Source organism: Nelumbo nucifera, chromosome 7 (assembly GCF_055504915.1).
Source record: "Nelumbo nucifera cultivar China Antique chromosome 7, China Antique-T2T, whole genome shotgun sequence".
In the NCBI taxonomy this organism is placed as follows: Eukaryota; Viridiplantae; Streptophyta; class Magnoliopsida; order Proteales; family Nelumbonaceae; genus Nelumbo; species Nelumbo nucifera.
The window spans coordinates 12,273,429-12,345,517 of record NC_142655.1 but is presented as its reverse complement, the minus strand read 5'-3'; the positions used below and the strand labels follow the sequence as shown (position 1 = coordinate 12,345,517).

At 35.7% G+C, this 72,089-nt stretch overlaps 3 protein-coding genes, 1 long non-coding RNA gene and 1 pseudogene across 12 annotated transcripts in view; 2 read left to right on the top strand and 3 right to left on the bottom strand.

The window, feature by feature from the left end:
- Positions 1-9,103, top strand: part of LOC104608815 (protein FAR1-RELATED SEQUENCE 5-like) — a 10,196-nt gene extending 1,093 nt beyond the window's left edge. The window contains exons 2-3 of one of the 4 annotated variants that reach the window (XM_010274895.3): positions 1-354; positions 8,611-9,103. The exon at positions 1-354 is cut by the window's left edge and continues 173 nt beyond it. In XM_010274895.3, the coding sequence (XP_010273197.1) occupies positions 1-354; positions 8,611-8,805 (549 nt within the window). In that variant the 3' untranslated portion in view covers positions 8,806-9,103. The other 3 variants (XM_088891510.1, XM_088891508.1, XM_088891511.1) reach the window with 3 other exon arrangements.
- A 2,179-nt stretch (positions 9,104-11,282) lies between these two features.
- On the bottom strand, positions 11,283-22,433 carry LOC104608816 (protein PATRONUS 2). Of its 4 annotated transcripts, none has more exons than XM_010274900.3 (6): positions 22,191-22,395; positions 21,248-21,278; positions 12,809-12,912; positions 12,457-12,717; positions 11,968-12,011; positions 11,283-11,853 (listed from the first exon to the last, which is right to left on the bottom strand). In XM_010274900.3, exons 3-6 carry the CDS (start codon positions 12,900-12,902, stop codon positions 11,674-11,676), a joined length of 579 nt encoding a protein of 192 aa, XP_010273202.1. In that variant the 5' UTR covers positions 12,903-12,912; positions 21,248-21,278; positions 22,191-22,395; the 3' UTR covers positions 11,283-11,673. The 4 variants fall into 4 exon arrangements, with proteins under 4 accessions (XP_010273202.1, XP_010273199.1, XP_010273198.1 ...); XM_010274897.3 differs by lacking the exon at positions 21,248-21,278 and adding an exon at positions 18,845-19,014 and having other exon boundaries at positions 22,191-22,394; XM_010274896.3 differs by lacking the exon at positions 21,248-21,278 and having other exon boundaries at positions 22,191-22,433.
- A 14,046-nt stretch (positions 22,434-36,479) lies between these two features.
- Positions 36,480-40,218, top strand: LOC148790174 (disease resistance protein RGA2-like; annotated as a pseudogene).
- Positions 40,219-48,683: 8,465 nt separating this feature from the next.
- LOC148790173 (uncharacterized) lies at positions 48,684-58,605 on the bottom strand. 2 transcript variants are annotated; one of them, XR_016078606.1, is made up of 5 exons: positions 57,879-58,605; positions 50,156-50,257; positions 49,854-50,064; positions 49,340-49,386; positions 48,684-49,222 (listed from the first exon to the last, which is right to left on the bottom strand). It is a non-coding gene; the product is annotated as an uncharacterized LOC148790173 (long non-coding RNA). The 2 variants fall into 2 exon arrangements; XR_016078605.1 differs by having other exon boundaries at positions 49,875-50,064; positions 57,879-58,577.
- Positions 58,606-62,110: 3,505 nt separating this feature from the next.
- On the bottom strand, positions 62,111-70,900 carry LOC104608817 (uncharacterized protein At2g24330-like). Of its 2 annotated transcripts, none has more exons than XM_088892207.1 (6): positions 70,700-70,900; positions 69,647-69,922; positions 64,508-64,652; positions 63,473-63,582; positions 62,899-63,319; positions 62,111-62,628 (listed from the first exon to the last, which is right to left on the bottom strand). In XM_088892207.1, the coding sequence occupies exons 2-6, from the start codon at positions 69,917-69,919 to the stop codon at positions 62,363-62,365; spliced, it is 1,215 nt and encodes a 404-aa protein (XP_088748333.1). In that variant the 5' UTR covers positions 69,920-69,922; positions 70,700-70,900; the 3' UTR covers positions 62,111-62,362. The 2 variants fall into 2 exon arrangements, with proteins under 2 accessions (XP_088748333.1, XP_019055239.1); XM_019199694.2 differs by lacking the exon at positions 70,700-70,900 and adding an exon at positions 70,316-70,561.
- Between the last annotated feature and the right edge of the window lie 1,189 nt (positions 70,901-72,089).

Sequence of the window (72,089 nt, the reverse complement as noted above, 5' to 3'; positions counted from 1 at the left end):
GATGAAAATCTGGAACCTTATGAGGGTATGGCATTTGAGTCAGAAGAGACTGCCAAGGCATTCTATGAGGCCTATGCCAGGCGTGTTGGATTTGTCACTCGAGTAAGCACATACTGTCGTTCAAAGATTGATGGGGCTGTTATTTCACGGAGACTTGTATGTAATAAAGAAGGTTTTAAGAAAGGGAAAATTAAGAGGCCACTTGCAGTGACGAGGGAAGGCTGCAAGGCAATGGTCAACCTAAAACGAGAAAAGCCTGGGAAATGGATTATCTCAAAATTTGAGAAGGACCATAATCATCCACTACTAATTTCTTCAAAGGTTCGTCGTGGTTCTCTTCAGAATCGATCTGCGGTGAGTTCTTTTATCTTTGTGTTTTTATTATAGTACTTAATGTAGAAATATGACTTTAGTAAACTCTCTTTTAATCTGTAAAGGCAACCTAGTATTGACACAGAAATAATGGATTCTACTCCAATGCTATATGTACCGAACAAGCTGAAGCTATGAATTTAATGTTTTCTTACCTCAAAGAGAAATTTCAAATTCAGTGGCTGTATTTTTCATTTTTGAAAAGGTAAGGTGTGGTTTGTATTTATATTGCAAAGTGCCTTAAATGTATAAATTCATCAGTGGAGATGGACCATCCCCAGGCCCATGGATTGCTTGCAGTCATCAATTCTAGTCCACTTCCAATGCTGATTCCATTAGACTACACTGGGGGCATGTTGTAACCATGGTTTGCAATTCTGATATTGATGGACATTTCACCATGTAGAGATGGAGAGATCAGGGATATTTCACTAATTTCTCTAAGATATTTGAGAAAATCTAAAAAAGTCAAAAAAAGTTTTCTAGAAACATGGAATTAGTTAATAAACCTTCAAGGAATCATTAGAAGTATAATTGCACATTTAAGACCTAAAAAACCACGACAAAAGACCATATAAATCAAATAGGGGAAAATAAGAGATTTTAATAGGTATATTTCTCAGTCTCCCTTTTCATTTTTTAGCCATATTTTCTCCATTAATTATGTCACTTCCTTTCCATTTTGACTTTTCTCTTTTTTGTTACAACATGTTTTGATTAGATTGAGAATACTCTTTTATAGATATATGCATTTTTCTTTTCTTTTGAATCATAATGACTTAGTAATGATTTGTATCAAAAATAGTAATCCAACTATTCAATCACCAATTCCCTATTTGTTATTTTAAGAAAGACATTTAAAAAAAATATGATGATTTTAATGAAATATACAAAAATTTTCAATGATATTCTGAAATTTTGAACCTTAAAAATATAGTCTATTAATGAAATCTATCGCCAACATATCGGCAAAATATTGGAAAATATTTGAAAAAAAATAAGTTTCCTGAAAATTTTGTATTACCACCTAGCAAAATGGGGATATTTCGGGGAAATTTTGCCAAATATCACCAATATTACAAACCATGGCTGTAACTACTCTGATTGCCCTAGATTCATTCCTTTCATCGACCAATGCTGCAAAATTCATCTTTATACCTTGCAATCTGAAGTTTTCATGAGGAAAACATTGTAGAGCCATTGAATCTGGGCATCTTCTTTTTTTTCTCTATCATGTAAGCAGGTGATGCCTTATCACTAACAATTCATGTTCTTTTATTTTAATGAATTTTTATTTTACTTATCAAAAAATAATCTACTAAAGAAAATTTCTTGGACTTATGACCAAGAAAAAATTAAGAGAAATAAGACCTGGACATGCAATCAGTCCAGGAAGAAGATCTAATTATAATCTTTCCAAAAAATAAAACAATAAAGAAGAAGAATAGAAGAATGAGGAGGAGGAATCTGATATATGACAGATAACATGGTTGGGTGTGAAGAGTAGAAGGTAAAGAAAGAAGAAAGATAGCTGATTAGAAGAGAGAAAGAACCAGCTGATTATGGTGGCACCTCACTCTACTGCCCCTATGTCCAATAAATAGAGAATTACAACTGATTCAAGCAACTTGAACAACTTGAACAGTAAAGTGCTCATAGATGTTAAAAATATAGTTCCATTTGGGTTGTTCATTAAGAAGTTCGTAATGGACCTTCTACATCCACTAGTTCATCCGTCCACTGTAACTGTGCATCTGACCTTCCTCCACTACTTACACCTTTAAATCATTTTATAACAATATTCAGCTCCTTCTTAAGAAGAGTACTTCTTATTTCATGATGACCTGATAGTTTAAGTTCCAGCCCAAATGGACTAATGTTGGCCATTTGAACAGAAAAAAGGACTTTTCACAAGATCAAATGATAATACATTTGTATAGAAAACTACATGATACATTGGCAAACTTTTTCTCTATCTCCTTTCTTCCACACTTTCAAGATTTATTGCTGATGACCTTTTTGCCCTTCGGCACATAGGCATCTATTTTTTATGTGCCCTTTAGCACATAAACATCAGCAGTGTCTAAAGCCTTATGCTTTCTTATAAGATCTTCCAATTTTCATTCATCTTTAAAATTAAAATCCCTTGTATTTGCACTAGCATTAGATTCATACTTCTCTTTTTGTTTCTTCATTCCTTATTTTCTAGCCTTACCTTGAATTTTTCATATACTTAATCTGGATTCTTTTTTGCATGCTTGATTTTTTTTTTTGTGTATATTGGTGGTGTTTCTTCCTAAAATTACCTCACCAAAATTCGCTATTACAGTACTTGCACCTTACATGCAAGTTATTATTTTCATTAACCTTGACACATTATTCCCACATAACATCTCAGGCCTTAGTCATATTTCCTACTAAAAAGTATAATAAGTTGATAGGTTTAAGAGCAAAGTATATTTCTTCTTCAACTGTTCTTCTTCATCCACTGCTGAGAGCGTCCTTCACCGCTGAGAGCACCCACCGCCTTGGCAATGTCTAATAGCTGGCTTTCCAGGGCTCTGTCCTTCACCCAAGGAGGTGGAGAACTGGGCCTCTTGGTTGTGGGGGATACCGGGAAAGATGCACGCAAGACAGTTGGAAGGAAATAAAGCGCTCCTAATATTTCCTACAGAGTTGGAAGTGATCGGAGCTTTGCACTCTGGTAAGTCCTGGTTCAACGGCTCTCACATGGCTCTGTCCAAATGGAGTTCATTTGGTTGCAGTGAAAGGCAAGCTGTTGGTTATGGGCGCTGGTGGGTTAGAGTTTTTGCGGCACCTCTCCATGTATGTTGCCCCTCAGTGTTTAAAGAGATGGGCAATGCTTGCGGCGGTTTTATCGAAGCAGATTCAAACAACCTAAACTGGAGCAAGATCAACTCTCTGCGGATAATGATTTGGAGCAGATCGGTTCAAGACATCCCAAAATTTTTTGTTTTAGACGCCTTGAACAGCAGTTACTTGTTTCATTTAGTGGTGGAAGATTGTGTTTTTGAAGCAGGGGAGTGGTGCTCTGTTTTACCTTGTTTGAACCATAGTGAGTTAAATAGGGGAGCCACTGTCACCCAAGAACAAGCATACCAGGATGCAGGCACAGGTGAAGGCCGGGTTCCTCAACAAGTGACGACGGTGAGTTCTGCCATGTATAAAGAAACCCCCGCTTCTATAGACACCATCGGCTCCAAACGACGATGCAGAAAACGTCATGTGGCGTCACGGTCAAGTATCGCCACGGACTACCTCCAATGGTGGTGCAGGGGCTGTTCCTTCTCCCGCCGGGCGTTCAAACTCTCTACCAGTGGCGAATCTTCAGATCGTTCCACTGTCAATAGCTCCTCCTTCGGCAGCTGCGTTTTTGGCAGGATTTTTAAATTCGAACATGAGCGGCTGTGTTTTGGGAAGAAGACTCTTGTGAATCTGGAAGGTGGGCCTTTGTGTGTGGTCTCGAGCCCACCCAGGGATTCAGGGTCAATTGGCCTACTGTTTTGGAGCTCTTCATGGTATTATGTGGGGGCCCATTCTCTGGGTGCTGGCCCACTCTCACCAACACTACTGGACCCCCCTTGTGTGGAGTCACAAGCTTTGATTCCATTGGGAACCATTTGGCATAGGCTGAAGCCCATTCTAGGGCCAGCTACCAATACGTTCTCTCCTGACTTTCCCTCAAATCAATCTAGCTTGGGGGATGCATCAAGTGTACTCTCTCTCAGTCCGCTCCCAGTGCCTAGTTCAGTTAGTGATGGCGCATGCACGAGGTTAGACCCGACAGTTGAGTAATCGATCCTTAAAGGAGTTGATAACCGTGTTGAGGATACAATGAGCTTTGGGAAGTTGCTGGGGGTGTCTTTTGCCATGGGTCAAGAAGAGCAGGTTCGGGAGTGAATTAAGGCAAGAGAACTCGTTTTGGTCCAGAATTAAAAGTGTGCCAAAACCAAAATGAGTTCTCTTGCCTTAATCCACTCCTGAGCCTGCTCTTCTAATTAATGAAATCTTTTCAGAGTTATTGATAATAAAGAGAACTCGGTTTGGTCCCTACAATCCCTTCAGATGTGGACTGTAGTTCGGTCTCCGAAGACGAGCCTAAATCTGAGAGCTGTGGATCAGAATGGTCTTCTGGCAGCTTGGATTACCTTCCAGGCTGTAGGAAGTTGAAACTTCTCGAGCATTTTTATGACATAAAGGTAGTAAAGCATTCCAGTACGGCAGTATCAGAATTAGGGCTGGAAAGGAGCGTAGCATTAAGGGTAGAGGAAGATCTGTAGCCTTGATGTAATTTTCTTGGGCCTTCCGTCTTCCCCTTGTCGGTGGCTTCACTGTTTTGTCTTCACAGAACTAGTTGAACGGGTTTCTCGGGTCGCCTTACCTATTCATGGGCATTGGCTAGGCTTTATTTGGTTTTAAATGTAGTGTTTGGTCTTGGTGTTATAGGTGTTTTATGCTTGTTGGGTTTGGTTGTTTTGTTCATGGTTTGTTTTGGTTGAGAGAGCTCCCTTGTCTTGAGTGTAGGGGCCCCTCCATATACATCTTGTATACTTTTCTCTTTTTCCTTTTTAATAAAATTACCTTTATCCTCTTCAAAAAAAAGTTGCAATGCTGAAAACTTCTTTTTAAGGATAAAAAAGAAATTTCATCAAAACTGAAAAAAAAGCAGTACATCTCAGGAAGATGGTTGTCTAATTGACAAACCAACTACTAATCAGAAATTACACTGTAAAAGACTCAAAATTACAAGGTTTCAACTCCAGAGTGCTCCAGAAATTCTCTAGCAGATCAGACTTATTTACTTGGTCGAACTTTGGAAGACTAATAGCCCAAGCTGCAATCGAGTTGCTCACTCCTGCTAACAAATATTCAACATTCTTTGCCTTGTCCTCAAAGACCCTTCTTTTTATCTCTTTCCAGATGGACCAGCATACTGCGAATGGAATACAGCTCCACAGGATTTTGGCCTTCTTGCTTCCTCTGATTTTTGGCCACTCGGAGAATGACACTTCTGGGACCAAAGGATGAAAGACATTCTCCCCAAACAGGAAGGAGAAACACTTATACATGAAGTTTGCCACACTACAAGAGAAGAATAAATAGATGGCTATTTCTTCCTCCTGGTTACACATATAGCAATAGTTTGCTAGCTGCAAGCCTCTGGATTTCAAGTGATCATAGGTTAAAATACTGTGCTGCGCCACCAGCCAAGCAAAAGTTTCTACCCTTGTGGGTGCTGGGTTACCCCACACTCCTTTTACCTGGTCTGAACTCTGAATCCCTACCATCTCTCAGTAAAGCCTTGTAGAGGGATTTAACTGAGAATCTTCCTTCTCTGCATTCTTTCCACCATAATCCATCTGCTGTAGCTCTAGAAATGTTTGTCTCTTTTAACTTTTCCAATAACAGAATACACTCTTCCACTTCTTGGTCCAAATTCCTTAATCGAATCTGCTACAATTCCTACTGGTGGAGGAATAAGAGAATTTTGGGAGGACGTGTGGGTGGTTGATAGACACTTGAAAGACCAATCCCAACCCTCCATTCTTTATCATCTTATAAATCCAAACCTGTGGGAGATTTGATCTTTTTCCTGGGAGGGATGGCTTTGTTTCCCTCCCTGCTTTATGTTATATTGTTTCTAAATAAAATTACCTTACCTTTTTTCAAAAAATAAAAAAAATCCAAACCTGTCACTCAACTTCTAAATATGCTACTCAGGGGATCAATTGTGACTTTGTGTCTTTATTGTGTCTAAACTGGATTGTAGGATTTGGAAAACCAGTTCCTTGGGGCTGTACCCATATGCATCTTTTTTTTTTTTTCAGTCCTTTCTTATTCTACTCCTGTTTTTTTTTTTCTCCTGTTCCTCAACGTTTTTTGGTGAAAGAAATTTGGAGTATACTGGTGCCTCCTAAGATAAGAGCTTTCTGTTGGAAGGTGTTTCATGAGAAAACCAACACTTTTGATGTGCTAAAGAAGATTAAACCGGTGCATATCTCCACACTGTTGGAAGGTGTTTTCTTTGTAATGTAAGTGATTAACTATTATTCTACTTACTAATCTCGTACTTGTTTGTTTCTAGTTTTTGGAGATGGTTTCTTTTTCTTTTTGGTTGTAGGTGGGATCTTCCAATGGATGTTATTATCTTGTTTAACCTGACATCTTGGTGCCTCGATGAAGGGGGAAATCTTGTGGAGGTGTGCAATAATGGCAGTGCTTTGGGCCTTGTGGCAAGGAGAAGATGCATTATAAAGTAAGATATTATTGAAAGTATCACAGTCAAAGTGTATGTTGGGCAAGGGCATTGGACATTTTTGCACCATTTTCTATGGATGAACTCTTCAGAGGGTGGTATTCCTCTGACTTCAAGGGTTGTGATTCAGACACAATGGGAACCACCTAGCAATAACTACATAAAACTGAACTTAGATGGCTGCATTGGACCTGGGACTGTCAGGTATTGGTGGAGTGTTTAGGGGGACCAAAATGGTACTATAGTAGCACTATATTTGGGTCTGGTTGGTCAAGGAAACTCTTCAAAAGCAGAACTTTTAGCATTATTATAAGGGTTAAGAATTGGCAAGTTGTTAAATCTAAGAAATATTATGGTTGAATGTGATGCTGTGGTGGTGGTGAGCTGGCTATCTTGGGTTTTCCTGCTTGCACATAGTCCATTCTTTCAATTTTAAGCTAGTAAAGGTTGATGTTAACTGGAAAAATATTGAGGATATGAGGGACATACAAGGTGCTGATCTTGTTTCTCTGATGGATGATGTTTTTAAGGTAAAAACCAAGGATTTGAAATTTGAATAGGGTGGTTGATAATGAAGTACAGGTTGGCAAGAGTCTGTATCTGTTTCATTCTGGGTGGAAAGAAATTTGCCATGAAAATCTTTATGAAACTGAAAAAAGGAAGCACTTTAAAAATTCTAGTAAGACTTTTGTGGATTCCAGTTTTCATTGTGGAAATAATTTTATTGATGATTTGGCTGAGTTAAGAGTCCAGGGCTCCAGGCAATGGTTTTCTTTGGAAATTTTGGGTTATTTTTGAAAGGTAGTCTAGGGAATTGGAGTGTAAAAGAGTTTTGATTAGTTAGATAATGGGTTTGGGGTGTTAGTGTTAAGATTGAACTTTTTGGGCTGATCGTATATTTCTTCTATCCACATTTTGGAAGACGGCATATTTTCAGTGGCTGCCAATTCAGGTTTTCAGAGTAATGATGTTTTGGGGTATGTAGTCCGGTTGACAAAGCCAGTAGACTTCTTGTATACTTTTTCTCCTTTATTATTTTAATAAAAAGATTTCTTGCTCACAAAAAATAATCTTCCTACCACCTGATTCGTGTTATCTTTGAGATGAAAACAGATTCAACAAGTTATGCATGGGCTTTTGGACCACAATGTTCACTTGGACCTATTAAGACTTGAGTCTTCGTTTATCTTCCTCACTCTTCTTTAGCATTTGAGCAAAGCCACAATAGCCTTAAAGCATCATATCGTATTGCTTGGAAGATTTGGTCCATTGAATCTGCAGCTTATCTTTTGATGTATGAAAGTTGTATGTCATTGTGTCATGATAGATCATAGGAGATGCATTTATTTCTTCCCAGAAGTTACTACATGATTGGAAGTTGGTCTTTACATCTTGCAATTTAATCATTAGAGTTCCACAAAAAGGAAAAAGAAAAGGAAGAATTAATTGAAGAAAATAGTGTCATGACTAACTTATTGACCCATTATTAATTTATACATCAAATCTGGTCATAATGACCAAATATGCTGCAACACAACAAAGACATGTCCTCGTCAAACAATTATGGTTGGAAAATGGGAATTAGCCATTATTCACATTTTGGCACATAATACATTATGTGGAAGGTTTATCTGATTGGTTTTATGAATAAAAGAAGGTTTATCTGATTGATCTCTCTAGTAACGCCAGGACTATCAGCAACTCTTGATTGTTCCTATCTCTTTTTTGAAACTTTTAACAAATATCCACTCTTTTATGCTGGTGTTTGGATCGCCAGTGGATATATTGCAGATATGGAATCACCTCTGCTCCCTACAACTGAACTCTTTAGGCTGGTTTTGGATTGAGCTATCCTTTCTTCTTCCCCTTCTTGAGACCTGACATGCTCCAGTTAATGAATCATATGACCAGTCATTCTCATCATGTAGACTAACTCTTATTGTATCTCTCTTGTTATATAGGAGGATGCAAAGAAAATCCGTGAACTATCATACCAGCTTCATCGGGCAAACAAAAAGTGCACAGTATATCGGGAACATCTGGACATGGTTTTGAAAGATATTGAAGAACACACTCACCACTTATCTGAAAAAGTTAAGGACATAGTTCACAGTATACAGAAATTTGAGTCCCAGGAACAACAGCATTTAATTTAGATGATCTTAATGTTACAGATTCAAGTAGCATTTAGTTGAGTGTATTGGCTGTACTATTTACTCAACTCATCAGAGTCGGTAGTTTTTTTTGGATGGGATCAATTTTTTACAGTCTAGGGAAAAATTGCCCTGTTTCCTACATTTCATTTCAAAGTACCTCATATCAGGGGTAGCACGGTAGACAATTCTCAGCAGTTCAATGCTGAGCCCTTTTCCTATGTTGAGGGATACTAAAAATGACGTTGACATTTGGAAGGCATATGCTATATGGTTGTCGTTGGCAAAGTGACATAAAACATGATTTATGACTTGAGATACAAAATATGCATGGTAGGGGAATGTGGTCTTGCTAAATATGGTTTACAGGAACAGGACTCAGATTGGTTTGAGATCCCACAACTTGCCCATTCTCATGTCTAAAGAACTTGGACCACCTTTCGTCATCATAATCCAAGCCTTATCCCAGGCACATGAATTCCGTTTTGGTATTCCATTTTGTTTAATTCCATATTCATTGTTAAATTATGAGTGCTTAAATTATTTATTAATACTTTGATCCATGTCTATTGAACCATTTTAAAAATATTAAAGTAGGGTGGGGGGCTTAAAAAAGCTTTCATACAAAGCAACATTTACTATGGATGTAAATCCCCTTACTTGTGCCACCATGTCCTAGGTCCATAGAAGATCAAGGAGAAAAAGAGAAGTCAATATGAGCTCCCTTTTAAAAAGCCTGTGCCTGTGTATATCTGTGCAGGTCATATGGCCACATCAACTCCATCATAACTTTTCTCAGTTGGTCTTGAGATTCATAGCGGGATTCTACACCCATGTTCTTATGTGGATTATAATCCTAATTAATCAACTGATGAAGGCGTCTTTGGCATCATTTACACGAATTGAATCCATTAACTCTGAATTTATGCGATGAAGTTGAAAGGTGAGGATACCAATACCTCCGAAGGTGTTCAAAATTGGTCTCTGCATCAGAGCTGCCCATGCTGCAAAGCATAGGAGCACCACCGAGTCACCGACGATGATGGAGGCTGGTCATGGAGCCTGTAGAAGAGTGATGCTTTCGCTTGTCTTGTTCCGAAGCAAACACTCTAATCCACTGTTTTCAAAACCGGATCAGACCGGAAAAACCGAGAACCGGTCACCCATTTTCCTCCAAAATAGTTTTTTCTCCCAAAACTGTTGATTTTGGTCAGTAAACCGTTGAACCGGTTGATTAACCGTTCAAACCGTTGAACCGTTCGAACGGTTTTGACCATTTTCTAATTTTTAATTTTTTTTTATTTTTTTGTCAATGGACTGGCCATTCAAGTCGAACGGTCGGATCGTTTGAACCGGTAACCAGACCCTGACCGGTTTGGTCACTGGTTCGTTTTTAAAAACCATGCTCTAATCAGATGGGTGTCTTCCCTAGATAAGTTTAATTATCTGGAAACTCTTGCTTCCACTGAACACCCGTGAACTCACGCTTTATCATATAAAATGTAATCGTTTCTTGTTGTTCACTAATTAAGTTGAAATTCATTTTCTTTCTTGGACATGTAGAACCAACCCCAATCCGCTCCCTTACTATTTACTAATAATCAACTTGTATTCTAGTATGTGAAGAAAAACAGAAATGGGATTTTCTAATATTGGACGTGTTTGGGTCTTCTTCACTCTAAAGGATGGGACGAAAAAGGATGATGAGAAATGAAAATTTATTTTCACAATTTTGCATCCTGCATTTGATTGCTGAGACCAAATGTGTGAGTTCATTTTCTAGTGTTTAGTTGCTAGGAAATTCGAACAAGATACATTTGATTAGTAAATGGATCATAATTCATAAGTAACATCAATCTTGAAAGCAATATTCGAAGTATCGACACGTATCGGCCCGTATTGGCCGATACATATCGTTCTGGAACCCCACCGATACTCAGGAGATGGAAGAGACCTAAACCGGCTCCCCTGAACCGGTTTCAGAAAAAAAAACTAAAAAAAATAATATCGATTCACCCGGTACACCCATACCGGTGTATCGGGCGTATCAATATTTTGAACCTTACTTGAAAGTACTTTGGAAAAGGCTTGGTTTTTAAAAGAATTAAATAACTAAATTCAAGTGATTCAATTAATGAGAAAAGGCTTGGTTTTTACAAGTCCGGTGGAAAACTCCACGTCTCCCCGAAAATGGAGAATTTCAAACTCAAAGACAAACTCACCCCCCACGTTTATGGCTCCGTCACTCTCAAGCATGTATTGTTCTCAATATACAACCTTCCATCTTAGTTCCACTCTTCCAGTTTTGTTATTCCATTCTATTCTGTTTAATTCCATATCCAATGTTAATTTATGAGTGCTAAATTATTTATTAATACATTGATCCACGTCCATTGAGCCATTTTAAAAATATTAAAACGGCAACAAAAGGAACTGCTGTCTATTAGCTTAGACTCATTGCTGTAGAGAAAGAAAAAGTGGGGTGCTCAAAAAAGCCTTCATACAAAGCAACATCTGCATTATGTCCCATCTAGGTATGAAATACAAAAGGTCTCTTTGTATAATTTCCAGGAAATCACAAATAAGAAAAATTGACCGACGACATTTTTACTCACGTTTCTAAATGAACCCTATCAATCTTATCATGATTCTATGGATCTAATGAAGGTTCAAAGATCACAAGTTTGAAATGTAATATTGGCTTCTACTCAAAATGCTAAAGTGCCATGCACGGTTCATGACAAGGCAAAAGAGATTGTTAAGTTAGTATCTGCAGTTGCTGGGGCTTAAATTTGAAGTGATAGCTGAGCTCATAGCCATTCATGACTGAGAGACCACTATGGCATGCCAAGCAGAAATTCTTAGAGCAACCTACGAACCAATACTGATATCATCATCTGGCTTTAGTCTAAATTCGACTGGCTCAAAATGCAAAGGGGAGGAAGGAGTGTTCCATTGAATTGGAGAATCCAACCAGACAGGTAATGCAGGCACTGGCAGTTCTGGCTCCAGCTCCAATTCCAGTAACCAAGGAGGACTCTTCAACATAGTCTGCAACAAAAAACAAAGTATATTACTTAGCATGGAGATTAAATATAAAAGTAGAGAATGTTGAAAGAAAGACCAAAAATAAAAATTTGCAGAATCCGTTCAAGGATACTAAACCTCTGCTTGTTTAGGTTTCATGGATATGGCAGGAGAAATTAAATCTGCAAGTGAATAGCTTACACAGTCAAGAGAAATGTGGAAACACCAAAATATATGCTATTCTAACAAGAGAAATGCTAGTAATCAAGTTTATGCAACTCTTAGTCATCTTCACCCCAGAGATAAGGTGGGACCCATGAAAAAACATGTCCAACATTGTCATGTCAACTCCCCCCAATCATGGTTGGAAAGCATCAAACGCGTATCATACTGCATTGTATGATACATATCAGCTTTCAGGGTTAAATAATAATACTAGGTGTGCATTAACGGTGATAAGATGGGCACTGATCAAAACTAAAAAAACAAAGAGAAATGATTGTTTTAGACACTTCAGTGCATCAATACTTTGAACCATGCTCCTGATCTTCACCCTACTAACAACAGTTGCACAAACTCATTTACTAGCACTCCATAAATACTAATGTGTCAGAGTCATGTAATGACCATGATCTAAAAGAAATGCGTCCAAAAAATAATGGTCCATTGCTGCTTCTTGCTTCTCTGTGCATTTTCTGTGGTCATGTAGAAATGCTTCCTCGGCTATATTGAACTCAACCTTTGGATGATTCTTCTTCTTTGATGATGTCTCCTTTTGAGGACATGATATGTTGGTAATGTCGCCAAGAGCTTTCCGGTTGCCAAAGCCCCCTTTGCCTTTCTTGATAGTTACTTTAGAACTTATGTTCCTCCCATCAACAGCAGGCCCTAGAAAAGAAATTTTCAATCTGGCTATGGATAACCAAATTCATCATGTTGACAACATAAAATGCAACCAATAATGAACATGCTGTAATACCTTTATGGAAAATGCCCAGATTTTCATCTTGAAGGATCAACTGCCTTTGAGCCCGTGTGCTTGCCATCACTAATGATTTCACTTTTATTGTCATTCAACAGATTCTGCAGCATGTTATCAATACAAGGATAAATTACCAATAACTATGAAGGAGCTTAGTTTCCCTTGGAAAGGTTTGAGACTGATTGTTGTCTTTTGGTGATGAAAGAGTAAAACTTCAGTGAAGATGAAAATGGAATCTCTATGTTAACTGAAAATTTTCCTCAGTTTAGCATATTATGCATGACATGATTCATAGATTAAGAACCACTTATCAACACTTCCAATACAGACTAAACTTAGATAAATAAGGTCACACTCACACACCAAATCATGCAAACAGGAACACACACAGAAGAATGGTGAAAAAGGATTCATGTAGCCAATTCTATATAGTTGGGACAAAGATCTCTTGAGTTCAGTTGAGATGAGTAATATATAGTTGGCAAGAATTCTGGATTGAAAAATGATCCCTAGAACACAACATGACATTCTTATAAATCTCCAAAAGCATTCTGGATTGAACAGCTAGAGATCACCAAACTTGAGTAATATAACATAAAACTTAAGATTTTTCTTTACAGAATTTATGGCTGTTCTCTACCTTTGTCTAAAGGGCAAGTTTAAAATCATCCCTAGAGAGAATCTTGTATCTTGCATCCCTCCAAATGATTCTTCATGTCACTTCTTCCCCACTGGTCTCTACGTGGACAAGTTTAATACTAGGCTTCTGACAAGTGTTTTGCTACCTCTTATCCATCCAAATAGACTTTTAAATAAGAAATTCTTAGTAGCAAAATCTATGACACTCTATCATTGCAATACTATACTATGCTATGAGATTTATCATCTCTTCCATATTAATCATCTGTTCCTTCCCCACCTAACCCATCTACCTTTCCAGAAAGGAAACAGGTTCTTCCTTGATACATCAGAGTCTTGAGTCTGACATGTCTAAGGAGTTCACTGTAACTCATGAGTCTACATCTCTTACAGCCTTAACAGGATTTGAATTTAACAGACTCCAGAGAGAAATGCCCAAGAGGACTTGACTAAACTCACTTCACTCAAACACTAAAACTACAGAGACAAATAGAGAGCAGTAACTTGCACTCGTTACATCATGAGACAAATTCCACATTCCCACTTTGATTCCCTTCACAAAATTTTAGAGCACCAAGGAGTCACATTCAACCAGCCTTTTCTCATTCATGCATCTAAAACAATCTAGGCTACAGTAGGAAGGGAAAAGGCAAAAAGCTTCATAATTTGTAAGACCAACTAGGACCAGAATAAGCCACAAGACTCTCTTACAACAATATGTCCTACACCCTAGATGAACCTGAATTTCCAACAGAACATCCATAAAAAGGTTTCCACTTTGTCTAGATCAAGAATGGCCCTTACAACTAGCTGAAACACCAAAGATTTATACCATCAGGAACAAGTAATCTGGACTATTAGTTGCATACAAGAAAGTCTTGACTTTTTCAAGAGTCATCTTCTTCAAAATCTTTTGTCCATATTTGTACAAACGATCATACTCTTTGTTTTCGCCTTCTCCTTTCCTCTTTCAACATGTTGTTCTTTGTTATCACATAGATAATGACCCTAAAAACATTAAAATAGCAACAAACTATAAAAGGATATTTCACATAAATATCATGCAAGTCAATAATAAACTAATCAATCTTTTTTCTTGGAAAGAAAAGAAATTTTTATTACAAAAGGAAAAATAAAAAATAAGCTTTACATCCTTGGGTATCTATTTCCCTTAGCATAGTAGCAACATTATGCAAAAAATCAACTAGATCACTAAAGGATTTTCCTTCTACACCATAATCCCCTACAAGACTGTACAATATAACAAGCCAGCTACAAAACTAGCTACCCTTTGTACAAATTCAAATTCAATTGACACAAAAAGGCTAAGTATAAATCTAGCTTCATGTCCAAGAGACAAAGGTCCTTGGCATCAATTATGGGGATTCTCATTCTCAGAATCCTTTCAGAAAAGAATGGATTCTAAGAATTTTCATCCAAAAAATTGCCAAATGTTTCTGGCACAGTCATATGTTCGGCAGCAACCAATTCTTGGAATGAATTCTCTAGATGACTCAAGCTACATTGTTACTCTATTACGTTTAAATCATTGTCCAATACATATTCACTGTTCAGTGTTCACACATACATGTCCAAGGGTCCCTTTGATGCTCGTAATTGTCTCCATACACAACTCAGTCCAATATGACATCTCTGGAAGCGCGAATACAATTGGACCAATGAAAAGCTTTCATCATGTTTCAACATATTCAACAGTATGGCGTGATTTCTTCTAGAAGATAGGTTTCTAAGGCTGTTGTCCAACCTCAAACTAGGAGTTGAAGGAGATAACGACCCTCTTATCCAAGGTTGAACTTACAAAACTGAGAATTGAAGGAGATAGTAGCTCTCTTATCCAATCTCCAAGGCTGCTGCCCAACATTGGGTGTGCCAGAGAAAAGGATCTGGAAGTGGAAAATTGATGCTTCTCTTCTCTATTTTTTTCACAAGACAGTCTTAAAAACAAACGAAACCAATAGTAGTTAATTATAATAAACACCACTTGAACTCTCCATCACCATAAACACCAAAGATCTCCAACAACAAGGCCAAGAAAGTTGAGCTAAACATATTTAATACTAGAACCTTTTCTGAATCCAAACATTAAATACCCAAAATTGACTTGATGAGCTGTTAGTTACCAGGGCCTAATTTTTTAAGATGTTCAAGATTCTTTGCTTATTGGCAATTTGATAAACATGAAAGATCCATGCTTTTCAATTAGTGTGCAATACAATAATTAGAAGATTTTATAATGGTTCTCTTAACAATTTAATAGCAAGTTCAATGAACATATAATAAACTTAACTGTCAATACATATCAATAAGAGCATATATCAATGAACATATAATAAACTTTTTGGATTGGACTAAAGACCCCAACTTATATATCAATACAACTTCAATATATATCAATAAGAGCATTCACAACTAAAACATCTTTAATATATCCAACGATTTCATATCAGAGCATGTAATAAATTTAACTGCTAAATTGAAAATTCATTCGAGTTGTTCACTTGGTTAATTGGTCAAGGTTTGATTAACCATTTTGTTATTATTAAAATTTGAAATCATAAAAGACTTACAGGTATGTATTGCAATACCCTAATGGCCTACCAACTACATATCAAATTTCATTGGAAGTCTCTAATTTAAGGTTGTGTTTGGTTTGTGGGAAGATTTTGGTGGGATGGGAAAGGATAGGATGGGTGGAAATTTTTCATATCCCATTGTTTGGTTGCAAAAGAGAAAACAGTGGAAAAATCAACCCTAATAATAATTTAATTAATTATTTATTAATTAAGTCATAAGTATTAATAAAATAAAATATTAATAATAAAACTTAAAATATTTATTAATGTTACAATTAATATAAAATTAATAACTAAATATAAAATTTAATTCATAAAAATATTATTAATTAAATAAGTATGAACAACAAAATATTTAATAATTATTTTATAATTAATAATTTCATTAAAATCAATTATCATAAATAACTTATCAATGAAAACTAATTTAATAATTTATGAATAATAATTAAGTCATGGTTATTAATAAAATATAATATTAATAGTAACTTATAAACTAATAAAATGTAAAATATTAATTAATAATAACTAACTAATTATGGATGTTAAATAATTAATATCTAATTAATAATGAAATACTAAATGATAAAAAAGTATTATTCACTAATTAATAATTAATTAATTATGTAAATAATGAATAAAGAAAAAGTATTTTATTATTAATCTAATTAGTGATTCAATAAAAACAATTAAATAATTAAAAATAATATTACAAATTAAGTCATAGTAAAAATTAATAAAATAAATTTTACAATATTAATTCTTAATGAAAAATTAATTAGATAATTATCAATATTAATTAATTAAAAATATTTATAATTAATAATAGTAAAATAAAAAAATGATAAAAACATTACAAATTAATCAATTAATAATTATTACTAGGGTTGATTCTCCTACTACTTTCCCTTTTGCAACCAAACAATGGAACACGAAAAATTTCCACCTATTTTCACTTACACATGATCCATTTCATCCTTCCCCATCCCACAAAAATCTTCCCATAAATCAGACACAGTCTTAAGTCAAAGACTTCCAATGAAATTTGATCTGTAGTTGGTAGGTCATTAAGGTATTGCAATACATACCTATAGGTCTTTCATGATTTCAAATGTTAATAATAACAAGATGGTTAGTCAAACCTTGACCAGATAACCAAGTGAACAACTCAAATGAATTTGCAATTAGGAAGTTAAGTTTATTATATGCTCTGTTATAAAATAGATTGATATATTGAAGATGTTTTAGTTGTGAATTATTGAAGTTGTGGTGATGTAAGTTGGGTCGCTAATACAATCCAAAATTTTTATTATATGTTCATTGATATGCTCTTATTGATATGTATTGGCAGTTAAGTTTATTATATGTTCATTGAACTTGCTATTAAATTGTTAAGAGAACTATTATAAAATCTTTCAATTATTGAATTCTACACTAATTAAAAGCATGGATCTGTCATACTTATCAAATTCCCAATAAGTAAATATTCTTGAACATCTTAAAAAATTAGGCCCTTGTAGCTAGTAGCTCATCAAGTCAATTTTTGGGTATTTATTGTTTGAATTCAGCAAAGGTTCTAGTATTAAATATGTTTGGCTCAACTTTCTTGGCCTTGTTAGAGTTCTTTGGTGTTTAAGGTGGTGGAAAGTTCATTTCAAGTGGGGTTCATTATCACTAACAATTACGACTTCAATAGTTTCCATTTATTTTTAAGACTGTGTTGTGAAAAAGTAGAGAAGAGAAGCATCAATTTTCCACTTCCAAATCCTTTGGTCTAGCACACCCAAGGTTGGGCAGCAGCCTTGGAGATTGGATAAGAGATTTGTTATCTCCTTCAACTTCCGATCTTGTAAGTTCAACCTTCGATAAAAGGGTTGTTATCTCCTTCAACTCCCAGTCCAAGATTAGGCAGTAGCCTTAGTAACCTAGAGACAATCCTCTAGAAGAAATCACACCCAGGGTCTATTGAATATGTTGAAACATGATAAAAGTTTTTCATTGGTCCAATTGTGTTGGTGCTTCCAAAGATGTCATATCAGACTAAGTTGTGTATATAGACAATTACTAATTGCCACTATATATGTAGTGAGCATCAAAGGATTACACATTGATAAACTTCTAGAGTTGTTTTATTTTTTTTTCAATGTCAATATCCTATCAGCTACGTGAATCCTATGCTGCCATTCCATTTTGTTCAATGCAATATCCATTGATAAATTATGGGCCCTTAAATGATTTCTCACAACTTCAACCCATGTCTTCATCCCTAGCTCTTCTAGCCCCAAGAACTTGTAACAAATCACTTCTTCTTACTGATTCTGTAGATGGTCTTCTTTGCACATAATAAACCTTCTTATTCTACTTTCCTGCATTTTATTACCTATTGAAACTAATCCTAGATTCATTCAGAAAAGCTCATTTCGAACCTTATATTTTCTAGTTTTCCCACTTATCCATATCAATGTTTACATTCCCACCACACTCATTTTTGTACATGTTGTCTTGATTTGCCAACGTTGCTCCATACAACACTGCTCATTTTACAAATTTTTTCTTTTAATCAATGCGGTACTCTCCTATCACATTTGTATATGCACCCCTCTATCTTGTCCATCCTGCTCTCATATTTGTATATGATAAGTTTGAAACTTATATAAGTGACTATGCAATATATGCTAAGTTACATTTTGAATGGACCCAAGCCCAAGGCAATGTAATGTAAACTGTAAAATCTTCAGTTTGGGTACCCAAGCTGCACCCCTAGTATCCCTACCATACCAAGTTCAAACAGAATACTTACTAGATACAACACAATATATTGCATGATCACTTATATATCACTCCGGATCCAGTGCATCTGAATAAATGATTTTTCTTCAAGTCCAGTTCAAATGCTGTCATGTCAAAAGTGATTAACCAGCAACCATCTCTTCTCCTATGCTTCTTGTTTCTCTTCCCTATGTACTTCCACTGTTAAAAGCAGAAAGCATCAAATAAAGTCAGATAACCAGTTCTCAATCTTTTTAGAACCTTTAAATTCCCCACTATATTATCGATCAAAAAAAAATTGCCCACTATATATTCTCCAAAACACCACACCATCATCTATTTCAATGAGTGTATAGACTTCTAGTCAGGAGCCATCCTAGCTGAAACCAACTCCTTCAAGCTTCCTAGGTAAGGAGACAACAGAGGAGAAATCAGGAGATGTTGTCACCTGGAAGAGATATACACATTAAGGACAAGAAAGCACAAGCATTGCAGAGGAGAAAGTGAGAAACTAGAGGAGACCAATGAGATTTGTGACATGGAATAGAAAAACAGAGAAGAAACTTTTGTGCTAGCTCCCACCTTGTTGAAGTACTCTCCCCATTCCCACATTCTGTTCAAAATGACTGTATTGAAACCTTTGCTACGAAAACCAGAATGGTGAATATGGAGAATGAACCAGAATGAACCAAAGATAATGACAAATGGTGAAGGTATGGACAATTAAAAAAAGTTGTAAACAACAATGAAAGAAAAGATCGTACGTAAATGTCTGCACTATGTAGGAGAAATGAGTCTCCTTTTACTGAAATCCTACATGAACTCATGTGGCTTAATTCTGAAATTTGACTTTTGTGATTGCTGAACTTCCATTAATGAACTTTTTCCATGGCTTCTGTTGATGATGCTGTATTTGTGTGGTAATGGAATTTAAAATTCTTCAAGAGTTATTGGTTTGGTGTGGACTTGCCATTCATTGGCTCTATATTGGGTATTGTTTCCAAAAGAGGGTAGCGAAGGTTTTACATTTCAGATTTCAGTTCAGTCCCATCTTAAAGCCACCAAGATCCAATAAAAGTATACGGGAAAAGAAAAAAAAAAAAAGATATTTAGCAGATCCCACTATCTAAATTCCACTCAAGTGGTGGGATGTGTATATATATTCTCTGTTTAGTTGTATCTCTCTTTGGGATGGTTGTATGTATATATATTCTCTGTTTCATAATAAATTTTTTCTAAAGTTAGCTATCAAAAAAAGAAAAAAAAAATGACAATACTATTTCAATGGGCTCCAAGGGATGCAAATGGACTGGCTAATTCTTTACCTAAGCAAGGGGTAAATAAGGGGCAATTCTACTGGGCTCAGTTTGTAATTGCTGTTTTCTAGGGGGTTTTTTACCCCTTTTCTTGGATCCTTATTGTACATATTTCTTTATATTAATGAAATGAATTGAGGTTACCTATCAAAAACAAAATCCAATAGAAAGAACTAAATTATTAGGCAAGTCAATACTAAGAAACTCTTGTATAAAAGTTATAACCTCAAGAAAACAACTAACGACCATGATTTTAAGTTTGGAAGTACAAAAGAAATCTTGATGCCAGAACCTAAATCCTAGCTACATCAAATCACACTACATTAAATAGAGATTTCAGTAGAAATCAATTGCAAAGAAGAAAAGATGAAGAGCAGAGGAAGACTGATATGCTTCGTATCATATGATCAAATCAGATTCTCTCTGAGTAAGATGTTGCAATTGGAGAAATTGTTTAAATGATATAAAGATAGTACTTTTTTATGTTAGCGAGGGTGGACCTTGGTGCAATGGTTAGGCTGCTCCATTGCGACTTGGGTGACCAGGGTCCAAATCTTGGAAACAGACTCATGCACTGAGCTGCCCTTTTAGTATTTTTTTTTTATGATAATAGTAATCATATAGCCACTTCACAGTCATCGTCACTAGCTGCAACATTGGATGGAATATTGAATCATCAAATAATAAAAGTCCTCCTGAAGGTAAAAACACACACACTGACAAAAAACAAAAAAATAAAAATAAAACAAAACAAAACAAAACAAAACAAAGCAAAACAAAGGAAGAGAAGCCCAAGAGTGGCAACAATTGGGAGCAGCATAAGGAGTCAACACTTCCCATTTCCCATTACATTTTCCTCCCATACTAAAAACGTTTGTAAAAAAAACCACAGAACTCGAAATAATACCCACCATCCCAAGGTACAAGGGCATCCTCCTAAACAGCTATATCAAATTGCATTGCCAATCACCAAAGCAAACAAAAACAGCCATAGGAGGTTCAATAAACATTCTCCATAACAAATAATCCACATATAAGCCCTTGAAATTGAAGATGATTTTCTTAAGCATGTACTATCCTCGAGGTCATCTGCACTAGAAACATATGGCTGACTGTACCTCATCAATCCACGATCCAATAGCGTCCACCCTAACATTTTCAAACACACACACACAAAACAAATAGAACAATCAACAAAATTTTCCAATTTCTAAACCCACTTTGGCAATTCAATTCTCTATAAATCCTTAGTTATAAGTCATTCCTTACCAGCTACTCCTAAACACTATCAAAGCATTGGTTATATCTCAACTCAGAGTCTCAGACAAAAGGAACCAACTACAAAATAAATCTCAAAACCAATAACATCACTGGAAATGAACATCGGTTTCACAAATACAAGCCTCAAATTGTTATTTTCAACCTTTTCTCTAACCCAAATTAGAAATTACAAAATCCTCTGTCTACTCGTCACTTGTCAGAAAGAAAAACCCCATCAAGACCAATGAGATCTCTGCATCTTCAAAACCCAATATCTAATATTAATTTTCTTAGAGAATTTCATACGTTATGGTGAGACTAAATGTCCGAATCTGAAACCCAAACAGAAATTTAACTCAACGAGGGCGCCCCGCTAGTTGTTAAGCCTCTGCAACAATGTCTTCGCTCGCTTGAAATCTACTTTGAAATTGAAACTCTCTTGTAAATCCATATAGGTGTTTCCTCCAGATCTTAGATTCCCATCTCCAAACCCAAGAAATCTTTACGATGACCACAGAAAACTCAAAAACCAACAAGATTTGATGAATAAAGAAGAAAAAAAAAAGGAAAGGCGAAGACAACTAAGTTTTTTGGTTCTGTGCCTCTGCTTCGACTAGTGCCGCAACCAAAACCAAAAACCCTAAATTTGTTCGAGGTTGGAGACACAGAAGAAACTTTAATGCAAGAACGAAAATATAACTTTTATTAGGCTATACTAACTTAGATGTTTTCACCAAAATTAACCAGAACTACAAAAATAATAATCATGAATAACAAAAAAGAAAAAAGAAAAGGACTAACAGGTTTTCAGATTATCAAGTTGAATACTCTCTTCGGGTTGAACAAGCCTTCAGCACCAAAAAATCGACTCACGGAGGTAGCAACAGAGACTGAAGTGACAGTAAAAGCCGAGAAGAGAGAGAGAGAGAGAGATATTATTGTAGGAATGGAAATGGTAATTGGGTTTTGAATTTTATTGGGAGATATATTTCTCTCCGATTCGGTTCCAACATCTAACTAACGGTAGTCTCTATGATTACGTCAGCACTACTCTTAATTAACTATTATGCTTGCGAGTTAAATGAATTAGATCCAATTTTTATAGGCCGGGCCGAGGCTGGCTTAGCATCTATACGACTATACTTACGGGCTCTGGCCCGGGCCCAGCCCCATACGGGTTGGGTTTCAATCCTTTGTTTTTTTAGCGAAGGATTTCAATCTTATGACATTAAACATCATGGTTTCTAAAATCGGACTGGACCACACAACCCAACCAGAAAAACCGAGAATGATCACTTGATCGGTTTTGTTTTACTTAAAAATCGCTTTTTTGCCAATAACCAAGGATCAAAGTATCGGTATCGAGTATCGTACCGAATACGTTAAATATGGATACAGATACGCATTAGAAATGCATGGATACGAACGAAAGATATAGAAATGCTTGGATACGCTAGTGAAATGCATACAAATTACATAAATACATAAATAATACTAAACCAAAAGCTGAATTATCTATGAATAAGATATAAAGACATGAGAAATGCATACTTCAATAGGTTATATGAAGAGAAATATAACAATAAACAATACTAGGACTCTAAAACATTCAAACATTGTACAATAATTATCATTCTTTTAATTTTATAATTATAATTTTCAATTTTTATTAATTTTTCGAAATATTTATTAATTTAGAATCTTATAAATAACAACTGTTTTTTTAAATAATAAATATGTTTTCATTTTAACAAATAATGTTTTTATTTTACACATAATTATAAAATAAAACAAATAAATCATTTAAGGTAGATAAAATAAATTATATTTAATTTTCAGTTTTTAATAAATCTTTTGGCAAACTTAAATCTTAAATTATTCGTTTCAGTTTTTATAATTATAATTTTCTGTTTTCCATTAATTTTGTTGGAAAATTGTATTTATTTAGTATTTTTATATAATAACTATTTTTTCAAATAATAACTATGCTTTTATTTTTAACATATAATTATGTGTAAAATAAAATATATAACTCATCTAAGGTAGATGAAATATATTATTTTTATAATTTTTAGTTTTTATTAATTTTTTGGAAAAATTAAATCTTAAATTATTTATTTCAGTTTTCATAATACTATTTTTTAGCTAGTATTAAAGATGAAAAATAATCCAAAAGTACTCAATGTACAATTTTTTCAAACTAGACACGGATATGCCTCCGTATCGGTGTATCGGATTGTATCCACCGATACAGTGCAATACGGCCTGATACGAAGGCATATCGTACCGATACACACGACTCATAGGTAAGGTTCAAAATCGATACTCGTTTTTTTACCTTTTTTTTTATTATTTTTTTCAAAACTGGTTCAGGGGGGCCGGTCTAGGACCCCTCCATCCCCTGAACCGGTTAGACCCCCGAAACATCCACTGTAGGGGTGTATCAGAAGGGTCGCATAACGATACGTATTGGCCAATACGAGCCGATATGTAACGATAATTTGAACCTTGCTCGTATGATACATATCTAGTCATAGTGTATCATGTATCCATGATCATGGATACGGATACGTCACGCCTTGTATTAGGAGTATTGTATCGATGCCTTAATCCTTGCTAATAACCATTGATTTGGTTAGTGGACCGTTGACCTGGGCCGTCAAACTGTCAACCTTGACAACGGTTTTTGGTTATTTTTTGCTTCTTTTTTTTTTTATTTTTTTGTCAAAGTAGGCCATTTGTTCGAATTGGACAGTCAAGCTGTTCGACCTAAGAACCAAACCCAGATCGAACAATATCGTTATTACAAAATGCGTAAAACATATGAGTCCGGATCTCCTGCCCACACAAACTCTACCTACGTTTACCCACATAACATCGCAGCCACACATGAACATTTTATCCTCCTACGTAGTATTATATAGGGGGAGATGTTCCTAATTCACGGGGTAGTGTGTTATGAATAGACGTGGGCGGAGTTCTCGTGGGCAAGGATAAGCATGTCAGTTATATGTGGGTATATCAACAATTTACATGTTTAGTTTTCAAATTCCATTGGGTGTTGTAGCACTCGCTATAATTTTGTTTCTAGGAAGATCATTGTTAAATTTTCATTCATCGCTAGTTATTACAACTTAAAAATTAAAAATTGAAAGAATATAAATATGACTGCCAATGGGTCGGTTCTACCTGATTTATCAAATCAAACCAAACCAATTATATTGGTTCTGGCTATTTGATTTTATTTCAATTAATAATTGGGTTCTGGTTCTTGGTTGTTGCGAACTGGTTTAGATCCAAATCGATCATTTTTTAATATTATTATAAAAAATTTCAATTTTTTTGTAATTGTTATTACATTTTATGTCTCACATGGTAAATTTGATAGATAATATATAAGATAAATTTAGTTAAGAACACTTTATTTATTAACATATAAATAATTTACTATTTCACTGTCATTTTTAAAGGTTAAATTATCAAAAGTCAAGTTTTATGTTATTATTTACACATAATTATAACTATCAGTATAATTTGGTCTATTGGGTCAAACCCGATTATTAATTAAGAAGTTTGGGTCTATGATTTTGTTCAAATTTGTAATCATTTGTGACTGGGACACCCTATCCCAACCCAGATTTGACCCATTGACAGCTCTATATATTTGTTAACTTAGTTCAAACCGTAAAAGTTTTCAACTAAACTATGTCCTTAATGCTGTAATGCAAATAAATTTGCACTGATGCAAAAGTATGGCAATGCAAATGATTTATGTGTAAATTTTAACCTATTTTTGTTTCAAATTTTAACTAATCTTGTTTGATAGTAGTACACATGAAGCAAAATAAAGTAAAACCCAAAACAAAATTAAATGAGAATTTGCATTTTTTTTTATTTGCACCCCATGCATTTGTACTGTGCAAATAAAATTGCACTGCAACCAAACACAGCCTAGGCTCAGTTTCGAAGGAGTCCAAATATATATATATATATATATATATATATATATATATATGTGTGTGTGTGTGTGTGAGTGCAAAACCTTGTATTTTATACGTATTTGCACAATACATATTTGTATTTGTACTCTTTCCAAACTGAGCCTAAATAGAAGTATTTGCTTTACCTTTCAAAATATATATTCTGAAATGGGCTTTTTGCATAAAAGTTAATAAGTTTAGCAAATTGGCAAATTCAGTTATGTTTTAAAAAATTCAACATTTTAGAACCAATAAGCCCTTTCTTAAAAAGCCTACCCAAATTTTATTCTCTCCCACTAGACGAAATTCCTCTACCTCTTCTCACTATCCTCATTGTCTTAAGCTTATTTCATACAGGTAAGCGTCTCTCTCTCTCTCCCCTCATTGGTACAAGCCTACAACTACTGCTACTTTCCATTCGTTATCCAATTCGAATTCAAGTGACTGAAGTAGAGGCAATGACCAAAACATAGCACCAATGACAACACCCTTCTTCTTATTCTTCTTCTCTCTCTCTCTCTCTCTCCCATTTCTTTGGCATCAATGGTAGCAACCAACTCCATTGCTACACTTCACCAAGCCAACAACCAATTCCACTGCTACACTTTCCCCAAGTCCAAACACCTTCACTACTATTCCTCAAAATCAAAAGAAAAATAATGAATCCATTCGTTCATCCAGAATTGGTCCAATTTCATCCAAGACTATACATTTGTAGGCCTAGATTTTTCTCAAAGAAAAACCTATAGATACTTCTAGTAGTATTAAATCAAACAACAAAAGCTTTTAATCATACTAACGGGTTTGTTATTACTAATAAATTAATGAATGAAAAAATAAACAGAACATATAAAGCTCTTGCGTCTGAGACAGGGAAGCTAACAAGAAAGTTTGGATCATCTTTTTTAAATTTTCAATTATTAGATAGTAGCAAACATTGATCAACCAAGTGATCGCATAGTATTTACACCCTCAAATGCATCTAAAACCGAATATACCACAAATTTGTATATGATTCTCATACGTGCTTAGATCATCCTGTATGAAATAAGCCGGATGGTGTTCAACACATTTAGGCATATGATTCATCTAAAACCTGATAAAATAGTGTTTACACTCTCAAATTATTTAAAACAAAACAAACCACAAGGTTTTATATGATTCTCACAAGTGTACAGACCATCTAGTATAATGGAAGACCAGATAGTATACTATAGACTTAAAAATCATCAAACATTAAAAAGATTGGATGATTGCTTACAATTTTGAAACATCAATTGTAATTGCAAACATCTATCCCCCAAATAATCTAGTTGTAGTTGCACCATTAATTGCACCTAGGGCCAATAAACCACATGGTTATGTATGATTCTCACAAGTGGATAGACCATCCGGTATAGTGGAGACCAAATGATGTTTTATAGACTTAGAAACCATCTGACATTACATAGGCAGATGATTTCTTGCAATTTTGAGTCATCAATTATAATTGCAATCATCTATTACACAAGTGATAAGATAATACATACACCCTCAAATTCATCTAATACCCAATAGACCACAAAGTTGTATATGATTTTCATAAGTGTATAGGCCATCTGGTATAATGGAGACGGGATGGTGTTTTATAGACTCAGAAACCATCTGTCATTAAACAGACCAAATGATTGCTTGCAATTTGAAACATCAATTATAATTGCAAACATCTATCCCCCAAATGATCTAATTGTAATTACACCATCAAATGCACCTAGAACCCAATAAACCACATGGTTCTGTATGATTCTCACAAGTGCATAGACCATCCAGTATAGTGGAGAATGGATGGTGTTTAATTTATAAACTTAGAAACCATTTAGCATTAAATAGACTGGATGATTGCTTACAATTTTGATACATCAACTATAATGTAAACATCTATCTTGATGATCTATCCCCCAAATGATCTACTTGTATTTACACCATCAAATGCACCTAGAACCCAATAAACCACGTGATTCTATATGATTCTCACAAGTGCATAGACCATCCAGTATAGTGGAGAACAGATGGTGTTTTATAGACTTAGAAACAATTTGGCATTAAATAGACCGGATAATTGCTTACAATTTTGAAACATCAATTATAATATAAACATCTATCTCTATGATATACTTGTAGTAACACCATCAAATGTAACTAGAACCCATAACCACATGGTTTTGTACGATTCTCATATGTGTACAAACCATCTGATATAGGACAGCCCGAATGGTGTTTTACAACCTTAAAAACACTCAACATTGAACAAGCCGGATGGTTTTTAGCATACTTTCTTGAAAAAAGGTGTTACTAGTATAAATCATCCTACATAATTGAAAATACACATAGATAAAGGATAAGTACAATCCATATTTAAAAGGAAAAACAAAATGTTACTTAGAACGCCAAGCATCTTGGAAAACAGTTACACTTATTTATACTTAGAACCAAAATAGAATTAATTGATAACAAAAATCATTTAGGAGTCTATTGTGTTTCCTTTTGGGTCTACTTCTGAGCTCATATCCCCTTTTGACTAAAATTGAAATTGGGGTAGAGAATTTTTAATGGTGATACTTATTCAACAGAATGTGAAATAATAAAATCAGGAACACGATAACAAACTTTTTTCCTCTTCTATTTTGCATGTATTGGATTATTTGGTAGAGGCTCAACTTCCTTACATGTTTCATTGTTAGTTATGGATACACCTACCAATGAAGCAATAACATCCAATGCTTCACCAACATCTTGCCTATGCTCATGTTTTAAAATTTGCAAGCGGGAGTAGCATAGGGAGAAGACGTTTCAATGTCCCTTGTTAAAACAAAATACAATAAATGCCAATTCAGTATTTAAGAAAATAAAGGTCCAAATTACTAAATAGGCTACAAGATCTTTGATATAGAGGTGATAATCCAATATGAAGTTGAATATGCTTATTGAATGCTCTCACTTGACTAGTGGTGATGATCCAATGGAGGTGTTGATCTTTAGTCTTCAATTCATTTTAAGAATATTCTACAATCACCTTTTGGAATTAAGAAAATCCAAAACTCTTTTCTTTCACTTTTCAGTGACTTGTGGCTTGTATAAGTATATTAAACATCATGAACAGTTAATGTAAGAAACATTGGGCAAAGAAATCATATATTTACACCTCCAAAAAAATAAAAGACAAAAATTGGTGAATTTCATATCAGGTTATTTAGCAACTTTGTTGGCTCAAGAGTGCCAATTTTGGAATATGATTCATTTGATCAAGACTACTCAGTGTGATATGTTAATGACATTAACAGCAATACCATCACTGTTGAGCTACAAAAAGTGGGGGAGAAGTGGCGGGTAAGAGACCTTGGTGGTGTCTATGAACAAGGTTATTTAGAGGATGGCTAAAGAAAGGATTCTCAAATTCAAATAAAATCGAAAGTTGAAAGGGAAAATAAGGAAATGGAAAACAAGGAAAAGAGAGAAAATTAAAAACTACAAAGCAATTTTTCAGTAGAATAATTTCCTATCCATTGAAATCCCTTACTTGTCTTGGAAAAAAGAACCTTGCAATTTGTGAAGCCACCATCCATATTACATTTTGAGATTCATCTATTTGTCATCATGAAAATTTGGTTTTCTTTATAAATAAAGCATTTTGATCTTCATAAAATATACTATCACAATTGTCAATGAGATGACATCATTCCACGGTTATGTTATCAGAATCAGCATTCTAGGTGCATCCATGCTCTCTCTCTCTCTCATACACAAATACATATTTGGATGTCTTAATTGGTAACTTTTGTTGTTTAGAATTTTGTTGTCACCTCAGAGGCAAATGTTTGTCAAATCAGAGAACAAGAACAAGAGAAGAAAACATAAGCATAGTAGCAATTATACTGATGAGTAATTACAATTTTTATCTCCCTTAAATTTTAATCTGTTTTTAGTTGCTTGAAGATATAGTCTTTGATAATTGATAGGTGTTATAGGTGTTACAATTTAGAAAAATCTTTCTTCAATAGGGAAATAGGATGAAGAACATAGTTAAGTTGGATTTAGTGCAAGTTACTTGAATGAGAAAAAGATACAAAGGAAACAGAGAGAAAGAAAGAAAAATAGAATAGTATGGGCTTTTACTTTCTATTTCATATAACCAATAAAATGGGAAAGATATAAAGGCAATAATAGCTTTTCATGTATAAATAGTTAAACACTATGGTACTTCAATACTACCCCTCAAACTAAGCATAAATACTTTTAAGTTCAGCTTGACTCAATTATTCATAAGTTTTGATTTGACTACACATTTGGTGAATACATCATCTAGTTGGTATCCTCTAACAAAAGGAAGACAAATTTTCCTAGAAGTGACCTCTCTAATGTAACATTGGTACATTTCAATGTGTTTGGTTAAAACTGATGGATAGGGTTATGTATTATGTTGATTGCATTTGATTGTCATAGTAAAACTTCATTGACCTACTAACATTCACTCTAATCCTCCTAAAAGAATGTCAACCACAATAAGTTTAAAACTCTTGTGCCATAGCCTTGATTTTGGCACCACATATCATTGACATGTTATTACTACACTTCTCTATTACCAACCTTTTATTACTAGGAAATTAAGGTTGTAAACTTCCAATGCCAATTTGTATTTTCTTATTAGTTCTGTTGATTGTACAAACATGTTTCTTGTGCTTCACATAATTAAACACCTTAATAACCATTTTGAATTTTGTAAATATAGCTTTTTGATATGGACCCAATTAAGTATGAATGAAAATATGCAATTAGAACTTTCAACAAGATAAGTATTGCCTTCACTACTATGAATCTCATTATGAATGATAACAGATTTTTCATAAATAATCTCTCTATGTTTAAAAGGTAATATACATTGTTTGAGTGGTGGTGGTATAAGTATTGTGGAATTCCTTAGGCGTTCTAAATATGAAAATTTTAAGGTTGTATGGATTGATGGAACGAATAAACAAAGTCTATGTCTATATAGAAGGTGAAAAACCAATATTCCATCAGCCAAAACTAAAGGAAAACTTATGCTTCAGAGGGAAAAACTCTAGTTATTGGGCTATTGGCTATTGAGAATCTTATAAAGGGATTGAATGGGTTAAAATACCATGCTCACAAACATTCCCAACAACTTAGGTTGTTGGCCCTCAACAACCAAAGTTTTTTCCCTTTGACATTTCATTAACTAAGCAGGTTTCAGTTGTTTTGCATCATTCGAGTCCTCAATTAAGCTCAATTCTTAGCATACAATCGACTTAAACATGAAACTAAAATTAAACAAGCAAAAAACTGAGCACAAGAGAGCTTCATTTGTCATGATCCTCACTCATCTATTCTAGCATGGAAGGCAACAGTAAACACGATGGGGACAAATTTACATTTTCTAATATTGCCTTGATGGAGTTGATGTTGCTGACCTCCAAGTGAATGACTCTAAGTTGAATGGAAATGGTGGGTGACACCAAGAACTAAGACAAGGCGCTATTACAAAATCATGAGTGATGTATCGATGCTCAATCAATTAGATACGAGAGATGGAGAATAAATCCCCAAATCAAAGATGGTTTTAGCCTTAGTATAAAATGTTTTTTGAGTGTGGTTTCTAAAAAAATTGGTATTTTGGTCTTAAAAGCTTAGGTTTTCTCCCACTCACCGGTTTTGTCGTTATTTTCAAAACATAGAATAATTTTCTAATTGACCAAACTTGGTCATTTGTTTTGCAAAATGCCCTTCTAGAATTGGTAAAATTATTCTTATTTATAATTTTATTAAGAATAAATTTCTTAAATTATCCTTATGATTTAACTAATTGATTAAATGTACTTTTATTATTTAAAAATTAATTAATGCCACTCTTATTGTTTATGACAATTGTCCATCTCTACACTTATTGTTTATGACCCCTTCCTCCTCTAACCTCTCTCTTCCTTTTATCTTCCTTCCACCATCTCCGTCGATCGGTTCCCAAATCAACATTCTTATCAAGATCAACCCTCCGTTGAGCTCTCAAGCTAATAAAGAGAGATTCCTCTAATGGGGTTCTCTCTCGTCTCTCTCTCTCTTTCCACCTCCTTCGCCCAACAAAGCCACCACCGCCATCTAGGGTTTTCGAACTTCACTAACCAGAGTCTTAAGGGGCAAAGAGCCACGGTTCGCCGTAGAATTGGTAATAACGAAGACAGTTTTCCTGTCATCGCCATCACCATCCATTTCTAGGGTTTTCGTTGGGCTTCGTAGAGGATACTATTGTCAATTGAGCAGAAGGAAGAAGCCAAAGGGAATGCAGAACGCGAAGCGGGTCAAGACCAAGAAGACCCTTAATTGCCCAAGTAGCATTCTCTTAACCTTCCGATTTGCCTTCTTAGCCAATTTCAGAAGGGGAACCACTCCACCTTCATCGATTATGAGCTTACCATATCTATCATTGTCGCGGACGAGCGATAAGAGAGAGGCGGCCGCATGAGAGGACATTTTCTTGAAGGCAGCATCGGGAATAATGGTTAAGACGCACTTCATGAGCCCATTACGGGACGAGTGAGAGAGCAAGAGTTAGGGAGACAGAGTAGAAAAAGAGACGGATCTCTGGGTTTCATTTTTTTTTTTTTTTCTTTTTCATATGATATGTTGGAATTCTTGTTATTGAGTGTCTTTTGTATCGGCTTCTCCACCATTTCTTTTCTTGCTTGTCAAAGTAACGGCGGGAGAACTGCTTCGAGGAACCAGAACAAACCCCCTTTACCCAACGCTACTCCTTGAAGTCCTTCTAATGTAAGGTTTGATTTGCCTCCCTCCGTGTTATTTTCCCTTGCTCTCTCTCTCTCTCTCTCGTCCCCTGCCTCTTAGCAGCAGCGACATCTTTGGTTCTTACAAATGTTGGTATTACTACACCTGGTCGAGCCGAAGTTCCGATTGCTGGTTTGGACATCATTCTCCTCTTCATATTCTCTGCAATCGAGCGGGCATGCATCACCGGTAGCTGCAAAGAAAATGTTACTGGGTTGAAATTAGTGGCAGCTGTAGTGAGGAGAGATCGGTGGCCATTGGCGGCCACTCAGCCAAGCTAAGTGAATCCGCACATATGGGTTAAAATGAGGGATAAAAAAGTAACTTTGCTATTTGAGTTAAAGGGTAAAATAGACATTTTAGACTTTTCGTCCATGTTTAACGGCACTGGTTAGACTTAAACAATTGGCATGAACAATCAGTCAATTTTCAAACAGTAAGGGTATAGTTAGTCAATTAACTAAATTATAAGAATAGTTTAAGAAATTTACCATTTTGTTAAATATAATGTTCATATCTTGAAAATCTAATTATCATGAGATAAATCTTTGTTCTTTTTTCTTTTCTTTTGAAGGGCTACACAATGGGGGTAGCCCATCTCCCAACCCATAACCTCCCTAACCTAGGTGCAGGTGGGATTCAATCCTAAATCTTTGCTACGATCAATAAGAGACCTTACCAACCAGTCAGTTAGCATCTTGCGAGAGATAGATTTGTTCTTTAGAGGGCATTTTCTTGCCCATTGATTTTACTTCCTATTATGACGTTATGACATGATGAAAAAATGTCATATAAATAATTTGACCCACAATAAAAACCATTTGAGCACATTACACCACCATGTTTGAGAGTGGCACATTACTATGTGTGATTTAATTTGATATGGCAACACTACAACTGATTTAATTCAATATGGGCACACAACTAGTAATTTAATTTGATATGGCCACACCACATTTGTATTTATGGAAAAGAAGAGTAGAAGACTATTATTATTGGGTAAAACACTTAAAACTCTTTTCATGTTTGTTTGAAATATCGAAATCTCCCCTCTTTTCAAAATGGACTTAGACCTCCCCCATGTGGTGATGTTTTCAAACAAAGACCTCTCCTCCGTTAGTAATGTGTCAAGATCTGTATCATATGACATCATGTGCAAGTAAAACTTTTTAAAAATCCAATTTTGCTCCTTTATAACCCCTATACCTTAGTTTGTGTATTTTAACTTATTTGGACAGAGAGCACTCCTCAAAATCCAGTTCTCAGCTGCATCATGTAGCTCATCAACACCCATAGCCCAACTCACAACTTTGAGAAGTTTGACTTCTCATCACCTAAAAGGCTCTTGGTGAGCATGCTATGAAGAAATCTACTAATTTATTTGTTCTCTGAAATCAAAGACAACTCCTACAACAATTAGCTTTTGAATATTCATCCCATTGGCCTTCTTTGCCCCTTCGAAACTCTATTGTCTTACTTTAAGGTATTAAAACCACCCCATTCGGGAGCTGTAGTAAGGCCAATATATCACTGACTTCAAGGTCCTGAAGACCCCTTCTAAAACCCTAATCCCAATCAAAGCCATAACTAGACTCAAAAGGGATTAGAAAAGTAGACATTGATCAACTCCTGTTTAAACAAGGATATAGAATACATAGAAGGAAATTGTTCTTTCAAAGACACATCTCCCACCTAAAGATTTTCCCAAAACTTCACTTGGTTACTAGAACAGAGGTCGTACTTGGTAACATTGTTTTAAAAGGCTTAAGCCTTAAGACGAGGCACACAGATTTTACCTCAAGGCTTAAGTCTCAAAGATGTGAAGCTTAAGCCTTTGTCATAATGAGGCATAAGCATTAAGCATCAAGGAGTGAGGCGTAAAAAGGCATCAGCCTCAGTTATCAATAATAAAAGTAGAAAAACCTTTTTCTAAGTGTTTTAAGAGAGTTCCATGCAAAAAGGACTAATCAAGTTAATAGTTTCTTTTGGATAAATCAAGTGAGATTTACTTATTATTTTAAATGTAATGTCCCAAGTTTGTTATTTTTCTCATTTTTTCCACTAATGGGTCATTTTTCTTTGCAATAATAATAATAATAATAATAATAATAATAACAACAACAACAACAACAACAACAACAACAACAATAATAATAATAATAATAATAATAATTATTATTATTATTATTATTATTATTATTATTATTATTATTATTATTAACTAATCAATATTACTATCATTTATACATTTAGGCCATGTTTGGTTCAATTCTCATTCATTCTCATCTTACCCAAGATAAAATTCTAAAATGGACAAGAATGGGTAAAAGTAGGCAGAATGAAAAAATATTACTACGAACTAAACACTTTTTTCCTAAACATGAATTCTTTTCAGACTAACAAGTGTCATGTTGCTCATTTTCATTCTTCAAAAAAAAAAAAAAAACTATGCCGGTATTCATAAACTGCTAGCCTAGGTCTCCAAAATTGTTGGCATAGATATTTACCAATGGATAGCCGACAATTAATGTTTACTAGTTGGCATAGATGTTTTGCAAAAGTACTTTCACAAAAGTGCTTCTGTAAAAAGTACTTCCGTAAAAATGCTTTTATAAAAGTACTTTCGCAAAAGTGCTTTTGTAAAAAGTACTTCCATAAAAGTGCTTTCATAAAAGTACTTTAATGTAAAGTACTTTTGTAAAAGTGTTTTCGTAAAAGTATTTTTGTAAAAGTATTTTTGTAAAAGTACTTTTATAAAAGTACTTTCATAAAAGTGTTTTCATATAAAAGCACTTTTGCATAAACATCTATGGTAGTAGTTTATTAGGTAGAGTTTTCTCAAAGAATGAAAATGAGCAAGATGGGGCATGATTATTTTTCATGCTGTAGGCTATTTAACTTTTGTGCTATGGGGCTGATTTTTCATTCTAAAAAGAATGTGGTCCATGGAAAGAATTTTGTAACAAAACACTAATGTTATTCATTCTTGCCCATTCTTTCCTAGAATGAGTAAGAATTAAGAGAATGAGGCCTAGAGTAGTGAACCAAACATGGCCTTAGGTAATTGGGGGAAATCATAACACCATTTTATTATGACTACCCTCTCTAGTTGTTGCCATTGTAAAAAAAAATAAAAGTCACCACGTACCACACATCACACCAATTAAACAACTGTTGCTGAGACACTACTACTATCATAGGGTTCAGCACCAAAAACCTTCCTGTTGTCACACACATTCAGACATAAATAGGGAGATAAACAGTCCATACGCGTACCTACCAATCAGAACTGCTACATAGTTGAAATCCAGTCCAAAAGTGGTAGAACACACCATACTATTAGCTGACTATAGGGTTCTGTTCACACCTGTCCATAAGCTAACCATCTTCGAGTCATGATTAGAGGGTTTCTCACAAACCAGCAAGACAAACACCACCACAGAAGCTGGAGGCATAGTTACCTCCTAGAAGGAAACACGGCCACTCCTTTTTGGCCTCTTATCAAACCTCCGATTGGGTTGTGAGTTATTTCAAAAACCAGGTCTAATATGGTGATCCAAGGAGAAAAGAAGGATAGGACAAAAACTGAATTCTAGACTGATTTTCTAGTGCTTTTATACCATGTAAAGGGTTCGATTAACACTAGTTCAGTCCTAGGTCTGAAAGAAGAAGAAGAAGAAGAGAGGAGAGAAAGAAAGGGTTCATTCAGATAAAAAAAGAAGAAATCAATCACTCTCATCCCACCCATCTTATATTTATAGTCTTTGCATTAGAATACAAAGGGCAGCTCTGTCACTCATTAAGTATGGGACATACAACTTAAACAAAGACAAAATAGATAACTTACCTTTAATTAAAAGATAAATGACCAAACTACCCTTATACGATTGACTCTAACAACTATAAAGTTATTCCTTCTCCTAAATTAGCCATATAATAATTGTTTATCTATTAATTGATACATTTAAGTAAACTATAAATAGGACATAAGAAGAATTGAACCCTATTCATTGTTTGAAATGACCAAACACACCACCATAATTTTTTTCTTGTTAATGGATGCCCATTAATTAATACTAAAATTGATTATTAAAATTTATATAAATAATAGATAATAAATGATTATTATTATTATATTGATTTTCTAAAAATTAATACATATTTTAGTTCTTCCATAAATTTTCTTCTGTATCCTGTCATCGATCTCACACTTGGTTTTTTCTGTATCCATACATATCCAAACTTATCCCAAAAAATCTCTTAAAATTATCCTTTTAATATGACTGTCCTCAATGCTCAAAACCTTCTACAAGTAACAATTGAGCGAATGAAGGGAAAGAAAACCTACATAAGATTTGTGATTGTGGATGTGTCACGCACGTCACCTAAGAACAATAATTCAAGCTTGAAAAGTTGATAGGTGAAGGGCTTTCCTCAAAAAACAAATAAAATAAAGACCACTATCATTTGCTTTTTCTGGATTTCCTTGTTAGTTGTAGAGAGAGAGAGAGAGCGCTTCCTTTAGACTGTTGGGGTGTCTCATCTTTTAGAACACTTGAAGTGGTGAGTTCCATTTGCTCCAACAACAGAAACGACCTCTTCTTTCTTTGGGAATTGTTACTTGGCTCTTAAAAAGTTGGTGGGTAGGCACTTATATTTGCTGCTCTTTCAGGTGGCTCTTGAAAAGTTGACCTCTCCCATCTTACGAGAGTTTGGCTTGTGGTTGGGGGTGGGTAAGGACCTCACGAAGCTCCTGAGAACTTTGTCAAAGATCCAGTTTGTGCTCAACGATGCTGAAGAGAGGCAGATAATTAAGCGACATGGCAGTAAAGATGTGGCTAAGTGACCTTAAAGACATCGCCAATGATGCAGATGATATACTAGACGAGGTCGGCACAGAACCTCTGAGATTTAGCCAAGAGAATCAAGTACAAAAATTGTTTACCTTGTTGAAATATTTCCTATTTAAACTTGGGCTAGAACCTAAAATAAAGGATACCGCTGAAAGATTTAGAGGAAATTGCAAAGAAAGGGATGTACTTGGTCAGTTAAAGTGAGGGAGGGAATTTGGGCTAGGCCAGTCGAAGTGAGGGAGTGACTACAGACAAGTTCTCTGATGGATGAATCTTGTGTTTTTGGTAGGGTAGGAGATGAATATAATGGAAATGATGTTTCTATTATTTCCATAATTGGCATGGGGGCCTTGGAAATATCAGCTTGTGTACAATGATCAGAAGGTGCAAAATCATTTCAATGTAAGAAGGCTCACAAAATCAATCATGGAGTCTGCTGGGGGGAGGTTTCTATTTGTATTAGATGATGTATGGAATGAAAGAAATAGTGATCGAGAATTAAGTTCTTAGGCTTCCTTTGAGAGCTGGAGCAAAGGAGGGAAGCAAAATTATTGTCACTGTCAAAGAGTGAAAAAGTTTCTTCAATCATGGGCACCGCAACCGCGCATAGATTGGAGGCTTTTATCAAATGATGATTGTTGGGAATTGTTCAAGCAAAGAGCAATTGTTCATTGGAACTCAGATGCATATCCAAATCTGATAGCAATTGGTAAGGAAATTCTGATGAAATTCCAAGGTTTTCCTTTAGCAGCAAAAACACTTGGAGGAATCTTACATGGTAAAATTGACGAGTATGAATGGGAAATCAAATGATCTTGAAATATACATGGGACTTAAAAGAAGATGAAAATGAAATTTTGCCAGATCTAAGACTAAGCTATAATCATCTTCCTACACATATTAAGCAGTGTTTTGCCTATTGCTCTATATTTCCCAAGGGCCAATGGCTATGAATTTAAAAAGGAAAAACTAGAGCCATTGTGGATTGCATAAGGCTTTGTTCATCCTCAACACAAGGAAATGTAGGTTCTGAGTATTTTGATGATTTGATACTGAGGTTCTTCATTCAACTTTCCAAGATTAACAAGACTCAATTTGTTATGTATGATTTGATCCATGACTTGGCACAATTTGTTTCAAGAGAAATGTGCTTTATAGTGGAGGGAGATAAACCATTTTGAATCTTAGTAAAGGCTCAGCATGTGCCACTGCTACTTGATACATTCAATTCAAGTACGTACATTTGATGTCTAAGTGCATCCATTATTTTATGCACATTTCTACGACTACATAACAAACTCTCACGTGAAATCCTCAATGTGCAGGTCCTTCACAGTTTGATCTTAACCTTGAAGTATCTACGTGTCTTGGATTTGAATCGCGTATTGCTATGACTGAGTTACCAGAGTTAGAGTCAATTTGGAAATTTGAGTCGTGCATCTGTTTGCGTGTTTTTGTGGAGTTTTAATTGTTTTCTTTTGACGCCTATGTAGTATTTTCCCTCTCTTTCTTTCATGATGTTATCTCTTTGTTGTGTTGGATTTTGAAAATCTGGGTGCTGTCTCATCACCCCCCCCCCCCTCTGATGATTGTACTAAGGTTTTCTTTTTATTTTAATGAAATTTTCTTCTTACTCTTCAGAAAAAAAAATAAAATAAAAAAATCTTGATGTTTATAGTACATACATTAAGGGGCTACCAGAATCAATTTGTGGCCTCTACAATTTACAAACACTGATTCTCAAAAATTGTAACCAACTTCTTGAATCACCCCCAAAGGTACATGAAACCTAGTTAACCTACAATATCTAGATTTAACTGGATCTTGGCAGCTTATTTCTATGCCACCTGAAATTGGAAGATTAACTTGTGTACAGACATTGCCTAGGTTCATTGATGGTAAGGAGAATGGATGTGGGATAGGAGAACTAAAGGACATGTTGCATCTCCAAGGCACACTTTCTATTGATAGGCTAGAGGGTTCAGTCAACATTACCAATGTGAAGGAAGAAAATCTTAAGATCAAGCCACATATTCACTAATTAGAATTGCAATGTAGGTAGATTGTATTCACAGGATCAAATTGATGATAAGGGTGCTCAAAGGCCTCCAACCTCATGAAAACCTCAAAGGCTCTAAATTCCCAAACTGGATAGGTGATTCATCACCAAACATTTCACTCTCTCATTTAGAAATGATTGATCTCTCCCAATGTATCGATTGCAAAATCCTCCCATCTCTTGGTCAGCTACCAATCCTCAAACGTTTTAAGTATATAGATGCCATGTATGAACTTGAGCATGTTGGTCATGAGTTCTGTGGTGATGGAAAGGTAACCGGCTTCCCATCATTGGAGACACTAAAACTTGAAGACATGAAAATTTTGAAGGAATGGCATGGGATAGGAGTTGGACAATTTCCTTGCCTTAGTGAGCTTATGATTATAAATTGCCCCCAGATGACTACCCTTCCAAAATTTCCATCTCTCCATAGATTAGTGTCGGATGAATGCAATGAGAGGATATTGAACTCATTTCCTTACTTCACCTCTCTCTCATTGAAAATCTCAAACTTCCGAAAGCTGAAATCCCTACCGGAGGGCTTGTTACATCCTCTAGGTGCACTCAAGGAACTGAAATCCATCATTGGCTCACTGCTACCATCTCATGACATTGCAGGATGTGGGTATACAAGAGCTCATATCTCTCCATCATTTGGAAATTTTGTGCTGTGCCAAAATCATGTCTTTGACAGGTCAACTGCCTTCAACACTAAAACACTTTTCTGTCCAAGTATGTGGTAATCTGAATTCCCTGCCAGGGGATACAAAACCTATCCTCTCTTGAAGAATTGAACATTTGCAACTGTCCTCAACTTTCACCCTTTCCTGGTGAGAAGCTACCAGTGACACTTAACACCTGAAAATATCCACCTGTGCAAATCCCAAGACACTTCTAGTGGGGTTACATGGGCTTATAACCTCTCTTAAACATTTGCAAATTGAAGCATGCCATCAACTATCACCCCTTCCGGAGGAGAGTCTTCCTGCCACACTTAATAATTTACATATGCCAAATGTGACTTACTAAAGAAACGATGTCAAGAAGGCAGGGAAGATTGTCCTAAGATAGCTCATATTCCAAACAAATGGATTTCAGAAATTTGAATCAATTTCCTATAGGTGAAGTTCAAGTGCATTCACAAATTAAGTTCAGGTGTTCTTTACATTGCAATTCCATGTATATTCTGTATGAGTTATAATACAATATAATCAATTAGTTTTCATTTGGAAAGTTTCTAGAAAGGAAGTTATGCTAAAATATGGATTTCCTTATATTGTTTAATTTAAAATTGTTTGTTGTCCACCTATGTTTTTGACATAAGATATTTGTCTGAGGTTCCTAATTTCTTATTCTTATGAAATTTATTGATTCCATAGTGTATTATTATCTGTTGCTGCTTAGATTGATGACTGGTGAAACTAAAAAGGGCAGGGTTAGAAATGAAGTCATAATAAGGAACCCAGGGGTAGCTCCAATAGGTGATAAATGAGAGAAAGTAGACTAAGGTGGTTTTGTCACATGCATGGAAGACCATCTGCAGAACCCAATAAAAGTGATCTGTTACAAGTTGAAGGAGCTAAAAGAGCTAAGGGCAGACCAAAAAGGACTTCGGTGAAATAAGAAATTATTTACACACCCGTAATTTAATGATGGATATGGCACTGAATAGAATGGAATGTAAAAAGAGGATTCGTGTAGTTGACCCCATATAGGTGGAACAAGGCTTACATGATGACAATGATGATGAGTGTATTATCTGTTTCAAGTTATCTTTCTTTCTTTTTTTTTTATACTTCTTGTTTCTATGAGCATTGGTCATATCATGAACAAGCTTTGAGGGTAAAATTCCTCTGTTTACATTTATATTCTTCTTTGTCTTACATAGAGCATCATGACTAAAGGGAAAGAAACAGAGCACGTTTTCTTTGGGAAAGAACAAAGCACTATAGAGGTCAGGGGTAAAAAAAGGGTGGGGGAAGGGGACTTGGTTCCCTCTTATGACTCAAAGTTCCCCACCTATATTATTAATATAATAGATTAATAGTCCTTATTGTTCCCCCCTCCGCCCCTAATAGAGGTTACAGCGTTTTAGCCATTGCTGCAGGTAACCATAGAGGTGATCTATTAGTAGCAGATATTTTTTCTTATTTTCTAAATTACAGTTTCTAATGTCTGCTAAAACACAATCCCACTAATTGATATGACATTGTTATTTTTGAGGCCTTGCTGATTTAAACCTAAATTGAGGTCCTCAAGTTTCTAAAAAAATTTTAAAATTTGAAAATTTTGTTTGCTTTCTAAACATCATTGGATGTCTCCAGTGGCTTTTGGAGCATTCCCTATGGCTCTAGACATGGGCTGTGTATCTTTGATTATGTAGGATTATGCTAAGTTGAAGTTGATTTGTGGACCCTATGATAGGCAAATGATGAACTTGATAAAGAAACATTAGGTACAGATAACATCAAGGGTAGTTTCCTACCCCGGGAAAGTAAAAGAGAGGACTAACAATGTAAAAGGGTTTCATTTCTTATTCCTCTCAATTAGGGATTATGGATTTCTCATGTTCACATGAAAATAGTGTTACATAATGTCAGAGTCAAATCGAAAAACTGAGAAAGAGAAAGAGAGAGAGAGACAATACAACCGAATGGTGGGTGTGACTACTTGTGTCAATCGACACCCTAAAAGAAATATTTATATTAAGTTGTAAAAGGAAAGATTTGCCCTTAGTATACATGAGAGATATACAAAAAGGAAACATAAAAGTACAAAAATAGCCCTATGGCTAGATTTCACTATCACTACACTCCCCCTCAAACTGATGCCTAGGAATAAGCATTAGTTTGTTCATGAGAAATAGATGACAAGCTCGTGTCATTGCTTTAGTTAACAAGTCTTCTAGTTGGAGCCCAGAGGAGACATGAAGAAGAGATATGGTACCCTCAAGAAGGAGATTGCAAATGAAGTGGCAATCAACTTCTGTGTGTTTGGTGCGCTCATGGAAGACGGGATTGGATGCAATTTTGATTGCACTGATGTTGTCTACATAAAGAGGAACAGACAATAGTGGCTCACTTAGTATTTCAAATAGAAGAGCCCGAAGCCATATGATCTCACTACACACGGAAGACATATCCCTGTGTTCAGTTTTAGTGGAAGATTTAGACATAATAGCTTATTTCTTGCACTTCCATGAGATAAGGGAGTTTCCTAAGAAGACACACCAGCCAATTGTGGACCGTTGGGTGTCAGGGCATCTAGCCCAATCAGCATCTGCATAGGCCATAAGATGAATGGGAGATTGATGAGGAGAAGAATAACCCATGTGATAGTGTGCCCCGTACATATCTTATAATCCGATGAACTGCAGATAAGTGTGGTTGTCTCGGAGAAGACACAAACTAACTTACTATATGAATTGCATAAGATATGTCCGGCCGAGTCATGGTGAGATAGATTAAACTGCCCACTATCTGATGATAAAGGGTAGGATCTTTAATGGGAGATCCATCATCTTTGCTGAGTTTCAAATTCAGTTCTAGTGGAGTGTTAACAATCTTAGAATCACTAAGATTTTCCAGTTTAACCAGATCAGCCACATACTCCTGTTGATTAACAAAGTAGCCTTGAGAATTTCTGTTCACCTCAAGGCCCAAGAAATATGTCAGCGGTCCCAAGTCCTTCATCTTGAAGGATTCACTAAGTAACTATTGTAGCCTATAAATTCATTCTATGTCATCCCCTATAATGAGTATATCATCAACATAAAGGAGTAATATCGTTACTCCTTGCTTCTGCCTTAGGATGAACAAGGAGTAATCAGTCTCTGAACAAAGCCAACATTAGTGATGACAGATCTGAACTTCTCAAACTAGGCCCTAGGAGCTTGCTTTAGGCCATAAAGTGACTTTTTCAAACGACAAACAATCTGTGGATCTGTACAATATCCCGGAGGAGGCTTCATGTAAATTGTCTCTTTCAATTCCCCATGGAGAAAAGCATTCTTGACATCCATTTGATGAATTGTCCACTGTTTGACTACAGACAGCCATCAAAAGTCGTACAGTGATCATCTTAGCTACAGGAGCAAACGTCTCCTCATAGTCTATCCCATATTCCTGTTTGTAACCCTGTGCAACAAGCCTAGATTTGTATATGTCTAGGCTTCCATCAGATTTTAGTTTCACAGAATAGACCCATCTGCTTCCTATGAGAGATGTCTCAGATGGAGCTTTGACTAGGTCCCAGGTGTCATTCTCCCGAAGAGCCTGAATCTCTGAATCCATTGCATCTTTCCAATGTGGTTATGCTACAGCCTGCTGATAAGATCTATGAATGTCTATGGTAGATAAAATGGCAGAAAAGGAGCTATGGTCTGGTGAATAACCATAACGGTTAGGTGGATGAGAAATTCTAGAGGAACAACGTAAAGTAGGAGCAATAGGTTCAGAGGGAAGGTCTTGAACACTTATTGAGGTAGCTGGAGTGACTAGATCATCAACTAGATGCGGAGCAAAGGGGTGGATGGAGACTGAAGAAGGTCGTTGTTTCCTGAAGTAGGTTTGAAGTTGCTGCGGAGGTGACAATGGAGTATTCGATGTACTTGTAAAATCAAAACTATGCAGCAAGGAAACAGAAGGAGCTGGGAACTTCACAATATGTTCAAAAAATTACACTTTCAAGAAAAACTACATTACAAGAAATTCAAAGACGACGAACCAAAGGATCATAGCAAAAATACCCTTTATGTTCAGAGCTATACCCAATAAAGAAGCACAAAGCTGTTTGTGTAGTTAACTTTGTGCGTTCATGGGGTGGAAGGTGGACAAAACAAGCACATCCGAATACTTTAAGCATGGATAGGTCTGGGGATTTGTGGAAAAGGGATTGAAAAGGAGAGGTGTTGTTCAAAATTGATAACGGAAGACGATTTATGAGATACACAGCAATGTTGGCCGCCTCCACCCCAAACCAAGAGGGTACATGGGAATCCTGCAAAAGGGTTCTGACTACACTCAAGATATGCCCATTTTTCCTTTCTGCAACTCTGTTTTGTTGTGGGGTGCCTGGACAAGACTTTTGGGTTTGAATTCCATGTTGTTTTAAGTAGTTTTGGAAATCTCTGTCAATATACTCTCCTCCTGAATCCGTTTGTAGCACACAAATTCGGGCATTAAATTGAGTGGCAACATAAGTCTGAAAGTGTTGAAATATAGAGTACCTTTATATTTCTTTCGAAGAAAATAGGCCCAAGTGAAACGAGTGCAGCCATTAATAAAGGTCACAAAATATTTAAAACCCATCCGTGAGACAAATAGAGACGACCAAACATCACTATGTATTAAATAAAAAGAGATTGTTGCATGTTTAGAATGAGAAGGAAAAGGCAAAATATAACTCTTACATAAGTCACAAGTAATGCAGTCTTTATTCACATTTTTAAGAGAAACATTAGAAACAGGCAAACTACTAGAGGAAAACAACTAATCAAGTTTCTTAGAAAAAGGATGGCCCAATCGTTTATGCCACAACTGTCAATCTTTATTACATTTAACAGATTCAAAACTAGAAGTAGTAGAAATCAAACATGAAGTAGAACCAGGCACAGTTTTATTCTTCTCAAATTCTAGAGCAAAGAGTCTTCCCAATGTAGGCCCCTTCCCCTTCACCTCCCCAGTTTGTCAGTCCTATATCAAACAACCATCAGAAATAAATAAGACATTGTTACTTTCCTCTATGAATTGGCTAAGAAAAATTAAATTGGTGGTAAGCTTAGGTACAAATAAGGTTTTGGACAAATGAAATGGAAATGACTTAGAAGTAGATAAATATAGATCATCACATCCAAGTATATCTAATTTCTCACCATTAGTAGTAACAATGTATTTATTGGGGAGATGGGGTTTAGGACACTGTCTAAGAGTGGCCCCTGTCATATGGTTAGAGGCTCCTGAGTCAATGTACCATAGATGGTTCGGTGAGAGATAGTAGGTAGGGGACTTACCAGATAGGCCCATAGAAGAGAAGGCTAAAGAAATAACAGGGGACATGAGTTGTCAAATTCGTTCTTCAGACATGCTACATGAGGTATCATTCTGCCCAGTCATGGAAGTAATGGAGGATGTTGCATCTGATCATCTACACCTGTCTGATAAGCCTTGTAGCTTCCTTTCTTCTAATTTGATCCACTTCTTTTATGAGGTCGAGTGGGGCATTCAGTGATAATATGGCCAACCTGCTTACAGTAGGTGCATGTATTCTTTCTTGCAGTGAGAAACAACATGTTCGAACTCCTTACATTCATAGCATTGTATTTTAGAAAAGTCATTCTTTCATTTCGGTTTTATTGCTAGAAAGACTATATCAATGTTAGACTCCTTCCTTCCGTCCAAAGTACTCTATGTGACAAATCTGGTTTCGGCCCTCGGAATTTCACCGAGAATAGTATCCAAATCAGGAAGTGTTCCTCAACTCGGGATATTAGATCTACCAACATCGAATTTAGGTTTGAGATGCATTAGGAAGTGCATAATCATTCTTCTATCAAAATGTTCTTTCATATACTTCACACAACATTCTAAAGGACCATTCCCCATGTGAACAAGCTCATATTCAGTCCAAAGGTTAATAAACCCATAGTACTCTTGGACCTTTCTTTCTCCTTGATAATAGGAGAAGATGTCAACCTCTATCTAGTACTATCTTGAGGTGTTTGCTTGCTGATAAACTCTTTTGAGATACTCATACATCTCATAGGCAATCATGTATCCTCTCATAGGAATTGTAATGTCAATTTCAATGGATCCTAAGATCCAAGGTGCACTTTTTGCATTATCAATTCTCCGTTGATTAAGACCCTTGATGTCCGAATCATTAGGTTTAACTATTGATCCATCCAAATATCCCTAGAGACCTTTCACCTCCACATGAAATTGGAAATTGAATTTCCAAAGTGTATAGTTCGTACCATTAAATTTGATGGGGAGAACTTCCATTCTTTCTAATGCCATTGAATCACGAGAGCAAGAAAAACCACAAAGAGAAGTGTTCAAAACAGTAGAATAATGAAGTACCTTTCAATCAATGTCTAAAAAAGGAAACTGTAAGGGCCTGTCAAACTCTGAAGTGGCCCAAAACCCTTCTAGATCAAATCTGATTCAAACCAAACCAATTGGAAACAGTAGATCTGCCATGGGCGACACTAGATCTAAAGTTTCAGCCTGATCCATTGCTTCTAGAGGGAGATCCAATCCGAAAGAGAAATCTGGTGACACAATAGTCCAGGAACAGAGTCTGTCGAGTTCTGATTAAAAACAGCTTCAGAAATCGGATTTAAGAACACTCAAGAGACTCCCAAATACTGTTAGGGAATACTCTAGATAACAAATAAGAAAGAGGTGAGGAAATAGTCACTCGCAAATCAGATCGTGACCTGCTCTGATACCATGTCAAAGTCAGATCGAAAAACTAGGAAAGAAAAAGAGAGAGAGAGACAACACAGCCGAATGGTGGGTGTGACTACTTATGTCAGTCGACACCCTAAAAGAAATATTTATATTAAATTGTAAAAGGGCAGATCTGCCCTTAATATACATGAGAGATATACAAAAAGGAAAAGTAAAATCACAAAAATAGCTCTACCGCATACATCTACTAGCATTTCGCTTTTTTCCCATGCTCATTTCAGACAAGTTAACAGCTAATTTACATGATGAATGTCATTTTTCCTACATATTGTTGTTTAGCAAACTGTCTTAATTAATTTCTGTTCATACCATTGACAGAGATTTTTTACTATATTTATCTTAATAGAGCATGTATCAGTTATTTGCACTTTATGCCTTGCACGGGGTGAACATATTGAAATATTGGTTCTACCGGAGCTCCTCAACTAATGGTGATATTTCTTGTTTTTCCCAGCGGTCTAGGACCCACCTGAACATCTGTTAGGAAGGGGATTCAAGGATGAATTGAGAAACATTTGGTGTCATTTTGGGTTCCAAATCAGATTGCCAGCTGGAAAATTCTCGGGTCATTTTTGGAGAGAAATCAAAGCTATGACAAGACAATAACTCTTGATGTAAATAGACCTCATGCATGACAAGAATCCTCTCTGTTGGTCATTTCTTACAACCGGCGGTGGTTCGAAAACCGTTGATGCAACAACAGCAACAAAACTATTACTTGTACAATAGGAGGTTTGAAGTTTTAACAGGCAGAAATCCAGATTCTAAAGCAACATGTGATATGATCAAGTTTTACCAAATTTTGGAAAAACAATTTTAAGAGGCATTGGGATACAATATAAAATTACGGTATAAATATTGAGATCTTGTGTAAAATAAATATAATAATACATTGCCAGTTTATCTTGGTTTTTAGGACCAAAGGTTCAAAATATGATGTGTCTATCATAGCGTATTGTACAGTATGTATCAATTATGGTTGGGAAATGGGAATTAGCCATTATTCACGTTTACTTGTTGATTTGGCACATAAATACATTATGTGGGAAATTAATCTGATTGATCTCTCTAGTAATGCCTGGACTATCAGCAACGCTTGATTGTTCCTATCTCTTTTTTGAAACTTTTAACAAATATCCACTCTTTTATGCTGGTGTTTGGATCACCACTGGATATATGGCAGATATGGAATCACCTCAACTCCCTACAACTGAAATCTTTATGCGGGTTTTGGATTGAGCTATCCTTTCTTCTTCCCCTTCTTGAGCAATCCTATCATACCAGCTTCATCAGGCAAACAAAAGGTGCACACTATACAGAAATTTGAGTCCCAGGAATAACAGCATTTAATTTAGATGATCTTATTGTTACAGATTCAAGTAGAACTTAGTTGAGTGTATTGGCTGTACTATTTCTTCAACTCATCCGAGTCGGTAGTTTTTTGGATGGAATCAATTTTCTACAGTCGGTAGGGAAAATTTGTCATGTTTCCTACATTTTATTAAAGAGTACCTCATATCAGGGGTATTACAGTTGGCAATTCTCAGCAGTTCCATGCTGAGCCCTGTTCCTATGTTGAGAGATACTTCATATGATGTTAACATTTGGAAAGCATATGCTTGTCATTGGCAAAGTGTACATAAAGTATGATTTATGACTTGAGATACAAAATATTCATGGTAGAGGAATAGCTTGAGTGTAATTTGGACCGAACAGTAAAAGGAGAAATGGGGAAAAAGAAAACAGGATCATCAGTCAAGCGAATGTAGTCTTGCTGAATATGGTTTACAGGAACAGGACCTCAGATTGGTCTAAGATCCCACAACTTGCCCATTCTCATGTATAAAGAAATTGGCCACATTTCATAATCATAATCCAAGCCTTATCCCAGGTACATGAATCCTGTTTTGTTATTCCATTCTGTTTAATTCCATATCCATTGTTAAATTATGAGTGCTTAAATTATTTACTAATGCTTTGATCCATGTCCATTGAGCCGTTTTAAAAATATTAAAATGGCAACAAAAGTAACTGTTATCTACTAACTCGGACTCATTGCTGTAGAGAAAGAAAAAGTGGGGTGGGGGCTCAAAAAAGCCTTCATACAAAGCAACATCTGCATTATGTCCCATCTGGGTATGAAATACAAAAGGTCTCTTTGTATAATTTCCAGGGAATTTACAAATAACCAATGAGAGAAATTGACCGATCACATTTTTACTCACGTTTCAAAATGCATCTCTATCAAAATCTTATCATGATTCTATGGATCTAATGAAGCTTCAAAAATCACAAGTTTGCAACGTAATATTGGCTTCTACTCAAAATGCGCGGTTCATGGCAAGGCAAAAGAGATTGTTCAGTTAGTATCTGCAGTTGCTGGGGCTGAAATTTGAACAAGGAGCTGATTTCATAGCCATTCATGATTGAGAGACCACTATGGCATGCCAAGCAGATATCCTTAGAGCAACCTAGGAACCAACACTGATATCATCATCTGGCTTTAGGCTAAATTCGACTGGATCAAATTGCAAAGGGGAGGAAGGAGGAGTGTCCCATTGAATTGGAGAATCCAACCAGACAGTTAATACAGGCCATGGCAGTTCTGGCTCTGGCTCCAAGGACTCTTCAGCATAGTCTGCAACAAAAAGCATATTACTTGGCATGGAGCTTAGAAATATAAAAGTAGAGAATATTGAAAAAAAAAAAAAGAACAAAAGTAAAAACTTCCAGAATCCACTTAAGGATACTAAACCTCTGCTGCTTGTTTAGGCTTCATGGATATAGCAGGAGAAATTAAATCTGCAAGTGAATAGCTTACACAGTCAAAGACTTGTTCATGTGGAAACACCGAAAGATATGCTATTCTGATAAGAGAAATGCGAGTAAGCAAGTTTGTGCAACTCTTCAGTCATCTTCACCCAAAAGATAAAGTGGGACCCATGAAAAAGCATGTCCATCATTGTCAACTCTTAATCATGGTTGAAAGCATCAAATACGTATCATACTGATTGTATATATATATATATATATATATATATATATATATATATATATATATATCGGCTTTCAGGGTTAAATAATAATACTAGGTGTGCATTTAAGGCGATAAGATGGGCACTGATTGAAACTAAAAAAACAAAAAAGAAAAGAAATTGATCATTTTAGAAACTTGAGCACATCAATACTTTGAACCATGCTCCTGATCTTCACCCTACTAACAACAGTTGCACAAACTCATTAACTAGCACTCCTCCATAAATACTAACATGTCAGAGTCATGTAATGACCATGATCTGAAAGAAATATGTCCAAAAAATAATGGTCCATTGCTGTTGCTTGCTTCTCTATGCATTTTCTGGGGTCATGTAGAAATGCTTCTTTGACTATATTGAACTCCTTTGGTAATGTTGCCAAGGCCCCCTTTGCCTTTCTTGATGGTTGCTTTAGAACTTATGTTCCTTCCATCAACATCAGGCCCTAGAAAAGAAATTTTCAATCTGGTTATGAATAACCAAATTAATCTTGTTGACAGCACAAAATGAAACCAATAATGAAAATGCTGTAATACCTTTATGGCAATGCCCAGATTTTCATCTTGAAGGATCAACTGCCTTTGAGCCTGTGTGCTTGCCATCACTAATGGTTTCGCTTTATTGTCACTCAACAGATTCTGCAGCATGTAATCAATATAAGGATTAATTACCAATAATTATGAAGGAGCTTAGTTTACCTTAGAAAGGTTTGAGACTGATGCTGTTTTTGGGTGATGAAAGAGTATAACTTCAGTGAAGATAAAAATGGAATCTATGTTAACTGAAATTTTTCTTCAGTTTATCATAATTGGCATGATTCAAAGATTAAAAACCACTTATCAACACTTCCAATACAGACTAAGCTTTGATACTTAAAGTAACACTCACCCACCAAATCATGCAAACAGGCACATACAAAGACAGAAAGAGAAGAATGCGAAACAGGATTCATGTAGCCAATCTATATAGGTGGGACAAAGATCTCTTGAGTTAAGTTGAGATGAGTAATATATAGTTGGCAAAAATGCTGGATTGAAAAAGGACCCCAGGAGCACAACATGTCATTCTTATAATTCTCCAAGACCACCATACTTGAGTAATATAACTTGAAACTTCAAAATTTTCTTTTCAGAAGAATGGCAATTAGTAATTGTATCCATACACAACTCAGTCCAATATGACATCTCTAGAAGCACCAATACAATTGGACCAGTGAAAAACTTTCATCATGTTTCAACATATTCAACAGGCCATGGGTGTGATTTCTCCTGGAGCATAGTCTATAGGTTTCTAAGGCTACTATCCAACCTCAGACAAAGAGTTGAAGGAGATAGCAGCCCTCTTATCCAAGGTTGAACTTACAAAACTGGGAGTTGAAGGAGATGGTAGCTCTCTTATCCAATCTCGAGGGCTGGTACCCAACCTAGGGCGTGCCAGACAAAGGGATGTAGAAGTGAAAATTGATGCTTCTCTTCTTTACTTTTTCACAAGACAATCTTAAAAACAAACGAAAACAATTCAAGCCACAAATAATTAGTTATAATGAGCACCACTTGAACTCTCCATCACCATAAACACCAAAGATCTCCGACAACAAGGTCAATAAAGTTGAGCCAAACATATTTAATACTAGAACCTTTGCTGAATCCAAATAGTAAATACCTAAAATTTCGATGAGCTGCTAACTACAAGGGCCTAATTTTTTAAGATGTTTAGGAATCTTTGCTTATTGGGAATTTGATAAGCATGACAAATCCTTGCTTTTCAATTAGTGTGGAATACAATAATTGGAAGATTTTACAATGTCTCTTCACAATTTAATAGAAAGTTAAATGAGTAAATAATAAACTTAACTGTCAATACATATCAATAAGAGCATATCAACGAACATATAATAAACTTTTTGGATTGGACTAACGACCGAACTTACATCAACACAACTTCAATACTTATCAATAAGACCATTCACAACTAAAACATTTTCAGTAAATCCAACGATTTCATACCGAAGCATGTAATAAACTTAACTGCCAAATTGCAAATTAATTCAAGTTGTTCATTTGGTTAACTGGTCAAAGTTTGATTAACCATTTTGTTATTAATAAAAATTTGAAATCATAAATGACTTATAGGTATGTATTGCAATACCCTAATGGCCCACCAACTACAAATCAAATTTCATTGAAAGTCTCTAATTTAAGGTTGTGTTTGGTTTGTGGGAAGATTTTGGTGGGATAGGAAAGGATAGGATGGGATGGAAAAAGGAAAATACGTGGAAATTTTTCATGTTCCATTGTTTCGTTGCAAAAGGGAAAAGTGCGAAAATTAACCCTAATAACAATTATTAATTAATTAATTAAGTCAACTATTGATAAATAAAATATTAAAAACAAAAAATAGACTAATAAAAAGTAGCATATTAATTAATGTTAATAATTAATCAACAATTAATATCAAATTAATAAAAAAAGTATTAATTCATATTTAATAATTAAATAATTATTTGATAATTAATAATATCATTAAAATAAATTAAAAGAAATAATTTATTGATGAAAACTAATTTAATAATATATGAATAATTAATATTAAAATATGAAATTATTAATTAAGTCATGGTTATTAAAAAATATAATATTATTAATAACTTATAAGCTAATAAAATGTAAATTTTTAATTAATTCAAATCATTAACTACTTAATTATGAATTTCCAATAATTAATATCTAATTAATAATAAATAATAAAAAAAGTATTATTAACTAATTAAACGTTTCAAAAACTAGTTAATAATTAATTAACTAAGTGAACAATGAATAAAGAAATAAGGATTTTATTATTTATCTAATTAGTGATTCAACAAAAATAATTAAAAATTAAAAAAATAAAAATAATATTACTAATTAATTCATAATAAATATTAATAAAATAAATTTTACAATATTAATTCTTAAAGAATAATTAATTAGATAATTATCAATATTAATTAATTATAAACGTATTTCATTAAAATGTTTATAATTAATAATAATAAAATATAAAATAATAAATGCATTACTAATTAATTAATTAAGAATTGTTACTAGGGATAATTTTCTCACTATTTTCCCTTTTGCAACCAAACAATGGAACATGAAAAATTTCCACCCATTTTCCCTTTCCCATCTAATCAAAATCTTCCCACAAACCAAACACAACCTTGAATCAGAGACTTCCAATGAAATTTGATCTATAGCTAGTGGGTCATTAGGGTATTGCAATGCATAAGCATAACCATAAGTCTTTTATGAATTCAAATTTTAATAATAACAAAATGGTTAAGCAAACCTTGACCAATTAACCGAGTCGACAACTCAAATGAATTTGCAATTTGGCAGTTAAGTTTATTATATGCTCTGATATGAAATCGTTGGATATATTGAAGATATTTTAGTTGTGAATGCTCTTATTGATTGAAGTTGTGTTGATGTAAGTTGGGTCGCTAGTCCAATCCAAAAAATTTATTATATTTTCATTGATATGCGCTTATTGATATGTATTGATAGTTAGGTTTATTATATGTTCATTTAACTTCCTATTAAATTGTTAAGAAAACCATTATAAAATCACTCAATTATTGAATTCCACACTAATTAAAAAGATGGATCTATCATGCTTATCAAATTCTCAATAAGCAAATGTTCTTGAACATCTTAAAAAATTAAGCCCTTGTAGCTAACAACTCATCAAGTCAATTTTCGGTATTTATTATTTGGATTCAACAAAGGTTCTGGTATTAAATATGTTTGGCTCAACTTTCTTGGCCTTGTTAGAGATCTTTGGTGTTTATGGTGATTGAGAGAGAATTCAAGTTGTGTTCATTATAACTAACTAATGTGGCTTCAATTGCTTTCATTTGTTGTTACAATTGTCTTGTGAAAAAGTAAAGAGAAGCATCAATTTTCCACTTCCAAACCTTTTCTCTGGCACACCCGAGGTTGGGCAGCAGCCTTGGAGACTGGATAAGAGATCTACTATCTCCTTCAACTTCCAATCTTGTAAGTTCAACATTGGATAAGAGGGCTGCTATCACCTTCAACTCTCAATCCATGGCTAGGCAGCAACCTTAGAAACCTATAGACTAATCCTCTAGAAGAAATCACCCCTATGGCCTTTTGAATATGTTGAAACATGAAAATTTTTCATTGGTCCAATTGTGTTGGTGCTTAACCAATCCCTATTGGAGTCAGCTACGTGAATCCTATGCTGACATTCCATTCTACTCAATGTCATATTCATTGATAAATTATGAGCCCTTAAATGATTTCTCATTACTTCAACCCATGTCTTCATCCCTAGCTCTTCTAAGCCCCAAGAACTTGTAACAAATCACTTCTTCTTACTGATTCTGTAGATGGTCTTCTTTGCACATAACAAACCTTCCTATTCTACTTTCCCTCATTTTATTACCTATTGAAACTACTCCAAGATTCATTAAAAAAGGCTCGTTTCTAACCTTATATTTTCTAGTTTTCCCACTTATCCATCTCAATGTTTACATTCCCACCACACTCATTTTTGAACATGTTGTCTTGACTTCCCAACATTGCTCATTTTACAAAATTTTCCTTTTAATCAAAGTGGTATTCTCCTTATCACATAAGACTCCATATGCACCCTTCTATCTTGTCCATCCTGCTCTCATATTTGTATATGATAAGTTTGAAGCCTATATAAGTGACCATGCAATATATGCAAAGTTACATTTTTAATGGACCCAAGCCCAAGGCAGTGTAAAATCTTCAATTTGGGTACCCATGTTGGACCCCTAGTATATGCCTACCATACCAATGTCAAACAGAATACTTACTAGATACAACACAATATATTGCATGATCACTTATATATCAACTCCGGATCCAGTGCATCAGAATAAGTGATTTTTCTTCAAGTCCAGTTCAAATGCTGCCATGTCAAAAGTGATTAACCAGCAACTGTCTCTTCTCCTATACTTCTTGTTTTCTCTTCCCTATTTTACTTTCTGCTATTAAAAATAGAAAGCATCAAATAAAGTCAGATAACCAGTTCTAACTCTTTTTAGAGCCTTTAAATTTCCCTCCATATTCTCCAAAACCACCACCACCATCATCTATTTCAATGAGTATCTAAACTTCTAGTCAGGAGCCCATCCTAGCTAAAACCAACTTCTTCAAGCTTCCTAGGTAAGGAGACAATAGAGGAGAAATCAGGAGAGGTTGTCACCTGGAAGAGGTATACACATTAAGGACAAGAGAGTACAAGCAATGCAGAGAGGAGGCCAATAAGATTTGTGACATGGAATAGAAAAACAGAGAAGAAATTTTTGTGGTAGCTCCCACCTTGTTGAAGTACTCTCTCCATTCTCACATATCTTCTTTTCAAAGTAACTATATTGAAACCTTTGCTATGAAAACCAGCAAACCAGAACCAAACATAATGACAAATGGTGAAAGAATGCAGAAACAAAAAAGAAAAAAAGATGGTAAGCAACAAAGAAAGAAAAACTTGTAAGTAAATGCCTGCACAATGTAGGAGAAGTGACTCTCCTTTTCTGAAATCCTACATGAACTCATGTGGCTTCAATTCTGAAATCTGACTTTTGTGATTGCTGAACTTCCATTAATGAACTTTTTCCATGGCTTCTGTTGATGACTTGATAATGTTGTATTTGTGTGGTTATGGAATTTAAAATTCTTCAAGAGTTACAGGCTTACAGTCTTTGACAATAACCACAATTCAAGATGACTTGACTGGTTTCTGTCTGAGGTGTTAAAATCAAGGGAAAACCTCACTGAAACCTACCTCAGAAATTTTAGCTCCACTGATAAACAAGAGGAAATCAGTTTTGGTTTGTTGGTTCAAGAGCTACTGGTTTGGTGTGGACTTGCCATACATTGGCTCTATTTTGGGTATTGTTTCCAAAAGAGGGTAGCAAAGGTTTTACATTTCAGATTTCAGTTGAGTTCCATCTTGAAAAGACGAAACGATATACTTGTTAATTTTTAAATGATAAGAAGCTTTTAAGTGAAATGGAAAAGCACCTCAGCAGCAGGTCAAGTGGTTCATACTTTTTACATGTCATTAAATCATTTGAGTTCAAAGGAAAACCCCTTCAATTTCAAAAGCACTAAATCTGGACTCTTTCTAGATGTACTCTATAATTAAAACTTTTAAAACATACAAAATGGTATGTTTTAACAGATTATACTAAAAAAAAAAAAAAAAACTGTAGGTTTAAGATATTTAATTAAATTCCGCAATAAATAAGTCTTGAGAAATGATATTTTACTTCAAAATCTAGATATAGAACCCCGATATAAGCATATAACATGAAATCAATACCCACATATGCAGCTGGAATTTTAGGAAATGAAGTCTTTCCTTAATCTGTAATTGTTGTTTTCTAGGGGGTTTTTTACCCCTTTTCTTGGATCCTTATTGTACATGATTGTTTATATTAATGAAATGAATTGAGGTTACCTATCAAAAAAAATCTAATAGAAAGAACTAAATTATTAGGCAAGTCAATACAAAGAAACTCTTGTATAAAAGTTATAACCTCAAAAAAACAACTAACAACCCTGATTTTAAGATTGGAAGTACAAAAGAAATATTGGTGCAAGAACTTAAATCCTAGTTACATCAAATCACACTACATTAAATAGAGATTTCAGTAGAAGTCAATTGCAAAGAAGAAAAGATGAGGAGCAGAGGAAGACTGATATGCTTTGTATCATATGATCAAATCAGATTCTCTCTTTGAGTAAGAGTTGCAATTGGAGAAACTGTTTAAATAATATAAAGATAGTACTTTTTTATGTTAGACGAGGGTGGGCCATGGTGCAATAGTTAGGCTACTTCATTGCGACTTGGGTGACCAGGGTTCAAATCTTGGAAACAGCCTCATGCACTGGGCTGCCCTTTTAGTACTTTTTTATGATAACAGTCATCTTATAGCCACTTCACATGATGGAATCTTGAATCATCAAATACTAAAAATCCTCCTGAAAGAAAATCACAGAATTCTAAATAATACCCACCATCCCAAGGTACAAGGGCATCCTCCTAAACAGCTATTTCAAATTGCATTGCCAATCACCAAAGCAAACAAATAAACATTCTCCATAACAAATAAACAAATAAACAGCTATATCAAACAGCCATAGGAGGTTCAATAAACATTCTCCATAACAAATAATCCACATATAAGCCCTTGAAATTGAAGATGGTTTTTTTAAGCATGTACCACCCTCGAGTTCATCTGCACTAGAAACATATGGCTGACTGTACCTCATCAATCCACCCCAACATTTTCGAACAGACAAACACACACTCAAAAAAAAAAAAAAAAAAAAAAAAAGAACAATCAATAAAATTTTCCAATTTCTAAACCCACTTTGGCAATTCAATTCTCTATAAATCCTTCGTTATAAATCATCCTTACCAGCTACTCCTAAACACTATCAGAGCATTGGTTATATCTCAACTCAGAGTCTCAGACAAAAGGAGCCAACTACAAAATAAATCTCAAAACCAATAACATCACTGGAAAAGAATATTGGTATCATTAATAAAGCCTCAAATTGCTATTTTCAACATTTTCTCTAACCCAAATCAGAAATTGCAAAATCCTCTATCTACTCGTCACTTGTCAGAAAGAAAAGCCCCATCAAGACCAATGAAATCTCTGCATCTCCAAAACCCAACATCTAAAATTAATTTTCTTACAGAATTTCATACTTTATGGTGAGACTAAATGTCCGAATCTGAAACCCGAAAAGAAATTTAACTCAATGAGGGCGCCTCGCTAGTTGCTAAGCCTCTGCAACAATGTCTTCACCAGCTTGAAATCTGCTTCGAAATTGAAAATCTCTTGGAAATCCATATAGACGTTTCCTCCAGATCTTAGATTCCCATCTCCAAACCCAAGAGTTCTTTACGATGACCACAGACAACTCAAAAACCAAAAAGATTTGATGAATAAAGAAGCAAAAAAATGGAAAGGCGAAGACAACTAAGTTTCTTGGTTCTGGGCCTCTTCTTTGACTAGTGCCGCAACCAAAACTAAAAGCCCTAAATTTGTTCGAGGTTGGAGACACAAAGGAAGTTTTAATGCAAGAACGAAAACACAACTTTTATTACATTATACTAACTTAGAGGTTTTCACCAAAATTAATCAGAACTACAAAAATAATAATCATAAATAACAGGAAGGAAAAAAGAAAAAGAAAAAGGACTCACAGGTATTCAGATTATCAAATTGAATGCTCTATTCGGGTTGAACAAGCCTTCAGCACCAAAAGATCGACTTGCGGAGGTAGCAACAGAGACTGAAGTGACAGTAAAAGCCGAGAGAGAGAGATTGTAGGAATGGAAATTGCTAATTGGGTTTTTTTTGCATGGTTTTGGGTAGTAGAATGATATGCACTTTACCCTTACAAGCAAAATAAGCAAAAAGATGGGCCATTGGATTTAACTGTCTATTTACATGAATAATTGAGAATGATTGGAAACTAAGCAGTAGCTTCCGGATGTGAGCCCAGTGCATCTATTCTACCCATGAACTTGGTCTGGTGTGAATTGTGAAGAGATTAACCAGTTTTTGGCAATCAGAGTATATTGTTATATCACATTGGCTGTTGAGGCTGCTTCTAGACCACTAGTTAAGGCACGAAGCTCCGCATCATAACTTTCTACGGCCCAACAACTTCTGCCTTCTGCTATTGTGAGGTTTCTACCGGTGTCTTGAAGAACGAAAGCTTATCCTGCAGCACTTGTGTTTGGGTCAAATGAGCCATCTATGTGAAGAGTAGCACAATTCCCTACTCCAATCATGTTAATGCGTTGTGCTTGCATACCCCTTGCCAATTGATTGTTATCACCGAAGAGATAGTATTTGGCTTTGCTTATTATATCAGAAGGCATCATCTCAACTCCATCAAATATTTTCTTGTTGCGTGCTTGCCATATTATGTAAACCACTACACAGAATTTTAAAGAGGTTGCGTCACCATTGCGTCTAGATTGATCCCAATCTGTGCTTCACACCAAACAGCCCTAGCATAAGGACATGATGAAAAGTTTCTTGCTGTTGTAAGCAAAAACAGCAAATTTGATCATGTGGAGATAGCCATTTAGCACACTTGTCCTTTGTTAATACACCACCCCATAACGCTTTCCAGACAAAAACTTGGCATCTATAAGGGATCTTAAGCTTCCAAAGCAGATTCCAATTGAAGCGAGGGGCTGAAGGGGAAGGCAATAAAGAGAGAAAACTTTTATACACAGATTTGACTGCAAAAACCCCAGAATTGGTTCTTTTCCAAATCAATTGATCCCTTTCTAGATCTATTTGAGGTCTTATTTGTGTGATGTGACTCAAAGTAGCCTCATCAAAGAATTGTTGTAGGACTCTTAGATCCCATGTACCTTCCCCACTTAGAAGGTCTACTACCTTCGGTTTCAAGGTGTGTGACTCACATGTAGGACTTGGTGTCGGTATTCCACTTGGAATAGTTGATACCCAAGGATCATTAAAAGCTGATATGGATGAGCCATCCATTACAATCCATAGTAGATTTGGCTTTAAATCAGCTAATAAACTGTGAGCTTGTTTCCACCATTTAGAGCTTTGCTGCCCTTTCTTTGCCATGAAGGGATTGCATTTAGAAAAATATTTTTCCTTAACTAATTTGCACCATATACTACTCTGTTGCTGAACATAGCTCTATTCATTAGAAGACTCTTCCTAAACCTAATCCTCCAGTTGCTTTAGGAAGACATAATTTTTGCCATAAGATAGTGTGTTTAACACTATGTGATTCAGCTCGCCACCAAAAGTCCCTTATGAACTTATCATATTGGGTATGAAATGTATTAGGAAGAATCATAGATGCCATTGAATAGTTTCGAATGGATTGTATGACTGATTTCACTAGTGTGGTTCTTCCCGCTTGAGAGAGTAGCTTTGAGCTCCATGAATTAATTCTAGAGTGTATGCAACCCAGGAATTCTTTATTGGAAAGCTGATTTTTGGCATTTAGTTCCACTCTAGAACCTAAATATTTAGTGCCCCACACGGATTTACTCACCTTGAGAACTTTTGAGTAGAACTTTTGATGCTGACGCGGTACATTTCTGCTAAACATCAAGTTTGATTTCCCATAATTGATTCTCTGTCCTGATATCTTCTCAAAATTATGAAGTATTTCTCTGAGGGCCTTGATTTGTGGTAGATCAACTTTACAGAAAAGTATGCAGTCATTAGCAAAGAAAAGATGTGTGATAGGTGTGCCATCACGACATAATTTGATACCTTCTATGAGACCTGAAGTAGCTGCATTGTTTAACAATTGGGAGAGAACCTCTATGCTGATAATAAATAAATAAGGGGAGAGTGAGTCTCCTTGATGAAGGCCCCTTTTGAGATGAAAGTGGTCATGTGCTTCACCTCCTAATTTGATGGAAAAAGAGGGAGTGAAGATGCATTGATGTATTAGATTGCACCATTTACTACGAAAATTCATTTTATGAAGAGTCTCTTGTAAAAATTCCCACCCCATTCTATCAAAAGCTTTCGACATGTCAACCTTGAGGGCTATGTATCCCTTACCTCTTTTCTGAGCTTTCATCATATGAGCAACTTCCCTTACTACAAGAATGTTGTCGATAATTTGCCGCTCCTTAAGAGTTTAGAAAACTTGTCTGAAATGATGAGATAATCTCCTGTAACACTGGTTGTAATCTCATGACTAGCCATTTGGAAATGATCTTGTAGAGCACGTTGCAAAGGCTAATCGACCTATAACTAGTTGCATCCATTGGTTGGGTGTTTTTTGGAACAAAAACCTAGTATTATTTATCTCCTTTGGTAAAAGCTCATAATTGAAGAAATGACACACCATGCTGTAGATATCATTTCCTATTGTACTCTAGTATTATTGGTAGAAGAAAGTTGGGCCTAGGGCTTTATGGGGGGTGCATATGCTTCACAACTGCTGAGACTTCCTCATAAGTTGGCGGCTGCATCAATGAGCTCACATGGTTGTGAATTTTATAATGTGAGATATATTTCTCTCCGATTCGGTTCTAACTTCTAACGGTAGTGTCTATGATTACGTCAGCACTACCCTTAATTGGGTTTTGCTTGCGACAATGAATTAGATCCAATTTTGATAGGCCGGACTGGGGCTGGCTTAGAATTAGCATATCTATTGCTAAACTTGCTAAGGGCTCTGGCCCGGGCCCAGCCCAATGGCAGGTTGGGTTTCGATCTTTGTTTTTTCCAAGCAAATTACGAACCAAAATGTCAACATTTTGGGGGCAAACTCTATTCTCTCCCACTAGGTGAAATTCCTCGACCTCTTCTCGCTTATTCCATACAGGTAAGCATCTCTCTCTCCGTTGCTATAAGCCTACAAGTGCCGCTACTTACCATCGTCATCTCGTTTAAATGCAAGTGATCCGAGCAAAGGCAGTGACTAAAACATAGCACTAATGGCAACACCCTTTCTCTTCTTCTTCCTCTCTCTCTTCCATTTGTTTGACATCAGTCTCAACAACCAACTCCACTACTCCAAGCCACCGAACTAGTGGCTACGTGAGGACATGAGTGCAAGAATGGTAGAGATGCACTGTTGTGGAGGATGAAACCTCTGCTGTGGAAATAAATTACGAGAGGGACATCGGGATAGGTAATTATTTGGAGAATGTGGGCTGAATCGGGTTTGCCAAGTGCCTTTGCTTCATATTCCTCAAAATCGAAAGAAAAATAATGAATCAATTTTTTTCATCCAGATTTGGTCCAATTTCAACCAAACTATACATTTGTATGCCTAGATTCTTCTCAAAGAACAAACCTAACATACTAACGGGTTCAAAATATCAATGTAGGCTAATATGCCGGCATTGATATTGTTTTTCTTTTTTTTGATAGGGCATATCATTGTTTTTTTTTTTTTTTTTTCAAAACTGGTTTAGAAAGGCCGATTTAAGGCCAGTTTACCCTCTGAACCACTTGCCAACCTGAAACACCCCTTATAGGGGCATATCGAGAAGGCTCCGATATGATACATATATCGACCGATACATAGCGGAATTTTGATCCTTGATAGAAGAAATATCCAATGTTTGTTCATTGTGCATATTGATACTTTGAACAACCATGTTTAGGATCAACTAAGGGAAACAATGAAGTTGAATGTCAAAGTGTAGAAATCAGAATTCTGCAATGGGCCTGCCCCTACTTCTCCGTAAATTTATTGACTTGACAAGTATCAGTATCGTATCCATAGCCGACGGAGTGGAGGAAAAAGGATTGGGGGATTTTGAGACGACAAGTATATCAGAAGAGAATGGATACTGCCGTATTGGGTAAACCCTTAAAAGCAAGACAATAGGAAAATTAATCTTAAAAGTTACATTTGGCACCATCATTCTTTTCAGGTAATTTTTCAAAAAACAAACAATAAAAAACAGAGAAGAAAAAGTCTAATTCCTCCTACAAAATTAACTCCCCACTCTTACAAACGAGAAGTTACTGACAAGTGAACACTGTGTAATGTATATGGCTCATATCGTATAAAATGTCAAGTGACTTTAAGTGACACAAACAAGAAAGGAAAGTACTAGACCTAACATATCATACTAGTCTAATATCTAGCAAAAAGAAGAAAGGGAAAAGGCAAAGGCAAGTTTTTTCAAAGTGCAAATATACAAAACTGTCTTTAATTAACTTCATCCCCATGTGCTTTGGTTTCACTCCCTTCAGCTGTCGGTACAGCGACTGTTTGCTCGCTCGTCATAAGTTTGCTTTCTGTTGTGGCACTGTTGACACTCTTAACTACATCACCACTAGTTGGGGTTGTTGGGGAGCTTATGTTGGTGGAGCTGGAGCCATTATCATGCTCTTTCTGTTCTGCTGACCTATTTAATGCATGGCAATGCGGGCAGTAATAAGTTATGTATGGGAAATCTTCTTTCCTGGCCAGCCCTGCAGTAAATGGATATGGATCATTCAAATAACTGTCAAATAATATTTTTCATCTAAGAAACAGTCCCAAGTGTCCTGACAAGGAAGGGGGATCCAGATCTCCTACATTTTCTATTCAGTATCTGAAAGGCGTCCTCACATCACATGTGTATTCTGATATTTATGGGTATTATTTACACAAGTGTAAGGGGACCCCTGTTAGACTGAACCCAAGTACTAGAAAAGGAGAAAAAGTGGAGAAACTGAGACCAAAGGATGCCAGCAACTCACCATTGTGCATATGGCAGTTACCACATATAAGTGCGTAAGACTGTGTTGGATCCTCTCCCACAAGCAAGGCCGCAATTCGAGCAATCCATCCTCCATCTTGCATGGTTGATCTTGGGTGGTGTTGAACAACCATTTGATTCTGCATGGGACTCTCAGCACCAGCAACCCCCAAGTCATGCTGTGTTTCATCAATGGGTTGATTCATCATCATGCTTACTGCACTGCCAGATCTCACTTGAGGTTTTTTCCGATTTCGAAGCCCACTAGATTGCACAAGTTCAATATCGTTGCTGGATACTGATGCAACATTGATCTTGGACTCACTATCCCCAACATATAACTTCAAGCCTGAATCTGCACCCAACTTCGACGCAAGAACTGTAGCAGCTGCTGCTTTTGCTGCCGGGTCAGGGTCATATCTCTGCACTGACAATGGCTTTCAGTAAACACCCCATACAGAAGACACATTTATGCATTTCCAAAATACTAGATAATTTGAAAAGATACTAGCATAAGCATAATATCAAAATAGAGACTGCAGTGGTTATGTAGAGATGATGCTTCTTTTCATCACCTGAATGAGCTGTTGTGTTGTATAGTAGTTTGTCCTCTCTTTAAGTTCATCAATTTTTGCTTGTCTTTCAGCACGCAGCCTTTCAAGGGTTTTCTGGTCCTTCCTATCAACTGCAGATATGCATAGTATGAAATATAAGGTTCTAGGTGTGCTGTCGAAACCAGGAATCCATACAAAAAGTAATTTGTATCTATGCCTCCATGGAAAGCCAATAATTTTGTGGAAAAAAAGGATAAATTGTTGAAACCTCCCCTGAAGTTTAGTAATTGTAATCACCTCCCTGAAATTTCTCATATAGTTGCAAAACCCCCTCTGTTAGAATTTTCCAAGTTTGCCCTACATATCAATCGCTCAAAGGCAAAACTACAACTTTAAATTCTCTTTTTTTGTTGTTCATGAAGTTTGTATTGTTTTCCTGTAGAAATCAGCCTCAATAGTAACTGCATGGGTATTTTGGACATTTCTATGCCTCTTATTAGAGGATTTTAATAGAGAATTTCTACTTGCAACAATATGAGAAAATTGAAGGGAGGTGATTTCAATTACTAAACTTCAGGGGAGGTTTCAGCAATTTACCCAAAAAAATTGTAGATGATTGGTAATGAGATACACAAATCTTTCAAAAGCACCACAATATACTACTATCCAAGAGAAACTAGATGCATTTAATCACCAAATGCAGAATATCTTTCCACAGAACAGCCAATGGTTCAAAAACTGCAATGTTCATGCTTTTCACCTAAGAAAGAAACAAAGAAGTTACTAATCAAAACAAAATCAAAATGCTCCTAAAAGAAACAAAAGTTATAAGCATCGAAATCAAAAGGCTAACCATTGAGTATTCTAAAAGGTATGACAGAACTACTATCCATATTAAGTAATAATAAGAACAAATTACAAGGAAAAACTAAAAGTATGTGGATCATTTGAAACAGATTTAATAAGTCAGTTTACAGAAGAAAATGAGCTACAACTGAAAAAAATCTAATCATAAAAGGACAAAACCATGTAAGGTTTAGAGAATAAGATATTTACGCATTCTTGTGAAGTTTACAAGTGTTGAATAAACAAGAAAAGATAAAGCAGGCAAAAGAAACATCGGCAAAACCCGAAGTGCCCTCATCTTCCAGTTTAAATCAAGTGCTCTAGTTGTCATGATGGCATAACTCACTGCAACAACCTGCAAAATGCAACTGTAGTAAGTAGACTGCTCCCAAGTAAATTAAATTTTCTACACAAAATATGTATTTACTAAGGCACCATAGGTGTCCTCAAGCAAGAATAGACTCTAAAGGTCAAATAAAGATAAACGAAAAGAGCCCAAGGGTTTATCCAATGTATCCCCTAAGTGCGATGGCTCTTTTTTTTTCAAGACTGGATCTCCCAAAAGAAAAAATCTCAGAGCACGGCATCCAACCAGACATCAGGAATATCTCCCATACACATATCATGTATGTTAAATTTGTGAGGATATGTTTCCGATGTGTAGCTGGATGCCATGCTTTCAGAGTATTTACAGAGTGCTATCTTTCAAGAGATCCAGTCTCATTTTTCCGATCAACAATGAACAAATATATTTGAAGATCAAAAGAAAGTACAGAATAAAGAAGCCCTGAGTATACAATATGATTATCCCAAGGATGAAAAATGAACTGCCCTGGGGCATCCACAAGCCAGGACTATCCTGGGGGATAACAAGCTATCCAACATGAACACCAATAAAGGACCCTCTCAAATGCAATGGAGAACCCAGGACTGACTGAAGATCTCCCTTATCCATTCAAGGGCCACCCATCAGCTGCAGTCTACCAAGAGAGTTTCCACCCTGTTGGCATGGATAAACTTGAAAGTTGAATCCTTGAACAAGGGGCATCATCAAAGATCTAATTGAAACTCCAATGGCAATTGGACCAGAATACTACAAGATGATATTACACTCATGAGAACCCAGGACCCACTGGAGATGCTCCCTTATCCACCCTGTTAACATAGATGAACTTGAAAGTTGAGACCCCAATACCAATTAGACCAGGATACTACAAAATGATCTAACAGTATGAGAAACTCCACCAGTATTCTTGACAGTACCAGTAGTGTCAGAATGACCCATGTTTTATGGCAAACATTCATTGACTTCCTAAAAAGCAAATACTAAAGACCAACAAAAACTTAGTATCTAGTGATATATATATATCCAATACCACATTATAGAATCAACTGTGATCCCTCTAATGTGCAATTCCGACATCAATAAGATCAACAATCTCCAAGATGGAATGAGAGTAGATCCGTCTGTAAGATCTCCCTTTCTTGCCAAATGCTTCAAAGAAAGCTTTCTACATCAATTTCCAAGGGAAGCCACAATTCTGAGTAAACCATGTCATAAGCAAGGAGCCAAAAAACAGAAGACATGGCAATATATAAAAAGACACTTATAAAGTCCCTATTTGGAAAATCTAGATGCAAGAATAAGAGTGATTTAACAATTGGTCTCTCCTCTAATTCATGCCAGAGGTGCTAATCTTCTTATGAATCATTTCTTCATGGACAAGTTTTTCTTTTTTTTTTTTCTTTTGTGTGTGTATTGTGGGGGAGGGGGGAACCCAGTAGGACTCCATGCACAAAATTCTACTGTGCTCACCGTTAGGAAGAAAATTGTCTCATTAAAACAGACACTAAGTGATACAGATGAACAATTTCCAAATATTGTAAATCTAAGACCAAAACATTGTTGTAGTGATAGCAAGGTGGAGTAGGGCGCCTCATACCCTAGGCATTATCTAGGTTATGAATCTGAATGACTAAAAATCTACATTTCTAGGTTGTTCTCCTAGTTGAGATAGAAATGAGCAAGTACAAAAATGAAGAAATAGCAATGGATTTTATAAAAAAAAATAATGATATTAACATATCAAGGAACACCAAGACATAAACCTATAAGACAATAGCATATTAAGCCATTAATTTCAACAATCCAAGCAAACCGTTCTCATAAAATTATTAATTCATTATTTCATAAATCATGAGAATATTAACCTCCACTCAAGGTTCAAAAAATCGATACAATACGCCCTGTATCGGGCGTATCGTATCATATCTTTTGGGTCCCAATACGCCCATTTACAGGTGTTTCGGGACCCCACTCTTTTCTAATAAAAAAATACTCTTTTTTTAACTCCCCAAAAACCAAATTTTGAATAAAAAACTAAAAAAAATTCCGTGTGTATCTAAGTACCGATACGCCTCTGCCGATACACAGAGGCGTATTGATACTTTGAACCATGCCTCCACTTTCTACTTATCCTTCCAATTTTCTTTTCATCATTTCTTTAGAAGTTGAGGCTCTGGAGATTTTCAGCCATATTGAAGGTGCTAAAATGATGTTATACTTCAACTCAGAAGATGAGGTTCATTTGTGGAAGCCATCAAGCATCACAATAAATATGCAAAAATCAAAATAATGGTGATGTAGCACAGCAGAAAACTTTAAAGAGAAAGAAATCTAGGAATCACTCATAGCGGGTTTAGGCCTCACCCTAACATAGGAAGCATCACACATCTACACAAAGAAACAAACTTCTGTATTTTACCTTAGGCCTTGGTTGTAGATGTTAAATTGTGTTTGGCTCCTTGTCTTGGGGGCCTTGGTTGTAATCTGCCATTTCAGGCTCATTTGAAAAAGTTTTACCTTACCTTTTATCAAAAGAAAAAATTTATTCACTCTGTCTTGAGAAACAACCAATAGACCAATATTTATGACATAAAAAAGCAAATGGTTCTCCAACTAGGAAGCCTACTCTTACTTCACTTAGGAATACCAACTGAAAACAGAAAACAATGACTCCTAACAGCTATGCAACTAAACAACCTTGCTGTACAACACTCTCCTAAAACACTTCTAACACCACTATTTCTTAAGCCGTAGAATTATTGGCACTTCTGTTTTTCTTCTTTAAATCTTGATGTCTGCTGTGCAATCCCTATCAGATGAGTTTGGGGTAACTCTTCATGCATAGTGTAGACCTAGAATAGTTGAATCAAGCAGAACATTGAGGTTTTCAGATTAAAAGGAATTTCGAGGTTGGGGATTTAAGGTAGATAGAAGAAAAGGTAACAAGAGAGCTTTAATTCCTCAAGTGTTGCTTTGCTTCTTCACCAAACCAAGGAGTTGAAGGCTCAATGGAGTCAGTAATACCTCCTGCAATGGTTGTGCTTCCTCCATCCAAATAGGAAGCTATTCTTGCAATTCTCAAAGACTAGACTTGATGGAACCTGAGGATCAAGAGAAGTTAGAGTTTCCTTCTATACCAACGGTTGCAGAATATTTGCAATCTGCTGCTAATAAAGCAGTTTGATGCAGTGAGTTCTTTAGTTGCATGAATCTTTCCTCTCCTAGAAACATAGAACATCTGAACCAACCATCTTGTCTATGAAACCTATGGAATTACCCTAGGATTCATGGTTTTTATTGAATAATTACTGGTGAAAGATGGTCAGTGGTTGCCATGGAACCTAGGGAATTACCTTGGGATTCATTTGTTTTATTTAATAAGATCCATCGCCTGTGTGGCTAAGCAACAAGGCACCCCCCTGTAACCTAGCCTCACCTTGGCACCTTGAAAACTATGAGTATGAGTTTGGACGAGAATCGCAACAATGAGGCTGGTGGATAAGAGAGCAAGGATTCAGAGGAAGAGTTCATTCGAGAAGGGGAGGAGATTCAGATAGACGAAGTGCACAAAGCGAATGAATTCCCCCCCCCCCAAAATAAAAAAGGTCTTACCAAAATCTTATTCTAGAGAAAACACCACATCCAATATAATGAACCGAGAGAAACAGAGAACAGAGGAGAATAGCATCAATGGTTTCCATGGGCAGGAGAGAGAAAACTTGAAAGCTTCCCTGTGTCTCAAGCATTCAGGCTCAGTCTTCCTCTGCCCTTGATAAGTGAACATATAATCTCTATTTTTCCACAAAAAATTCTCTTCCGTGATGGAAGGTGCTCCCATCTGCCATCTTCCTTATCTTATATTTGCTTTCTCTTTACTTTCTTATATCAATTGCTTGGGTGGTTCATTTTGTGCCACCTAGCTCCCACCTTATTCCTAAGGATATTTTCTACCATTTTATATTCAAAAAATAATATTTTCTACCCTTGTAATGATCTTAACAATAGCTCTAATGTTTGAATAAAAGTAAATCTGGAGCCCTGATTCAGCATTCATATTGCTTAAAAAATAAAAAATTGCAACTACAGTTAAAAAGTTGTATATAGACCTTGGTTAGGAGTTCCATGATCTTTATTTTTCCTTAACTAACAGATATACATCAAACAAAAGGTCCACAATCTTTAAGTTTCTTCCTACTAGAATGTTGCCTTTGACAGAGATATACTGCCACTTAACACACATTCCTTTTTTTTGGTAAAACTTAACACATTCCACATGTTGGAAACAAGGTCAAACATAGATAGATGTGTCTATCTTTCTCAAATGTACATAACAACATACTATGCAATTCATATTGGGATTATTTTTCTTTTAGATTTGGAAACATAAAATTCAAAAGCACTAATGTAACAGATAAACCTAACTACAAGTCTGACTGATTATTTGTCTATGCATATGCATGGCCTTGTCCACATTTCTAGACTTTTTCCATATCTAACACCTCAAGTCCCTGACAAATCTTGTAAGTCACATCTATATCATCAACATATCATAACTAAGGATGATGTCTTTCAATCAATTTCCTGCACTACTACTTCCAAATTGTAGTTCATAAGTGGTTAACTTTCTCCATTTTACTTCATATTACAGAACATGGCTGCTACCTGCAGCCACATAGTTTCCAAAATCTACAATAAAAGGATTTATTTGTACTTCTGACAAAACGGATTGCCCTTATCCAGTTCTTTTATCATCTTTCTCTTTCATATATGTCTTCTGAGCAGGTACAAGAAAGAACAAGTAAAATTTTACTGCAGTCCATTATATCCCATTCCCCATCTACATCAAGTCAACAAAATGTCAAACTATATACAAAGTTGAAAGATAGTAAGGGTGTTCTGTCATGGTGAAATATCATGATCAGGAATAGTATCACAGATCCATTAACTTGACAAAATATGCCATCCTTACAGAATTAGGCACATAAGGCGCCAAAAAGTCTTACCTCAAGAACCACAGAGAAAACGATAATATTCCTCGCCGTCCTCCGCCAACTATGAGATCTCCTCTTCATCCTTGCAAGGACAGAAGTTTCTTCTTTGGATATATGTTCCAATCTCTTCTCAAAATCCTCCCCTCGTATTCTAAAAATTCCACCCCAAACCCGAGAAAGTATTCCTCTTCGTTGCTTCTTGATAGTCTCTCCCCCTTTCTTTGTATCATTGGACACTGCATTGTTTTCCCCAGAAGCTCGACCCTCTTTGGCGTCGTCAGCCATGTCCTACACAGTAAAATTAAAAATCAGAGTCAATGACAGTTGGGGATCCAAACCACTCTCACCAAGTAAAACAAGAACATATCAAAATCCCTGCTTTCATGAATTATTCGATAAGAACCCACTCAAAAGACGGTTCATCTACTCGTATGTCCTGCTTATCTAGAAAAAGGTCTGCAAATCAGGCCAAGACAGACATACCCAGATGGGGAAGACGGGAGAAAGGACTCAAATTATAATCAATGCTGCAAAGGGTGTTCGAAAAAGAAAGAAAATGGGTATCAAAGAACCTCAAAGACACAGCAAAAACAGATCCAAAAAAGTAAAGATATAGGACGAAAAGCAAAAGCGCAAAGAATAAGAATCGAAAAGGGAGGGGCGGTGAATAAGATATCTGACCTGGCTGTATGTAGGTTGTGATCGGCAGGGATCTCGAGAGAACGTACAGCGAAGGGAGCCGAGAACGAGACTCTTCCAGCGAGGGACGGACGACCCACTTACTTTAATTGATGATGAAACCGGATACAGAGAGAGATAGGGAAAGTTGAACCACTTTTGCGATCAAAAATTTAATTTAAAAAAAATGACGAAAGAGAAAGGATATGGAGGAGGAGAGGGGACGGTACCACTTTTTCGAGTTCTGCTCCATTAACATATTTTAAGTGCAGGAGGTTTCCTTTGGCTTGGGTTTACTTCTCATTTTCCCGGTGAAATTCACGCGGAACGGAAGTTTAACTGTTAAGTTTTAACGCGTATATGGCATACAAAATGACGATACGATACCTTTTGACGTTTCGGGCCTTTTGGAGACCGACACTGTTAAGTTGTAACCCCTAAGAGCCCGTTTGGTCTGCAAAGACTGAACTGTTTCAGTTTCAGAGAAGCTATGTAAGATAGCTTCACCGGGAGCTGGGTGTGGCTTCTCTTGTGCTTCCTCCCCCCTTGAAGTTGAAGCAAAAGCTCTTCTTGAAGCTGTTTTATTTGTTGTGCGTTTCAGTTTGGATAAGGTCGTTTTTGAGTCAAACAATTATCAGTTAATTTTATCTGGTGTGGGTGAAGAATACTCTGGAAGGTCTGTTAGTTTCAGTTGGTAACTTGGTGTTCAGGAGATTCAAACAAAGTAGCCCATATGTTGGCTAAATTTGGTCTAAAGAAAAGTTAGAAATGATCTACTGTACTACTTTGTTGGTCTGTCGGTTTCTATTTCTATTTTCTCTTTTTCTTTGTTGCTGTGTTGTTTTTTTCCTCTTGCTGTGTGGTCTATTTCCAGCTTGTAGATATTCTTTGTGTTAATGAATTATCTTCCTTACCAAAAAAGGAAAGATTGCTTCACCGGGAAAGTCGAATTTTTTTGACTCATGGAAACCTATTTTTAATTTTCTGGGTTTTCTTACCAAACATATGGCATCATGAGTCAGGTTTCTCAGCTCATATAACACTAAAAGCTACTACAAGCCCTCCCAAATGGTGCAGAAAGGGACAACTTCCTGCAAAAAGTCAAAAATCTAAAACCCCGTTTGGTTTACAGGAATAGGGATTTGGAATCGGAATTGGAATGGGCTATTTCAATTTTGTTTGGTTGAGTGGTCATTCTCTGCCTCTCAGGAATAAAATTTCATTCTTAATAATTCCAATTCTCATTCTCATTCCTATCTGAATCAAACATACTATGGGAACAAACCATTCAGATTCTAATTCTAAAGGATTTCAATTTTGATTCTGATTCTGACTGCAAATCAAATGGACCCTAAGTAAAAATCACACAATGTCACCATCTCAATCCACCTTACAAAACAAATTAAAAATAAATAATACATCCAAACAAAGAGAAAAGACCATTAACCAATACAAAGACACTAAAACAGGAAGTCTTTGATAGTATTCTCTAAGTACATTCATAAGATCACCGGGGAGACTTTTGTAAGTCTTTGATAGTCATATGTTTCCTTTTCTAAGAATCCATAACCATTTTATTAATTTTTTATATTTTTTAATAAAAATGAGCATGTTTCTCTTAGTTTTGGTCGACAAATCTTGACTTTTTTCCAATTCTACCCCTTATTTAATTTGTTATTTCAATCAATGAGATTGAGAATCTAACATTTGAGACATATGTTATAGGCTCAGATTGCATGAAATTGGACAAGTGTATTGGGCAGCTGTCCACTTGTTG

Excerpts from the sequence above, each read along its gene's own strand:
- LOC104608816 (XM_010274896.3), bottom strand. The coding sequence starts at position 12,902 with ATGACAATAAAAGTGAAATCATTAGTGATGGCAAGCACACGGGCTCAA. Across the intron at positions 12,718-12,808 it reads TCTGGGCATTTTCCATAAAG|GGCCTGCTGTTGATGGGAGG; the intron begins GTATTACAGCAT and ends TTTCTTTTCTAG. Across the intron at positions 11,854-11,967 it reads TGAAACCTAAACAAGCAGAG|ACTATGTTGAAGAGTCCTCC; the intron begins GTTTAGTATCCT and ends TTTTTGTTGCAG.
- LOC104608817 (XM_088892207.1), bottom strand. The coding sequence starts at position 69,919 with ATGGCTGACGACGCCAAAGAGGGTCGAGCTTCTGGGGAAAACAATGCA. Across the intron at positions 64,653-69,646 it reads TTTTCTCTGTGGTTCTTGAG|GTTGTTGCAGTGAGTTATGC; the intron begins GTAAGACTTTTT and ends TGCATTTTGCAG. Across the intron at positions 62,629-62,898 it reads TAACTGCCATATGCACAATG|GGCTGGCCAGGAAAGAAGAT; the intron begins GTGAGTTGCTGG and ends CATTTACTGCAG.